Here is a 72,089-nt window from a genome sequence, read left to right as displayed (position 1 = left end):
GTTGATTCACTGGTCCCTTCATTGGATGATCTTTGATGCACTGGTCCCTTCATGCGATGATCTTTGTTGCACTGGTCCCTTCGTAGGATGATCTTTGATGCACTGGTCCTTTCTTGGGATATCTGATGCACTGGTCCCTTCACGGAATGATCTTTGATGCACTGGTCCCTTCATGGGATGATCTTGCATACCTCTCATCTAAGATGTGATGCACTGGTCCCTTCAGGGGATGATCTTTGATGCACTGGTCCCGTCACGGGATGATCTTTGATGCACTGGTCCCTTCACGGGATGATCTGTGATGCACTGGTCCCTTCACGGGATGATCTGTGATGCACTGGTCCCTTCACGGGATGATCTGTGATGCACTGGTCCCTTCATGGGATGATCTTTGGTCCCTTCATGGGATGATCTTTGGTCCCTTCATGGGATGATCTTTGGTCCCTTCATGGGATGATCTATGGTCCCTTCATGGGATGATCTATGGTCCCTTCATGGGGTGATCTATGGTCCCTTCATGGGGTGATCTATGGTCCCTTCATGGGGTGATCTATGGTCCCTTCATGGGGTGATCTATGGTCCCTTCATGGGGTGATCTATGGTCCCTTCATGGGGTGATCTATGGTCCCTTCATGGGGTGATCTATGGTCCCTTCATGGGGTGATCTCTGGTCCCTTCATGGGGTGATCTCTGGTCCCTTCATGGGATGATCTCTGGTCACTTCATGGGATGATCTCTGATGCACTGGTCACTTCATGGGATGATCTGATGCACTGGTCCCTTCATGGGATTATCTTGCATACCTCTAATCTGAGTGCTGTGATGCACTATTCCCTTCATGGGATGAAATCTGATGTACTGGTCCCTTTATGGGATGATCTTTGATGCACTGGTCCCTTCATGGGATGATCCTGCATACCTCTAATCTGAGTGCTGTAATGCACTGGTCCCTTCATGGGATGATCTCTGGTGCACTGGTCACTTCATGGGATGATCTCTGGTGCACTGGTCCCTTCATGGGATGATCTCTGGTGCACTGGTCCCTTCATGGGATGATCTCTGATGCACTGGTCCTTTCATGGGATGATCTCTGATGCACTGGTCCCTTCATGAGATGATCTCTGATGCACTCGTCCCTTCATGGGATGATCTCTGATGCACTGGTCCCTTCATGGGATAATCGCTGATGCACTGGTCCCTTCATGGGATGATCTGATGCACTGGTACCTTCATGGGATGGCCTTGCATACCTCTAATCTGAGTGATCTGATGCACTATTCCCTTCACGGGATGATATCTGATGCACTGGTCCCTTTATGGGATGAAATCTGATGCACTGGTCCCTTCATGGGATGATCTTGCATACCTCTAATCTGAGTGCTGTGATGCACTGGTCCCTTCATGGGATTATTTTGCATACCTCTAATCTGAGTGCTGTGATGCACTGGTCCCTTCATGGGATGATCTTTGATGCACTGGTCCCTTCATGGGATGATCCTGCATACCTCTAATCTGAGTGCTGTAATGCACTGGTCCCTTCATGGGATGATCTCTGGTGCACTGGTCACTTCATGGGATGATCTCTGGTGCACTGGTCCCTTCATGGGATGATCTCTGGTGCACTGGTCCCTTCATGGGATGATCTCTGATGCACTGGTCCTTTCATGGGATGATCTCTGATGCACTGGTCCCTTCATGAGATGATCTCTGATGCACTCGTCCCTTCATGGGATGATCTTTGATGCACTGGTCCCTTCATGGGATGATCTTTAATGCACTGGTCCCTTCATGGGATGATCTTTGATGCACTGGTCCTTTCATGGGATATCTGATGCACTGGTCCCTTCATGGGATGATCTTTGATGCACTGGTCCCTTCATGGGATGATCGTTGATGCACTGGTCCCTTCATGGGATGATCGTTGATGCACTGGTCCCTTCATGGGATGATCTTTGATGCACTGGTCCCTTCATGGTATGATCTTTGATGCACTGGTCCCTTCATGGGATGATCTCCGATGCACTGGTCCCTTTATGGGATGATCTCTGATGCTCTGGTCCCTTCATGGGATGAGCTCTGATGCACTGGTCCCTTTATGGGATGATCTTTGCACTGGTCCCTTTATGGGATGATCTCTGATGCACTGGTCCCTTTATGGGATGAGCTCTGATGCACTGGTCCCTTTATGGGATGATATTTGCACTGGTCCCTTTATGGGATGATCTTTGCACTGGTCCCTTCATGGGATGATCTTTGATGTACTGGTCCCTTCATGTGATGATCTTTGATGCACTGGTCCCTTCATGGGATGATCTTTGATGCACTGGTCCCTTCATGGGATGATCTGTGATGCACTGGTTCCTTCATGGGATGATCTCTGATGCACTGGTTCCTTCATGGGATGATCTCTGATGCACTGGTTCCTTCATGGGATGATCTCTGTTGCGCTGGCCCTTCATGGGATGATATTGCATAAGTCTAATCTGAGTGCTGTGATGCCCTGGTCCTTCCATGGGCTGATCTCTGATGCACTGGTCCCTCCATGGGATGATCTCTGATGCACTGGTCCCTCCATGGGATGATCTCTTATGCACTGGTCCCTCCATGGGATGATCTCTGATGCACTGGTCCCTTCATGGGAATATCTTTACACGGGTCCCTTCATGGGATGATCTTGCATACCTCTAATCTGAGTGCTGTGATGCACTGGTCCCTTCATGGGATGATCTCTGCACTGGTCCCTTCATGGTATGATCTTTGATGTACTGGTCCCTTCATGTGATGATCTTTGATGCACTGGTCCCTTCATGGGATGATCTCTGATGCACTGGTCCCTTCATGGGATGATCTCTGATGCACTGGTCCCTTCATGGGATGATCTCTGATGCACTGGTCCCTTCATGGGATGATCGTTGATGCGCTGGTCCCTTCATGGGATGATCGTTGATGCGCTGGTCCCTTCATGGGATGATCGTTGATGCGCTGGTCCCTTCATGGGATGATCGTTGATGCGCTGGTCCCTCCATGGGATGATATCTGATGCACTGGTCCCTTCATGGGATGATCTGATGCACTGGTCCCTTCATGGGATGATCTTGCATACCTCTAATCTGAGTACTGTGATGCACTGGTCCCTTCATGGGATAATCTCTGATGCACTGGTCCCTTCATGGGATGATCTCTGATGCACTGGTCCATTCATGGGCTGATCTCTGATGCACTGGTCCCTTCATGGGCTGATCTCTGATGCACTGGTCCCTTCATGGGCTGATCTCTGATGCACTAGTCCCTTCATGGGCTGATCTCTGATGCACTGGTCCCTTCATGGGCTGATCTCTGATGCACTGGTCCCTTCATGGGCTGATCTCTGATGCACTGGTCCCTTCATGGGCTGATCTCTGATGCGCTGGTCCCTTCATGGGCTGATCTCTGATGCGCTGGTCCCTTAATGGGACGATCTCTGATGCGCTGGTTCCTTCATGGGATGATCTCTGATGCACTGGTTCCTTCATGGGATGATCTCTGTTGCGCTGGCCCTTCATGGGATGATATTGCATACGTCTAATCTGAGGGCTGTGATGCACTGGTCCTTCCATGGGCTGATCTCTGATGCACTGGTCCCTCCATGGGATGATCTCTGATTCACTGGTCCCTCCATGGGATGATCTGATGCACTGGTCCCTTCATGGGATGATCTTGCATACCTCTAATCTGAGTACTGTGATGCACTGGTCCCTTCATGGGATGATCTCTGATGCACTGGTCCCTTCATGGGATGATCTCTGATGCACTGGTCCCTTCATGGGATGATCTCTGATGCACTGGTCCCTTCATGGGATGATCTCTGATGCACTGGTCCGTTCATGGGATCTCTGATGCACTGGTCCCTTCATGGGATCTCTGATGCACTGGTCCCTTCATTGGATCTCTGATGCACTGGTCCCTTCATGGGCTGATCTCTGATGCACTGGTCCCTTCATGGGCTGATCTCTGATGCACTGGTCCCTTCATGGGCTGATCTCTGATGCACGGGTCCCTTCATGGGATGATCTCTGATGCGCTGGTTCCTTCTCGGGATGATCTCTGATGCGCTGGTTCCTTCTCGGGATGATCTGATTCACTGGTCCCTTCATGGGATGATCTTGCATACCTCTAATCATAGTGCTGTGATACACTATTCCCGTCATGGGATGAAATCTGATGCACTGGTCCCTTCATGGGATGATCGTTGATTCACTGGTCCCTTCATTGGATGATCTTTGATGCACTGGTCCCTTCATGCGATGATCTTTGTTGCACTGGTCCCTTCGTAGGATGATCTTTGATGCACTGGTCCTTTCTTGGGATATCTGATGCACTGGTCCCTTCACGGAATGATCTTTGATGCACTGGTCCCTTCATGGGATGATCTTGCATACCTCTCATCTAAGATGTGATGCACTGGTCCCTTCAGGGGATGATCTTTGATGCACTGGTCCCGTCACGGGATGATCTTTGATGCACTGGTCCCTTCACGGGATGATCTGTGATGCACTGGTCCCTTCACGGGATGATCTGTGATGCACTGGTCCCTTCACGGGATGATCTGTGATGCACTGGTCCCTTCATGGGATGATCTTTGGTCCCTTCATGGGATGATCTTTGGTCCCTTCATGGGATGATCTTTGGTCCCTTCATGGGATGATCTATGGTCCCTTCATGGGGTGATCTATGGTCCCTTCATGGGGTGATCTATGGTCCCTTCATGGGGTGATCTATGGTCCCTTCATGGGGTGATCTATGGTCCCTTCATGGGGTGATCTATGGTCCCTTCATGGGGTGATCTATGGTCCCTTCATGGGGTGATCTATGGTCCCTTCATGGGGTGATCTATGGTCCCTTCATGGGGTGATCTATGGTCCCTTCATGGGGTGATCTATGGTCCCTTCATGGGGTGATCTATGGTCCCTTCATGGGGTGATCTATGGTCCCTTCATGGGGTGATCTATGGTCCCTTCATGGGGTGATCTATGGTCCCTTCATGGGGTGATCTATGGTCCCTTCATGGGGTGATCTCTGGTCCCTTCATGGGGTGATCTCTGGTCCCTTCATGGGATGATCTCTGATGCACTGGTCACTTCATGGGATGATCTCTGATGCACTGGTCCCTTCATGGGATTATCTTGCATACCTCTAATCTGAGTGCTGTGATGCACTATTCCCTTCATGGGATGAAATCTGATGTACTGGTCCCTTTATGGGATGATCTTTGATGCACTGGTCCCTTCATGGGATGATCCTGCATACCTCTAATCTGAGTGCTGTAATGCACTGGTCCCTTCATGGGATGATCTCTGGTGCACTGGTCACTTCATGGGATGATCTCTGGTGCACTGGTCCCTTCATGGGATGATCTCTGGTGCACTGGTCCCTTCATGGGATGATCTCTGATGCACTGGTCCTTTCATGGGATGATCTCTGATGCACTGGTCCCTTCATGAGATGATCTCTGATGCACTCGTCCCTTCATGGGATGATCTCTGATGCACTGGTCCCTTCATGGGATAATCGCTGATGCACTGGTCCCTTCATGGGATGATCTGATGCACTGGTACCTTCATGGGATGGCCTTGCATACCTCTAATCTGAGTGATCTGATGCACTATTCCCTTCACGGGATGATATCTGATGCACTGGTCCCTTTATGGGATGAAATCTGATGCACTGGTCCCTTCATGGGATGATCTTGCATACCTCTAATCTGAGTGCTGTGATGCACTGGTCCGTTCATGGGATCTCTGATGCACTGGTCCCTTTATGGGATGAAATCTGATGCACTGGTCCCTTCATGGGATGATCTTGCATACCTCTAATCTGAGTGCTGTGATGCACTGGTCCGTTCATGGGATGATCTCTGATGCACTGGTCCCTTCATGGGATGATCTGATGCACTGGTCCCTTCATGGAATGTCCTTGCATACCTCTAATCTGAGTGATCTGATGCACTATTTCCTTCATGGGATTATCTTTGATGCACTGGTCCCTTCATGGGATAATCTTGCATACCTCTAATCTGAGAAATGCGATGCACTGGTCCCTTCATGGGATGATCTTTAATGCACTGGTCCCTTCATGGGATGATCTTTGATGCACTGGTCCTTTCATGGGATATCTGATGCACTGGTCCCTTCATGGGATGATCTTTGATGCACTGGTCCCTTCATGGGATGATCGTTGATGCACTGGTCCCTTCATGGTATGATCGTTGATGCACTGGTCCCTTCATGGGATGATCTTTGATGCACTGGTCCCTTCATGGGATGATCTTTGATGCACTGGTCCCTTCATGGGATGATCTCTGATGCACTGGTCCCTTTATGGGATGATCTCTGATGCTCTGGTCCCTTCATGGGATGAGCTCTGATGCACTGGTCCCTTTATGGGATGATCTTTGCACTGGTCCCTTTATGGGATGATCTCTGATGCACTGGTCCCTTTATGGGATGAGCTCTGATGCACTGGTCCCTTTATGGGATGATATTTGCACTGGTCCCTTTATGGGATGATCTTTGCACTGGTCCCTTCATGGGATGATCTTTGATGCACTGGTCCCTTCATGTGATGATCTTTGATGCACTGGTCCCTTCATGGGATGATCTGTGATGCACTGGTTCCTTCATGGGATGATCTGTGATGCACTGGTTCCTTCATGGGATGATCTCTGATGCACTGGTTCCTTCATGGGATGATCTCTGATGCACTGGTTCCTTCATGGGATGATCTCTGTTGCGCTGGCCCTTCATGGGATGATATTGCATAAGTCTAATCTGAGTGCTGTGATGCACTGGTCCTTCCATCGGCTGATCTCTGATGCACTGGTCCCTCCATGGGATGATCTCTGATGCACTGGTCCCTCCATGGGATGATCTCTTATGCACTGGTCCCTCCATGGGATGATCTCTGATGCACTGGTCCCTTCATGGGAATATCTTTACACGGGTCCCTTCATGGGATGATCTTGCATACCTCTAATCTGAGTGCTGTGATGCACTGGTCCCTTCATGGGATGATCTCTGCACTGGTCCCTTCATGGTATGATCTTTGATGTACTGGTCCCTTCATGTGATGATCTTTGATGCACTGGTCCCTTCATGGGATGATCTTTGATGCACTGGTCCCTTCATGGGATGGTCTTTGAAGCACTGGTCCCTTCATTGGGATGGTCTTGCACACCTCTAATTTGAGTGCTGTGATGCACTGGTCCCTTCATGGGATGATCTCTGCACTGGTCCCTTCATGGGATGATCTCTGCACTGGTCCCTTCATGGGATGATCTCTGCACTGGTACCTTCTTGGGATGATCTTGCATACCTCTAATCTGAGTGCTCTGATGCACTGGTCCCTTCCTGGGATGATCTTTCATACCTCTAATATGAGTACTGTGATGCACTGGTCCCTTCATGGGATGATCTGATGCACTGGTCCCTTCATGGGATGATCTTGCATACCTCTAATATGAGTACTGTGATGCACTGGTCCCTTCATGGGATGATCTGATGCACTGGTCCCTTCATGGGCTGATCTCCGATGAACTGGTCCCTTCATGGGATGATCTCTGATGCACTGGTCCCTTCATGGGATTATCTCTGATGCACTGGTCCCTCCATGGGATGATCTCTGATGCACTGGTCCCTCCATGGGATGATCTCTGATGATCTGATGCACTGGTCCCTTCATGGGATGATCTCTGATGCACTGGTCCCTTCATGGGATGATCTCTGATGCACTGGTCCCTTCATGGGCTGATCTCTGATGCACTGGTCCCTCCATGGGATGATCTCTGATGCACTGGTCCCTCCATGGGATGATCTCTGATGCACTGGTCCCTTCATGGGATGATCTGATGCACTGGTCCCTTCATGGGATGATCTTGCATACCTCTAATCTGAGTACTGTGATGCACTGGTCCCTTCATGGGATAATCTCTGATGCACTGGTCCCTTCATGGGCTGATCTCTGATGCACTGGTCCCTTCATGGGCTGATCTCTGATGCACTAGTCCCTTCATGGGCTGATCTCTGATGCACTGGTCCCTTCATGGGCTGATCTCTGATGCACTGGTCCCTTCATGGGCTGATCTCTGATGCACTGGTCCCTTCATGGGCTGATCTCTGATGCGCTGGTCCCTTAATGGGCTGATCTCTGATGCGCTGGTCCCTTAATGGGACGATCTCTGATGCGCTGGTCCCTTAATGGGACGATCTCTGATGCACTGGTTCCTTCATGGGATGATCTCTGTTGCGCTGGCCCTTCATGGGATGATATTGCATACGTCTAATCTGAGGGCTGTGATGCACTGGTCCTTCCATGGGCTGATCTCTGATGCACTGGTCGCTCCATGGGATGATCTCTGATTCACTGGTCCCTCCATGGGATGATCTGATGCACTGGTCCCTTCATGGGATGATCTTGCATACCTCTAATCTGAGTACTGTGATGCACTGGTCCCTTCATGGGATGATCTCTGATGCACTGGTCCCTTCATGGGATGATCTCTGATGCACTGGTCCCTTCATGGGATGATCTCTGATGCACTGGTCCGTTCATGGGATCTCTGATGCACTGGTCCCTTCATGGGATCTCTGATGCACTGGTCCCTTCATTGGATCTCTGATGCACTGGTCCCTTCATGGGCTGATCTCTGATGCACTGGTCCCTTCATGGGCTGATCTCTGATGCACTGGTCCCTTCATGGGCTGATCTCTGATGCACGGGTCCCTTCATGGACTGATCTCTGATGCACTGGTCCCTTCATGGGCTGATCTCTGATGCGCTTGTCCCTTAATGGGACAATATCTGATGCGCTGGTCCCTTAATGGGACGATCTCTGATGCGCTGGTCCCTTAATGGGACGATCTCTGATGCGCTGGTCCCTTAATGGGACGATCTCTGATGCGCTGGTCCCTTAATGGGACGATCTCTGATGCGCTGGTCCCTTAATGGGACGATCTCTGATGCGCTGGTCACTTAATGGCACGATCTCTGATGAGCTGGTGCCTTAATGGGACGATCTCTGATGCGTTGGTCCCTTAATGGGATGATCTCTGATCTTGCATACCTCTAATCTGAGTGCTGTGATGCACTGGTCTCTTAATGGCACGATCTCTGATGCACTGGTCCCTTCATGGGAATCTCTGATGCACTGGTCCTTTCATGGGATGATCGTTGATGCTCTGGTCCCATCATGGGATGATAGTTGATGCTCTGGTCCCTTCATGGGATGATCTTGCATACCTCTAATCTGAGTGCTGTGATGCACTGGTCTCTTTATGGGATGATCTCTGATGCACTGGTCCCTTCATGGGATGATCTCTGATGCGCTGGTCCCTTCATGGGATGATCTCTGATGCGCTGGTCCCTTCATGGGATGATCTCTGATGCACTGGTTCCTTCATGGGATGATCTCTGATGCGCTGGTCCCTTCATGGGATGATCTCTGTTGTGCTGGTCCCTTCATGGGATGATCTCTGTTGTGCTGGTCCCTTCATGGGATGATCTCGGTTGTGCTGGTCCCTTCATGGGATGATCTCGGTTGTGCTGGTCCCTTCACGGGATGATCTCTGATGTCTGGTCCCTTCACGGGATGATCTCTGATGTCTGGTCCCTTCACGGGATGATGTCTGGTCCCTTCACGGGATGATGTCTGGTCCCTTCACGGGATGATGTCTGGTCCCTTCACGGGATGATGTCTGGTCCCTTCACGGGATGATGTTGCATACGTCTAATCTGAGGGCTGTGATGCACTGGTACCTCCATGGGATGATCTCTGCTAAGCTTGTCCCTTCATGGGATGATCTTGCATACCTCCAATCTGAGATCTCTGATGCACTGGTCCCTTCATGGGATGAGCTTGCATACCTCTAATCTGAGTGCCGTGATGCACCGTCCCTTCATGGGATGATCTCTGATGCCCTGGTCCCTTCATGGGGTGATCTCTGATGCCCTGGTCCCTTCATGGGGTGATCTCTGATGCCCTGGTCCCTTCATGGGGTGATCTCTGATGCCGTGGTCCCTTCATGGGGTGATCTCTGATGCAGTGGTCCCTTCATGGGCTGATCTCTGATGCAGTGGTCCCTTCATGGGCTGATCTCTGATGCAGTGGTCCCTTCATGGGCTGATCTCTGATGCAGTGGTCCCTTCATGGGCTGATCTCTGATGCAGTGGTCCCTTCATGGGCTGATCTCTGATGCAGTGGTCCCTTCGTGGGCTGATCTCTGATCTCTGATGCACGGGTCCCTTCGTGGGCTGATCTCTGATGCACGGGTCCCTTCGTGGGCTGATCTCTGATGCACGGGTCCCTTCGTGGGCTGATCTCTGATGCACGGGTCCCTTCATGGGCTGATCTCTGATGCACGGGTCCCTTCATGGGATCTCTGATGCACGGGTCCCTTCATGGGATCTCTGATGCACGGGTCCCTTCATGGGATCTCTGATGCACGGGTCACTTCATGGGATCTGATGCACGGGTCCCTTCATGGGATCTGATGCACGGGTCCCTTCATGGGATCTGATGCACGGGTCCCTTCATGGGATCTCCTCTGATGCACGGGTCCCTTCATGGGATCTCCTCTGATGCACGGGTCCCTTCATGGGATCTCCTCTGATGCACGAGTACCTTCATGGGATGATCTCTGATGCACGGGTCCCTTCATGGGATGATCTCTGATGCACGGGTCCCTTCATGGGATGATCTCTGATGCACGGGTCCCTTCATGGGATGATCTCTGATGCACGGGTCCCTTCATGGGATGATCTCTGATGCACAGGTCCCTTCATGGGATGATCTCTGATGCCCTGGTCCCTTCATGGGGTCTGATCTGTGATGCCCTGGTCCCTTCATGGGGTCTGATCTGTGATGCCCTGGTCCCTTCATGGGGTCTGATCTGTGATGCCCTGGTCCCTTCATGGGATGATCTTTGCACTGGTCCCTTCATGGGATGATCTTTGCACTGGTCCCTTCATGGGATGATCTTTGCACTGGTCCTTTCATGGGATGATATTTGCACTGGTCCCTCCATGGGATGATCTCTGCAGCACTGGTCACTTCATGGGATGATCGTTGATGCCCTGGTCCCTTCATGGGATGATCGTTGATGCTCTGGTCCCTTCATAGGATGATCTTTGATGCACTGGTCCCTTCATGGGATGATCTTGCATACCTCTTATCTGAGTGCTGTGATGCACTGGTCCCTTCATGGGATGATCCCTGATGCCCTGGTCCCTTCATGGAATGATCCCTGATGCACTGGTCCCTTCATGGGATGATCCCTGATGCCCTGGTCCCTCCATGGGATGATCGTTGATGCACTGGTCCCTCCATGGGATGATCTCTGCAGCACTGGTCACTTTATGGGATGATGGTTGATGCCCTGGTCCCTTCATGGGATGATCGTTGATGCCCTGGTCCCTTCATGGGATGATCGTTGATGCTCTGGTCCCTTCATGGGCTGATCTCTGATGCGCTGGTCCCTTCACGGGATGATTGCTGATGCGCTGGTCCCTTCATGGGATGATCTTCGCACTGGTCCCTTCATGGGATGATCTTCGCACTGGTCCCTTCATGGGATGATCTTCGCACTGGTCCCTTCATGGGATGATCTTTGCACTGGTCCCTTCATGGGATGATCTTCGCACTGGTCCCTTCATGGGATGATCTTCGCACTGGTCCCTTCATGGGATGATCTTCGCACTGGTCCCTTCATGGGATGATCTTCGCACTGGTCCCTTCATGGGATGATCTTCGCACTGGTCCCTTCATTGGATGATCTTTGCACTGGTCCTTTCATGGGATGATCTTTGCACTGGTCCCTTCATGGGATGATCTTGCATACGTGTAATCTGAGTGCTGTGATGCACTTGTCCCTTCATGGGATGATCTTTGATGCACTGGTCCCTCCATGGGATGATCTTTGATGCACTGGTCCCTCCATGGGATGATCGTTGATGCACTGGTCCCTCCATGGGATGATCGTTGATGCACTGGTCCCTCCATGGGATGATCATTGATGCACTGGTCCCTCCATGGGATGATCGTTGATGCACTGGTCCCTCCATAGTATGATCGTTGATGCACTGGTCCCTCCATGGGATGATGGTTGATGCACTGGTCCATCCATGGGATGATGGTTGATGCACTGGTCCCTCCATGGGATGATGGTTGATGCACTGGTCCCTCCATGGGATGATCGTTGATGCACTGGTCCCTCCATGGGATGATCTCTGCAGCACTGGTCACTTCATGGGATGATGGTTGAAGCCCTGGTCCCTTCATGGGATGATGGTTGATGCCCTGGTCCCTTCATGGGATGATCGTTGATGCCCTGGTCCCTTCATGGGATGATCGTTGATGCTCTGGTCCCTTCATGGGATGATCTTTGATGCACTGGTCCCTTCATGGGATGATCTTGCATACCTCTTATCTGAGTGCTGTGATGCACTGGTCCCTTCATGGGATGATCCCTGATGCCCTGGTCCCTTCATGGAATGATCCCTGATGCCCTGGTCCCTTCATGGAATGATCCCTGATGCACTGGTCCCTTCATGGGATGATCCCTGATGCACTGGTCCCTTCATGGGATGATCCCTGATGCACTGGTCCCTTCATGGGATGATCCCTGATGCACTGGTCCCTTCATGGGATGATCCCTGATGCACTGGTCCCTTCATGGGATGATCCCTGATGCACTGGTCCCTTTATGGGATGATCTTTGGTGCACTGGTTCCTTTATGGGATGATCTTGCATACCTCTAATCTGAGTGCTGTGATGCACTGGTCCCTTTATGGGATCATCTCTTGTACTGGTCCCTTCATGGGGTGATCTTTGATGCACTGGTCCCTTCATGGGGTGATCTTTGATGCACTGGTCCCTTCATAGGGTGATCTTTGATGCACTGGTCCCTTCATGGGATGATCTTTGATGCGCTGGTCCCTTCACGGGATGATCGCTGATGCGCTGGTCCCTTCACGGGATGATCTCTGATGCACTGGTCCCTTCACGGGATGATTGCTGATGCGCTGGTCCCTTCACGGGATGATCTTTGCACTGGTCCCTTCATGGGATAATCTTTGCACTGGTCCCTTCATGGGATGATCTTTGCATTTGTCCCTTCATGGGATGATCTTTGCACTGGTCTCTTCATGGGATAATCTTTGCACTGGTCCCTTCATGGGATAATCTTTGCACTGGTCCCTTCATGGGATGATCTTTGCATTTGTCCCTTCATGGGATGATCTTTGCATTTGTCCCTTCATGGGATGATCTTTGCACTGGTCCCTTCATGGGATAATCTTTGCACTGGTCCCTTCATGGGATGATCTTCACACTGGTCCCTTCATGGGCTGATCTCTGATGTGCTGGTCCCTTCATGGGCTGATCTCTGATGTGCTGGTCCCTTCATGGGCTGATCTCTGATGTGCTGGTCCCTTCATGGGCTGATCTCTGATGTGCTGGTCCCTTCATGGGCTGATCTCTGATGCGCTGGTCCCTTAATGGGATGATCTCTGATGCGCTGGTCCCTTAATGGGATGATCTCTGATGCGCTGGTCCCTTAATGGGATGATCCCCGATGCACTGGTCCCTTCATGGGATGATCCCTGATGCACTGGTCCCTTCATGGGATGATCCCTGATGCACTGGTCCCTTCATGGGATGATCCCTGATGCACTGGTCCCTTCATGGGACGATCTCTGATGCGCTGGTCCCTTAATGGGATGATCTCTGATGCACTGGTCCCTTAATGGGATGATCTCTGATGCGTTGGTCCCTTAATGGGATGATCTCTGATGCACTGGTCCCTTCATGGGATGATCTCTGATGCACTGGTCCCTTCATGGGATGATCTCTGATGCACTGGTCCCTTCATGGGTTGATCTCTGTGCTGGTCCCTTCATGGGATGATCTTGCATACCTCTAATCTGAGTGCTGTGATGCACTTGTCCCTTCATGGGATGATCTTTGATGCACTGGTCCCTTCATGGAATGATCTTTGATGCACTGGTCCCCTCATGGGATAATCGTTGATGCACTGGTCCCTTCATGGGATGATCCCTGATGCACTGGTCCCTTCATGGGATGATCCCTGATGCACTGGTCCCTTCATGGGATGATTCCTGATGCACTGGTCCCTTCATGGGATGATCCCTGATGCACTGGTCCCTCCATGGGATGATCGTTGATGCCCTGGTCCCTTCATGGGATGATCGTTGATGCCCTGGTCCCTTCATGGGATGATCGTTGATGCCCTGGTCCCTTCATGGGATAATCGTTGATGCCCTGGTCCCTTCATGGGATGATCGTTGATGCCCTGGTCCCTTCATGGGATGATCGTTGATGCCCTGGTCCCTTCATGGGATGATCGTTGATGCCCTGGTCCCTTCATGGGATGATTGTTGATGCCCTGGTCACTTCATGGGATGACCTCTGATGCTCTGGTCCCTTCATGGGATGACCTCTGATGCTCTGGTCCCTTCATGGGATGATCGTTGATGCCCTGGTCCCTTCATGGGATGATCGTTGATGCCCTGGTCCCTTCATGGGATGATCGGATGCTCTGGTCCCTTCATGGGATGATCTCTGCACTGGTCCCTTCATGGGATGATCTCTGATGCGCTGGTCCCTTCATGGGATGATCTCTGATGCGGTGGTCCCTTCATGGGATGATCTCTGATGCACTGGTCCCTTCATGGGCTGATCTCTGATGCACTGGTCCCTTCATGGGCTGATCTCTGATGCACTGGTCCCTTCATGGGCTGATCTCTGATGCACTGGTCCCTTCATGGGATGATCGCTGATGCGCTGGTCCCTTCACGGGATGATCGCTGATGCGCTGGTCCCTTCACGGGATGATTGCTGATGCGCTGGTCCCTTCACGGGATGATTGCTGATGCGCTGGTCCCTTCACGGGATGATTGCTGATGCGCTGGTCCCTTCACGGGATGATTGCTGATGCGCTGGTCCCTTCACGGGATGATTGCTGATGCGCTGGTCCCTTCACGGGATGATTGCTGATGCGCTGGTCCCTTCACGGGATGATTGCTGATGCACTGGTCCCTTCACGGGATGATTGCTGATGCGCTGGTCCCTTCACGGGATGATTGCTGATGCGCTGGTCCCTCCATGGGATGATTGCTGATGCGCTGGTCCCTCCATGGGATGATCTTTGATGCACTGGTCCCTCCATGGGATGATCTTTGATGCACTGGTCCCTCCATGGGATGATCGTTGATGCACTGGTCCCTCCATGGGATGATCGTTGATGCACTGGTCCCTCCACGGGATGATCGTTGATGCACTGGTCCCTCCATTGGATGATCGTTGATGCACTGGTCCCTCCATGGGATGATCGTTGATGCACTGGCCCCTCCATAGGATGATCGTTGATGCACTGGCCCCTCCATAGGATGATCGTTGATGCACTGGTCCCTCCATAGGATGATCGTTGATGCACTGGTCCCTCCATGGTATGATCGTTGATGCACTGGTCCCTCCATGGGATGATCTCTGCAGCACTGGTCGCTTCATGGGATGATGGTTGATGCCCTGGTCCCTTCATGGGATGATGGTTGATGCCCTGGTCCCTTCATGGGATGATCGTTGATGCCCTGGTCCCATCATGGGATGATCGTTGATGCCCTGGTCCCTTCATGGGATGATCGTTGATGCCCTGGTACCTTCATGGGATGATCTTTGATGCACTGGTCCCTTCATGGGATGATCTTGCATACCTCTATTCTGAGTGCTGTGATGCACTGGTCCCTTCATGGGATGATCCCCGATGCACTGGTCCCTTCATGGGATGATCCCTGATGCACTGGTCCCTTCATGGGATGATCCCTGATGCACTGGTCCCTTCATGGGATGATCCCTGATGCACTGGTCCCTTCATGGGACGATCTCTGATGCGCTGGTCCCTTAATGGGACGATCTCTGATGCGCTGGTCCCTTAATGGGCCGATCTCTGATGCGCTGGTCACTTAATGGGACGATCTCTGATGCGCTGGTGCCTTAATGGGACGATCTCTGATGCGTTGGTCCCTTAATGGGACGATCTCTGATGCGTTGGTCCCTTAATGGGACGATCTCTGATGCATTGGTCCCTTAATGGGACGATCTCTGATGCGCTGGTTCCTTAATGGGACGATCTCTGATGCGCTGGTCCCTTAATGGGACGATCTCTGATGCGCTGGTCCCTTAATGGGACGATCTCTGATGCTCTGGTCCCTTCATGGGACGATCGTTGATGCGCCGGTCCCTTCATGGACGATCGTTGATGCGCCGGTCCCTTCATGGGATGATCGTTGATGTGCCGGTCCCTTCATGGGATCTCTGATGCTCTGGTCCCTTCATTGGATCTCTGATGCACTGGTCCCTTCATTGGATCTCTGATGCACTGGTCCCTTCATTGGATCTCTGATGCACTGGTCCCTTCATTGGATCTCTGATGCACTGGTCCCTTCATTGGATCTCTGATGCACTGGTCCCTTCATTGGATCTCTGATGCACTGGTCCCTTCATGGGATCTCTGATGCACTGGTCCCTTCATGGGATCTCTGATGCACTGGTCCCTTCATGGGATCTCTGATGCACTGGTCCCTTCATGGGATCTGATGCACTGGTCCCTTCATGGGATCTGATGCACTGGTCCCTTCATGGGATCTGATGCACTGGTCCCTTCATGGGATCTGATGCACTGGTCCCTTCATGGGATCTGATGCACTGGTCCCTTCATGGGATCTGATGCACTGGTCCCTTCATGGGATCTGTTGATGCACGGGTCCCTTCATGGGCTGATCTCTGATGCACGGGTCCCTTCATGGAATGATCGTTGATGCGCTGGTCCCTTCATGGGACAATCTCTGATGCGCTGGTCCCTTCATGGGACAATCTCTGATGCGCTGGTCCCTTCATGGGACAATCTCTGATGCGCTGGTCCCTTCATGGGACAATCTCTGATGCGCTGGTCCCTTCATGGGACAATCTCTGATGCGCTGGTCCCTTCATGGGACAATCTCTGATGCGCTGGTCCCTTCATGGGACAATCTCTGATGCGCTGGTCCCTTCATGGGATGATCGTTGATGCTCTGGTCCCTTCATGGGATGATCGTTGATGCTCTGGTCCCTTCATGGGATGATAGTTGATGCTCTGGTCCCTTCATTGGATGATAGTTGATGCTCTGGTCCCTTCATGGGATGATCTTTGATGCACTGGTCCCTTCATGGGATCTGATGCACTGGTCCCTTCATGGGATCTGATGCACTGGTCCCTTCATGGGATCTGATGCACTGGTCCCTTCATGGGATCTGATGCACTGGTCCCTTCATGGGATCTGATGCACTGGTCCCTTCATGAGATTTGATGCACGGGTCCCTTCATGGGATCTCTGTTGATGCACGGGTCCCTTCATGGAATGATCGTTGATGCGCTGGTCCCTTCATGGGACAATCTCTGATGCGCTGGTCCCTTCATGGAACAATCTCTGATGCGCTGGTCCCTTCATGGGACAATCTCTGATGCGCTGGTCCCTTCATGGGAATCTCTAATGCACTGGTCCCTTCATGGGATGATCGTTGATGCTCTGGTCCCTTCATGGGATGATAGTTGATGCTCTGGTCCCTTCATGGGATGATCTTGCATACCTCTAATCTGAGTGTTGTGATGCACTGGTCTCTTTATGGGATGATCTCTAATGCACTGGTCCCTTCATGGGATGATCTTTGCACTGGTCCCTTCATGGGATGATCTTTGCACTGGTCCCTTCATGGGATGATCTTTGCACTGGTCCCTTCAGGGGATGATCTTTGCACTTGTCCCTTCATGGGATGATCTTTGATGCACAGGTCCCTTCATGGGATGATCTTGCATTCCTCTAATCTGAGTGCTGTGATGCACTGGTCCCTCCATGGGATGATCTTTGATGCACTGGTCCCTCCATGGGATGATCGTTGATGCACTGGTCCCTCCATGGGATGATCGTTGATGCACTGGTCCCTCCATGGGATGATCGTTGATGCACTGGTCCCTCCATGGGATGATCGTTGATGCACTGGCCCCTCCATAGGATGATCGTTGATGCACTGGTCCCTCCATAGGATGATCGTTGATGCACTGGTCCCTCCATGGGATGATCTCTGCAGCACTGGTCGCTTCATGGGATGATGGTTGATGCCCTGGTCCCTTCATGGGATGATCGTTGATGCCCTGGTCCCTTCATGGGATGATCGTTGATGCCCTGGTCCCTTCATGGGATGATCGTTGATGCCCTGGTACCTTCATGGGATGATCTTTGATGCACTGGTCCCTTCATGGGATGATCTTGCATACCTCTATTCTGAGTGCTGTGATGCACTGGTCCCTTCATGGGATGATCCCTGATGCACTGGTCCCTTCATGGGATGATCCCTGATGCACTGGTCCCTTCATGGGATGATCCCTGATGCACTGGTCCCTTCATGGGATGATCCCTGATGCACTGGTCCCTTAATGGGACGATCTCTGATGCGCTGGTCCCTTAATGGGACGATCTCTGATGCGCTGGTCCCTTAATGGGACGATCTCTGATGCGCTGGTCACTTAATGGGACGATCTCTGATGCGCTGGTGCCTTAATGGGACGATCTCTGATGCGTTGGTCCCTTAATGGGACGATCTCTGATGCGTTGGTCCCTTAATGGGACGATCTCTGATGCGCTGGTCCCTTAATGGGACGATCTCTGATGCGCTGGTCCCTTAATGGGACGATCTCTGATGCGCTGGTCCCTTCATGGGACGATCTCTGATGCGCTGGTCCCTTCATGGATGATCGTTGATGTGCCGGTCCCTTCATGGGATGATCGTTGATGTGCCGGTCCCTTCATGGGATCTCTGATGCACTGGTCCCTTCATTGGATCTCTGATGCACTTGTCCCTTCATTGGATCTCTGATGCACTGGTCCCTTCATTGGATCTCTGATGCACTGGTCCCTTCATTGGATCTCTGATGCACTGGTCCCTTCATGGGATGTCTGATGCACTGGTCCCTTCATGGGATGTCTGATGCACTGGTCCCTTCATGGGTTGTCTGATGCACTGGTCCCTTCATGGGATCTCTGATGCACTGGTCCCTTCATGGGATCTCTGATGCAGTGGTCCCTTCATGGGATCTGATGCACTGGTCCCTTCATGGGATCTGATGCACTGGTCCCTTCATGGGATCTCTGTTGATGCACGGGTCCCTTCATGGGCTGATCTCTGATGCACGGGTCCCTTCATGGAATGATCGTTGATGCGCTGGTCCCTTCATGGGACAATCTCTGATGCGCTGGTCCCTTCATGGGACAATCTCTGATGCGCTGGTCCCTTCATGGGACAATCTCTGATGCGCTGGTCCCTTCATGGGACAATCTCTGATTTGCTGGTCCCTTCATGGGACAATCTCTGATGCGCTGGTCCCTTCATGGGACACTCTCTGATGTGCTGGTCCCTTCACTGGATGATCTTTGATGCTCTGGTCCCTTCATGGGATTATCTTTGCACTGGTCCCTTCATGGGATGATCTTGCATACCTCTAATCTGAGTGTTGTGATGCACTGGTCTCTTTATGGGATGATCTCTAATGCACTGGTCCCTTCATGGGATGATCTCTGATGTGCTGGTCCCTTCATGGGATGATCTCTGATGCGCTGGTCCCTTCATGGGATGATCTCTGATGCACTGGTTCTTTCATGGGATGATCTCTGATGCACTGGTTCCTTCATGGGATGATCTCGTTTGTGCTGGTCCCTTCATGGGATGATCTCGGTTGTGCTGGTCCCTTCATGGGATGATCTCTGATGTCTGGTCCCTTCACAGGATGATCTCTGATGTCTGGTCCCTTCACGGGATGATGTCTGGTCCCTTCACGGGATGATGTCTGGTCCCTTCACGGGATGATGTCTGGTCCCTTCACGGGATGATGTCTGGTCCCTTCACGGGATGATGTCTGGTCCCTTCACGGGATGATGTCTGGTCCCTTCACGGCATGATGTCTGGTCCCTTCACGGCATGATGTTGCATACGTCTAATCTGAGGGCTGTGATGCAGTGGTCCCTTCATGGGCTGATCTCTGATGCAGTGGTCCCTTCATGGGCTGATCTCTGATGCAGTGGTCCCTTCATGGGCTGATCTCTGATGCAGTGGTCCCTTCATGGGCTGATCTCTGATGCAGTGGTCCCTTCATGGGCTGATCTCTGATGCAGTGGTCCCTTCATGGGCTGATCTCTGATGCACGGGTCCCTTCATGGGCTGATCTCTGATGCACGGGTCCCTTCATGGGCTGATCTCTGATGCACGGGTCCCTTCATGGGCTGATCTCTGATGCACGGGTCCCTTCATGGGCTGATCTCTGATGCACGGGTCCCTTCATGGGCTGATCTCTGATGCACGGGTCCCTTCATGGGCTGATCTCTGATGCACGGGTCCCTTCATGGGCTGATCTCTGATGCACGGGTCCCTTCATGGGCTGATCTCTGATGCACGGGTCCCTTCATGGGCTGATCTCTGATGCACGGGTCCTTTCATGGGATCTCTGATGCGCGGGTCCCTTCATGGGATCTCTGATGCACGGGTCCCTTCATGGGATCTCTGATGCACGGGTCCCTTCATGGGATCTGATGCACGGGTCCCTTCATGGGATCTGATGCATGGGTCCCTTCATGGGATCTGATGCATGGGTCCCTTCATGGGATCTGATGCACGGGTCCCTTCATGGGATCTGATGCACGGGTCCCTTCATGGGATCTGATGCACGGGTCCCTTCATGGGATCTCCTCTGATGCACGGGTCCCTTCATGGGATCTCCTCTGATGCACGGGTCCCTTCATGGGATCTCCTCTGATGCACGGGTCCCTTCATGGGATGATCTCTGATGCACGGGTCCCTTCATGGGATGATCTCTGAAGCACGGGTCCCTTCATGGGATGATCTGATGCACGGGTCCCTTCATGGGGTCTGATCTGTGATGCCCTGGTCCCTTCATGGGGTCTGATCTGTGATGCCCTGGTCCCTTCATGGGGTCTGATCTGTGAGGCCCTGGTCCCTTCATGGGGTCTGATCTGTGATGCCCTGGTCCCTTCATGGGATGATCTTTGTACTGGTCCCTTCATGGGATGATCTTTGTACTGGTCCCTTCATGGGATGATCTTTGCACTGGTCCCTCCATGGGATGATGGTTGATGCACTGGTCCCTCCATGGGATGATGGTTGATGCACTGGTCCCTCCATGGGATGATGGTTGATGCACTGGTCCCTCCATGGGATGATGGTTGATGCACTGGTCCCTCCATGGGATGATGGTTGATGCACTGGTCCCTCCATGGGATGATGGTTGATGCACTGGTCCCTCCATGGGATGATGGTTGATGCACTGGTCCCTCCATGGGATGATGGTTGATGCACTGGTCCCTCCATGGGATGATCTCTGCAGCACTGGTCGCTTCATGGGATGATGGTTGATGCCCTGGTCCCTTCATGGGATGATCTTTGCACTAGTCCCCTCATGGGATGATCTCTGATGCCCTGGTCCCTTCATGGGATGTTCTTTGATGCCCTGGTCCATTCATGGGGTCTGATCTGTGATGCCCTGGTCCCTTCATGGGGTCTGATCTGTGATGCCCTGGTCCCTTCATGGGGTCTGATCTGTGATGCCCTGGTCCCTTCATGGGGTCTGATCTGTGATGCCCTGGTCCCTTCATGGGGTCTGATCTGTGATGCCCTGGTCCCTTCATGGGATGATCTTTGTACTGGTCCCTTCATGGGATGATCTTTGCACTGGTCCCTTCATGGGATGATCTCTGATGCCCTGGTCCCTTCATGGGATGTTCTTTGATAACCTGGTCCCTTCATGGGGTCAGATCTGTGATGCCCTGGTCCCTTTATGGGGTCTGATCTGTGATGCCCTGGTCCCTTCATGGGGTCTGATCTGTGATGCCCTGGTCCCTTCATGGGGTCTGATCTGTGATGCCCTGGTCCCTTCATGGGATGATCTTTGCACTGGTCCCTTCATGGGATGATCTTTGCACTGGTCCCTTCATGGGATGATCTTTGCACTGGTCCCTTCATGGGATGATCTTTGCACGGGTCCCTTCATGGGATGATCTTTGCACTGGTCCCTTCATGGGATGATCTTCGCACTGGTCCCTTCATGGGATGATCTTCGCACTGGTCCCTTCATGGGATGATCTTCGCACTGGTCCCTTCATGGGATGATCTTCGCACTGGTCCCTTCATGGGATGATCTTCGCACTGGTCCCTTCATGGGATGATCTTTGCACTGGTCCCTTCATCGGATGATCTTTGCACTGGTCCCTTCATGGGATGATCTCTGATGCCCTGGTCCCTTCATGGGATGTTCTTTGATAACCTGGTCCCTTCATGGGGTCAGATCTGTGATGCCCTGGTCCCTTCATGGGGTCTGATCTGTGATGCCCTGGTCCCTTCATGGGGTCTGATCTGTGATGCCCTGGTCCCTTCATGGGGTCTGATCTGTGATGCCCTGGTCCCTTCATGGGATGATCTTTGCACTGGTCCCTTCATGGGATGATCTTTGCACTGGTCCCTTCATGGGATGATCTTTGCACTGGTCCCTTCATGGGATGATCTTCGTACTGGTCCCTTCATCGGATGATCTTTGCACTGGTCCCTTCATGGGATGATCTCTGATGCCCTGGTCCCTTCATGGGATGTTCTTTGATAACCTGGTCCCTTCATGGGGTCAGATCTGTGATGCCCTGGTCCCTTCATGGGGTCTGATCTGTGATGCCCTGGTCCCTTCATGGGGTCTGATCTGTGATGCCCTGGTCCCTTCATGGGGTCTGATCTGTGATGCCCTGGTCCCTTCATGGGATGATCTTTGCACTGGTCCCTTCATGGGATGATCTTTGCACTGGTCCCTTCATGGGATGATCTTCGCACTGGTCCCTTCATGGGATGATCTTCGCACTGGTCCCTTCATGGGATGATCTTCGCACTGGTCCCTTCATGGGATGATCTTCGCACTGGTCCCTTCATGGGATGATCTTTGCACTGGTCCCTTCATGGGATGATCTTTGCACTGGTCCCTTCATGGGATGATCTTTGCACTGGTCCCTTCATGGGATGATCTTGCATACGTGTAATCTGAGTGCTGTGATGCACTTGTCCCTTCATGGGATGATCTTTGATGCACTGGTCCCTTCATGGGATGATCTTCGCACTGGTCCCTTCATGGGATGATCTTTGCACTGGTCCTTTCATGGGATGGTCTTTGCACTGGTCCCTTCATGGGATGATCTTGCATACGTGTAATCTGAGTGCTGTGATGCACTTGTCCCTTCATGGGATGATCTTTGATGCACTGGTCCCTCCATGGGATGATCTTTGATGCACTGGTCCCTCCATGGGATGATCGTTGATGCACTGGTCCCTCCATGGGATGATCATTGATGCACTGGTCCCTCCATGGGATGATCGTTGATGCACTGGTCCCTCCATGGGATGATGGTTGATGCACTGGTCCCTCCATGGGATGATGGTTGATGCACTGGTCCCTCCATGGGATGATGGTTGATGCACTGGTCCCTCCATGGGATGATGGTTGATGCACTGGTCCCTCCATGGGATGATCGTTGATGCACTGTTCCCTCCATGGGATGATCTCTGCAGCACTGGTCACTTCATGGGATGATGGTTGATGCCCTGGTCCCTTCATGGGATGATCGTTGATGCCCTGGTCCCTTCATGGGATGATCGTTGATGCCCTGGTCCCTTCATGGGATGATCGTTGATGCCCTGGTCCCTTCATGGGATGATCTTTGATGCACTGGTCCCTTCATGGGATGATCTTGCATACCTCTTATCTGAGTGCTGTGATGCACTGGTCCCTTCATGGGATGATCCCTGATGCCCTGGTCCCTTCATGGGATGATCCCTGATGCACTGGTCCCTTCATGGGATGATCCCTGATGCACTGGTCCCTTCATGGGATGATCCCTGATGCACTGGTCCCTTCATGGGATGATCCCTGATGCACTGGTCCCTTCATGGGATGATCCCTGATGCACTGGTCCCTTCATGGGATCATCCCTGATGCACTGGTCCCTTTATGGGATGATCTTTGGTGCACTGGTTCCTTTATGGGATGATCTTGCATACCTCTAATCTGAGTGCTGTGATGCACTGGTCCCTTCATGGGATCATCTCTTGTACTGGTCCCTTCATGGGGTGATCTTTGATGCACTGGTCCCTTCATGGGGTGATCTTTGATGCACTGGTCCCTTCATGGGATGATCTTTGATGCACTGGTCCCTTCATGGGATGATCTTTGATGCACTGGTCCCTTCCTGGGATGATCTGTGATGCACTGGTCCCTTCATGGGATGATCTCTGATGCACTGGTCCCTTCATGGGTTGATCTCTGTGCTGGTCCCTTCATGGGATCATCTTGCATACCTCTAATCTGAGTGCTGTGATGCACTTGTCCCTTCATGGGATGATCTTTGATGCACTGGTCCCTTCATGGAATGATCTTTGATGCACTGGTCCCCTCATGGGATAATCGTTGATGCACTGGTCCCTTCATGGGATGATCCCTGATGCACTGGTCCCTTCATGGGATGATCCCTGATGCACTGGTCCCTCCATGGGATGATGGTTGATGCCCTGGTCCCTTCATGGGATGATCGTTGATGCCCTGGTCCCTTCATGGGATGATCGTTGATGCCCTGGTCCCTTCATGGGATGATCGTTGATGCCCTGGTCCCTTCATGGGATGATCGTTGATGCCCTGGTCCCTTCATGGGATGACCTCTGATGCTCTGGTCCCTTCATGGGATGATCGTTGATGCCCTGGTCCCTTCATGGGATGACCTCTGATGCTCTGGTCCCTTCATGGGATGATCGGATGCTCTGGTCCCTTCATGGGATGATCGGATGCTCTGGTCCCTTCATGGGATGATCTCTGCACTGGTCCCTTCATGGGATGATCTCTGATGCACTGGTCCCTTCATGGGCTGATCTCTGATGCACTGGTCCCTTCATGGGCTGATCTCTGATGCACTGGTCCCTTCATGGGCTGATCTCTGATGCGCTGGTCCCTTCATGGGCTGATCTCTGATGCGCTGGTCCCTTAATGGGATGATCTCTGATGCGCTGGTCCCTTAATGGGATGATCTCTGATGCGCTGGTCCCTTAATGGGATGATCTCTGATGCGCTGGTCCCTTAATGGGATGATCTCTGATGCGCTGGTCCCTTAATGGGATGATCTCTGATGCGTTGGTCCCTTAATGGGATGATCTCTGATGCGCTGGTCCCTTCATGGGATGATCTCTGATGCGCTGGTCCCTTCATGGGATGGTGTGATGCGCTGGTCCCTTCATGGGATGATGTGATGCGCTGGTCCCTTCATGGGATGATGTGATGCGCTGGTCCCTTCATGGGATGATGTGATGCGCTGGTCCCTTCATGGGATGATCTCTGATGCGCTGGTCCCTTCATGGGATGGTGTGATGCGCTGGTCCCTTCATGGGATGATGTGATGCGCTGGTCCCTTCATGGGATGATGTGATGCGCTGGTCCCTTCATGGGATGATGTGATGCGCTGGTCCCTTCATGGGATGATCGCTGATGCGCTGGTCCCTTCACGGGATGATCGCTGATGCGCTGGTCCCTTCACGGGATGATCGCTGATGCGCTGGTCCCTTCACGGGATGATCGCTGATGCGCTGGTCCCTTCACGGGATGATCGCTGATGCGCTGGTCCCTTCACGGGATGATCGCTGATGCGCTGGTCCCTTCACGGGATGATCGCTGATGCGCTGGTCCCTTCACGGGATGATCGCTGATGCGCTGGTCCCTTCACGGGATGATCGCTGATGCGCTGGTCCCTTCACGGGATGATCGCTGATGCGCTGGTCCCTTCACGGGATGATCGCTGATGCGCTGGTCCCTTCACGGGATGATCTTTGCACTGGTCCCTTCACGGGATGATCTTTGCACTGGTCCCTTCACGGGATGATCTTTGCACTGGTCCCTTCACGGGATGATCTTTGCACTGGTCCCTTCATGGGATGGTCTTTGCACTGGTCCCTTCATGGGACGATCGTTGATGCGCCGGTCCCTTCATGGACGATCGTTGATGCGCCGGTCCCTTCATGGGATGATCGTTGATGTGCCGGTCCCTTCATGGGATCTCTGATGCTCTGGTCCCTTCATTGGATCTCTGATGCACTGGTCCCTTCATTGGATCTCTGATGCACTGGTCCCTTCATTGGATCTCTGATGCGCTGGTCCCTTCATGGGATCTCTGATGCACTGCTCCCTTCATGGGATCTCTGATGCACTGCTCCCTTCATGGGATCTCTGATGCACTGGTCCCTTCATGGGATCTCTGATGCACTGGTCCCTTCATGGGATCTCTGATGCACTGGTCCCTTCATGGGATCTGTTGATGCACGGGTCCCTTCATGGGCTGATCTCTGATGCACGGGTCCCTTCATGGAATGATCGTTGATGCGCTGGTCCCTTCTCGGGACAATCTCTGATGCGCTGGTCCCTTCATGGGACAATCTCTGATGCGCTGGTCCCTTCATGGGACAATCTCTGATGCGCTGGTCCCTTCATGGGAATCTCTAATGCACTGGTCCCTTCATGGGATGATCGTTGATGCTCTGGTCCCTTCATGGGATGATCGTTGATGCTCTGGTCCCTTCATGGGATGATAGTTGATGCTCTGGTCCCTTCATGGGATGATCTTGCATACCTCTAATCTGAGTGTTGTGATGCACTGGTCTCTTTATGGGATGATCTCTAATGCACTGGTCCCTTCATGGGATGATCTTTGCACTGGTCCTTTCATGGGATGATCTTTGCACTGGTCCTTTCATGGGATGATCTTTGCACTGGTCCCTTCATGGGATGATCTTTGCACTTGTCCCTTCATGGGATGATCTTTGATGCACTGGTCCCTTCATGGGATGATCTTGCATATGTGTAATCTGAGTGCTGTGATGCACTGGTCCCTCCATGGGATGATCTTTGATGCACTGGTCCCTCCATGGGATGATCGTTGATGCACTGGTCCCTCCATGGGATGATCGTTGATGCACTGGTCCCTCCATTGGATGATCGTTGATGCACTGGTCCCTCCATGGGATGATCGTTGATGCACTGGCCCCTCCATAGGATGATCGTTGATGCACTGGTCCCTCCATAGGATGATCGTTGATGCACTGGTCCCTCCATAGGATGATCGTTGATGCACTGGTCCCTCCATGGGATGATGGTTGATGCACTGGTCCCTCCATGGGATGATCGTTGATGCACTGGTCCCTCCATGGGATGATCTCTGCAGCACTGGTCGCTTCATGGGATGATGGTTGATGCCCTGGTCCCTTCATGGGATGATCGTTGATGCCCTGGTCCCTTCATGGGACGATCTCTGATGCGCTGGTCCCTTAATGGGACGATCTCTGATGCGCTGATCCTTTCATGGGATGATCTCTGATGCACTGGTCCCTTCATGAGATGATCTCTGATGCACACGTCCCTTCATGGGATGATCTCTGATGCACTATTCCCTTCACGGGATGATATCTGATGCACTGGTCCCTTTATGGGATGAAATCTGATGCACTGGTCCCTTCATGGGATAATCTTGCATACCTCTAATCTGAGTGCTGTGATGCACTGGTCCCTTCATGGGATGATCTTTAATGCACTGGTCCCTTCATGGGATGATCTTTGATGCACTGGTCCTTTCATGGGATATCTGATGCACTGGTCCCTTCATGGGATGATCTTTGATGCACTGGTCCCTTCATGGGATGATCTCAGATGCACTGGTCCCTTCATGGGATGATCTCTGATGCACTGGTCTCTTCATTGGATGATCGTTGATGCACTGGTCTCTTCATGGGATGATCTTTGATACACTGGTCCCTTCATGGGATGATTTTTGATGCACTGGTCCCTTCATGGGATGATCTCCGATGCACTGGTCCCTTTATGGGATGATCTCTGATGCACTGGTCCCTTCATGGGATGATCTCTGATGCACTGGTCCCTTCATGGGATGATCTTTGATGCACTGGTCCCTTCATGGAATGGCCTTGCATACCTCTAATCTGAGTGATCTGATGCACTATTCCCTTTATGGGATGATCTTTGATGCACTGGTTCCTTCATGGGATGATCCTGCATACCTCTAATCTGAGTGCTGTGATGCACTGGTCCCTTCATGGGATGATATTTGATGCACTGGTCCCTTCATGGGATGATCCTGATGCACTGGTTCCTTAATGGGATGATCTTCCATACCTCTAATCTGAGTGCTGTAATGCACTGGTCCCTTCATGGGATGATCTTTGATGCACTGGTCCCTTTAATGGGATGATCTGTGATGCCCTGGTCCCTTCAGGGGTTGATCGTTGATGCACTGGTCTCTTCATAGGATGATCTTTGATGCACTGGTCCCTTCATGGGATGATCTTTGATGCACTGGTCCCTTTATGGGATGATCTCTGATGCACTGGTCCCTTTATGGGATGAGCTCTGATGCACTGGTCCCTTCATGGGATGATCTTTGATGCACTGGTCCCTTCATGGGATGATCCTGCATACCTCTAATCTGAGTGCTGTGATGCACTGGTCCCTTCATGGGTTGATCGTTGATGCACTGGTCTTTTCATAGGATGATCTTTGATGCACTGGTCCCTTCATGGGATGATCTTTGATGCACTGGTCCCTTTATGGGATGATCTCTGATGCACTGGTCCCTTTATGGGATGAGCTCTGATGCACTGGTCCCTTCATGGGATGATCTTTGATGCACTGGTCCCTTCATGGGATGATCCTGCATACCTCTAATCTGAGTGCTGTGATGCACTGGTCCCTTCATGGGATGATCTTTGATGCACTGATCCCTTCATGGGATGATCTCTGGTGCACTGGTCCCTTCATGGGATGAGCTCTGATGCAATGGTCCCTTTATGAGATGATCTTTGCACTGGTCCCTTTATGGAATGATCTCTGATGCACTGGTCCCTTCATGGGATGATCTTTGCACTGGTCCCTTTATGGGATGATCTTTGCACTGGTCCCTTCATGGGATGATCTTTCATGCACTGGTCCCTTCATGGGATGATCTTGCATACCTCTAATCTGAGCAGTGATGCACTGGTCCCTTCATGGGATGATATTTAATGCACTGGTCCCTTCATGGGATGATCCTGATGCACTGGTTCCTTAATGGGATGATCTTCCATACCTCTATTCTGAGTGCTGTAATGCACTGGTCCCTTCATGGGATGATCTTGATGCACTGGTCCCTTCATGGGATGATCCTGATGCACTGGTCCCTTCATGGGATGATCCTGATGCACTGGTCCCTTCATGGGATGATCTTTGATGCACTGGTCCCTTCATGGAATGATCTTTGATGCACTGGTCCCTTCGCGGGATGATCTTTGATGTACTGATCCCTTCATGGGATGATCTTTGATGCACTGGTCCCTTCATGGGATGATCTTGCATACCTCTAATCTGAGAGATGTGATGCACTAGTCCCTTCATGGGATGTTCTTTAATGCACTGGTCCCTTCATGGGATGATCTTTGATGCACTGGTCCTTTCATGGGATATCTGATGCACTGGTCCCTTCATGGGATGATCTTTGATGCACTGGTCCCTTCATGGGATGATCTTGCATACCTCTAATCTGAGTGCTGTGATGCACTGGTCCCTTCCTACGATAATCTTTGATGCACTGGTCCCTTCCTGGGATGATCTTTGATGCACTGGTCCCTTCCTGGGATGATCTTTGATGCACTGGTCCCTTTCTGGGATGATCTTTGATGCACTGGTCCCTTCATGGGACGATCTCTGATGCACTGGTCCCTTTATGGGATGATCTCTGATGCACTGGTCCCTTTATGGGATGATCTCTGATGCGCTAGTCCCTTTATGGGATGATCTTTGATGCACTGGTCCCTTCATGGGATAATCTTTGATGCACTGGTCCCTTCATAGGATGATCTTGCATACCTCTAATCTGAGTGCTGTGATGCACTGGTCCCTTTATGGGATATTTGATGCACTGGTCCCTTTATGGGATGATGTTTGATGCACTGGTCCCTTCATGGGTTGATATTTGATGCACTGGTCCATTCATGGGATGATCTTTGATGCACTGGTCCCTTCATGGGATGATCTTTGATGCCCTGGTCCCTTCCGGGGATGATCTGATGCACTGGTCCCTTCATGGGATGATCTCTGATGCACTGGTCCCTTCATGGGATGATCTCCTCTGATGCATTGGTCCCTTCATGGTATGATCTCTGATGCACTGGTCCCTTCATGGTATGATCTCTGATGCACTGGTCCCTTCATGGGATGATCTGATGCACTGGTCCCTTCATGGGATGATCTCTGATGCCCTGGTCCCTTCATGGGATGATCTTTGATGCCCTGGTCCCTTCCTGGGATGATCTGATGCACTGGTCCCTTCATGGGATGATCTCTGATGCACTGGTCCCTTTATGGGATGATCTCTGATGCACTGGTCCCTTTATGGGATGAGCTTTGATGCACTGTTCCCTTTATGGGATGATCTTTGATGCACTGGTCCGTTTATGGGATGATCTTTGCACTTTTCCCTTTATGGGATGATCTTTGATGCACTGGTCCCTTCATGGGATGATCCTGCATACCTCTAATCTGAGTGCTGTGATGCACTGGTCCCTTCATGGAATATTTTTGCACTGGTCCCTTCATGGGATGATCTCTGATGCACTGGTCCCTTCATGGGATGATCTTGCATACCTCTAATCTGAGTGCTGTGATGCACTGGTCCCTTTATGGGATGATCTCTGATGCACTGGTCCCTTTATGGGATGATCTTTGCTGCACTGGTCCCTTCATGGGATGATCCTGCATACCTCTAATCTGAGTGCTGTGATGCACTGGTCCCTTCATGGGATGATTTTTGCACTGGTCCCTTCATGGGATGATCTCTGGTGCACTGGTCACTTCATGGGATGATCTCTGGTGCACTGGTCCCTTCATGGGATCATCTCTGATGCACTGGTCCCTTCATGGGATGATCTCTGATGCACTGGTCCCTTCATGGGATGATCCTGCATACCTCTAATCTGAGTGCTGTGATGCACTGGTCTCTTCATGGGATGATCTCTGATGCACTGGTCCCTTCATGGGATGATCTGATGCACTGGTCCCTTCATGAGATGATCTCTGATTCACACGTCCCTTCATGGGATGATCTCTGATGCATTGGTCCCTTCATGGGATAATCTCTGATGCACTGGTCCCTTCATGGGATGATCTGATGCACTGGTACCTTCATGGGATGGCCTTGCATACCTCTAATCTGAGTGATCTGATGCACTATTCCCTTTACGGGATGATATCTGATGCACTGGTCCCTTTATGGGATGAAATCTGATGCACTGGTCCCTTCATGGGATGATCTTGCATACCTCTAATCTGAGTGCTGTGATGCACTGGTCTCTTCATGGGATGATCTCTGATGCACTGGTCCCTTCATGGGATGATCTGATGCACTGGTCCCTTCATGGGATGATCTTTGCACGGGTCCCTTCATGGGATGATCTTTGATGCACTGGTCCCTTCAAGGGATGATCTTTCATACCTCTAATCTGAGTGCAGGGATGCACTGGCCTCTTAATGGGATGATCTTGCATACCTCTAATCTGAGTGTTGTGCTGCACTGGTCCCTTCATGGGATGATCTGTGACACACTGGTCCCTTCAAGGGATGATCTTTGATGCACTGGTCCCTTCATGGGATAATCTCTGATGCACTGGTCCCTTCATGGAATGTCCTTGCATACCTCTAATCTGAGTGATCTGATGCACTATTCCCTTCATGGGATGATCTTTGATGCACTGGTCCCTTCATGGGATAATCTTGATTACCTCTAATCTGAGAAATGTGATGCACTGGTCCCTTCATGGGATGATTTTTAATGCACTGGTCCCTTCATGGGATGATCTTTGATGCACTGGTCCTTTCATGGGATATCTGATGCACTGGTCCCTTCATGGGATGATCTTTGATGCACTGGTCCCTTCATGGGATGATCTCTGATGCACTGGTCCCTTCATGGGATGATCTCTGATGCACTGGTCTCTTCATGGGATGATCGTTTTATGCACTGTTCTCTTCATGGGATGATCTTTGATGCACTGGTCCCTTCATGGGATGATCTTTGATGCACTGGTCCCTTCATGAGATGATCTCCGATGCACTGGTCCCTTTATGGGATGATCTCTGATGCACTGGTCCCTTCATGGAATGAGCTCTGATGCACTGGTCCCTGTATGGGATGATCTTTGCACTGGTCCCTTTATGGGATGATCTCTGATGCACTGGTCCCTTTATGGGATGAGCTCTGATGCACTGGTCCCTTCATGGGATGATCTTTGATGCACTGGTCCCTTCATGGGATGATCTTTGATGCACTGGTCCCTTCATGGGATGATCTTTGATGCACTGGTCCCTTCAAGGAATGATCTTTGATGCACTGGTCCCTTCGCGGGATGATCTTTGATGTACTGATCCCTTCATAGGATGATCTTTGATGCACTGGTCCCTTCATGAGATGATCTTGCATACCTCTAATCTGAGAGATGTGATGCACTGGTCCCTTCATGGGATGATCTGTAATGCACTGGTCCCTTCATGGGATGATCTTTGATGCACTGGTCCTTTCATGGGATATCTGATGCACTGGTCCCTTCATGGGATGATCTTTGATGCACTGGTCCCTTCATGGGATAATCTTGATTACCTCTAATCTGAGAAATGTGATGCACTGGTCCCTTCATGGGATGATTTTTAATGCACTGGTCCCTTCATGGGATGATCTTTGATGCACTGGTCCTTTCATGGGATATCTGATGCACTGGTCCCTTCATGGGATGATCTTTGATGCACTGGTCCCTTCATGGGATGATCTCTGATGCACTGGTCCCTTCATGGGATGATCTCTGATGCACTGGTCTCTTCATGGGATGATCGTTTTATGCACTGTTCTCTTCATGGGATGATCTTTGATGCACTGGTCCCTTCATGGGATGATCTTTGATGCACTGGTCCCTTCATGAGATGATCTCCGATGCACTGGTCCCTTTATGGGATGATCTCTGATGCACTGGTCCCTTCATGGAATGAGCTCTGATGCACTGGTCCCTGTATGGGATGATCTTTGCACTGGTCCCTTTATGGGATGATCTCTGATGCACTGGTCCCTTTATGGGATGAGCTCTGATGCACTGGTCCCTTCATGGGATGATCTTTGATGCACTGGTCCCTTCATGGGATGATCTTTGATGCACTGGTCCCTTCATGGGATGATCTTTGATGCACTGGTCCCTTCAAGGAATGATCTTTGATGCACTGGTCCCTTCGCGGGATGATCTTTGATGTACTGATCCCTTCATGGGATGATCTTTGCACTGGTCCCTTCATGGGATGATCTTTGCACTGGTCCCTTCATGGGATGATCTTTGCACTGGTCCCTTCATGGGATGATCTTTGCACTGGTCCCTTCATGGGATGATCTTCGCACTGGTCCCTTCATGGGATGATCTTCGCACTGGTCCCTTCATGGGATGATCTTCGCACTGGTCCCTTCATAGGATGATCTTCGCACTGGTCCCTTCATGGGATGATCTTCGCACTGGTCCCTTCATGGGATGATCTTTGCACTGGTCCCTTCATGGGATGATCTTCGTACTGGTCCCTTCATGGGATGATCTTCGCACTGGTCCCTTCATGGGATGATCTTTGCACTGGTCCTTTCATGGGATGATCTTTGCACTGGTCCCTTCATGGGATGATCTTGCATACGTGTAATCTGAGTGCTGTGATGCACTTGTCCCTTCATGGGATGATCTTTGATGCACTGGTCCCTTCATGGGATGATCATGCATACGTGTAATCTGAGTGCTGTGATGCACTGGTCCCTCCATGGGATGATCTTTGATGCACTGGTCCCTCCATGGGATGATCTTTGATGCACTGGTCCCTCCATGGGATGATCGTTGATGCACTGGTCCCTCCATGGGATGATCATTGATGCACTGGTCCCTCCATGGGATGATCGTTGATGCACTGGTCCCTCCATAGTATGATCGTTGATGCACTGGTCCCTCCATGGGATGATGGTTGATGCACTGGTCCCTCCATGGGATGATGGTTGATGCACTGGTCCCTCCACGGGATGATGGTTGATGCACTGGTCCCTCCATGGGATGATGGTTGATGCACTGGTCCCTCCATGGGATGATCGTTGATGCACTGTTCCCTCCATGGGATGATCTCTGCAGCACTGGTCACTTCATGGGATGATGGTTGATGCCCTGGTCCCTTCATGGGATGATCGTTGATGCCCTGGTCCCTTCATGGGATGATCGTTGATGCCCTGGTCCCTTCATGGGATGATCGTTGATGCCCTGGTCCCTTCATGGGATGATCTTTGATGCACTGGTCCCTTCATGGGATGATCTTGCATACCTCTTATCTGAGTGCTGTGATGCACTGGTCCCTTCATGGGATGATCCCTGATGCCCTGGTCCCTTCATGGGATGATCCCTGATTCACTGGTCCCTTCATGGGATGATCCCTGATGCACTGGTCCCTTCATGGGATGATCCCTGATGCACTGGTCCCTTCATGGGATGATCCCTGATGCACTGGTCCCTTCATGGGATGATCCCTGATGCACTGGTCCCTTCATGGGATCATCCCTGATGCACTGGTCCCTTTATGGGATGATCTTTGGTGCACTGGTTCCTTTATGGGATGATCTTGCATACCTCTAATCTGAGTGCTGTGATGCACTGGTCCCTTCATGGGATCATCTCTTGTACTGGTCCCTTCATGGGGTGATCTTTGATGCACTGGTCCCTTCATGGGGTGATCTTTGATGCACTGGTCCCTTCATGGGATGATCTTTGATGCACTGGTCCCTTCATGGGATGATCTTTGATGCACTGGTCCCTTCCTGGGATGATCTGTGATGCACTGGTCCCTTCATGGGATGATCTCTGATGCACTGGTCCCTTCATGGGTTGATCTCTGTGCTGGTCCCTTCATGGGATGATCTTGCATACCTCTAATCTGAGTGCTGTGATGCACTTGTCCCTTCATGGGATGATCTTTGATGCACTGGTCCCTTCATGGAATGATCTTTGATGCACTGGTCCCCTCATGGGATAATCGTTGATGCACTGGTCCCTTCATGGGATGATCCCTGATGCACTGGTCCCTTCATGGGATGATCCCTGATGCACTGGTCCCTCCATGGGATGATGGTTGATGCCCTGGTCCCTTCATGGGATGATCATTGATGCCCTGGTCCCTTCATGGGATGATCGTTGATGCCCTGGTCCCTTCATGGGATGATCGTTGATGCCCTGGTCACTTCATGGGATGATCGTTGATGCCCTGGTCCCTTCATGGGATGACCTCTGATGCTCTGGTCCCTTCATGGGATGATCGTTGATGCCCTGGTCCCTTCATGGGATGACCTCTGATGCTCTGGTCCCTTCATGGGATGATCGGATGCTCTGGTCCCTTCATGGGATGATCGGATGCTCTGGTCCCTTCATGGGATGATCTCTGCACTGGTCCCTTCATGGGATGATCTCTGATGCACTGGTCCCTTCATGGGCTGATCTCTGATGCACTGGTCCCTTCATGGGCTGATCTCTGATGCACTGGTCCCTTCATGGGCTGATCTCTGATGCGCTGGTCCCTTCATGGGCTGATCTCTGATGCGCTGGTCCCTTAATGGGATGATCTCTGATGCGCTGGTCCCTTAATGGGATGATCTCTGATGCGCTGGTCCCTTAATGGGATGATCTCTGATGCGCTGGTCCCTTAATGGGATGATCTCTGATGCGCTGGTCCCTTAATGGGATGATCTCTGATGCGTTGGTCCCTTAATGGGATGATCTCTGATGCGCTGGTCCCTTCATGGGATGATCTCTGATGCGCTGGTCCCTTCATGGGATGGTGTGATGCGCTGGTCCCTTCATGGGATGATGTGATGCGCTGGTCCCTTCATGGGATGATGTGATGCGCTGGTCCCTTCATGGGATGATGTGATGCGCTGGTCCCTTCATGGGATGATCTCTGATGCGCTGGTCCCTTCATGGGATGGTGTGATGCGCTGGTCCCTTCATGGGATGATGTGATGCGCTGGTCCCTTCATGGGATGATGTGATGCGCTGGTCCCTTCATGGGATGATGTGATGCGCTGGTCCCTTCATGGGATGATGTGATGCGCTGGTCCCTTCACGGGATGATCGCTGATGCGCTGGTCCCTTCACGGGATGATCGCTGATGCGCTGGTCCCTTCACGGGATGATCGCTGATGCGCTGGTCCCTTCACGGGATGATCGCTGATGCGCTGGTCCCTTCACGGGATGATCGCTGATGCGCTGGTCCCTTCACGGGATGATCGCTGATGCGCTGGTCCCTTCACGGGATGATCGCTGATGCGCTGGTCCCTTCACGGGATGATCGCTGATGCGCTGGTCCCTTCACGGGATGATCGCTGATGCGCTGGTCCCTTCACGGGATGATCGCTGATGCGCTGGTCCCTTCACGGGATGATCGCTGATGCGCTGGTCCCTTCACGGGATGATCGCTGATGCGCTGGTCCCTTCACGGGATGATCGCTGATGCGCTGGTCCCTTCACGGGATGATCGATGCGCTGGTCCCTTCACGGGATGATCTTTGCACTGGTCCCTTCACGGGATGATCTTTGCACTGGTCCCTTCACGGGATGATCTTTGCACTGGTCCCTTCACGGGATGATCTTTGCACTGGTCCCTTCACGGGATGATCTTTGCACTGGTCCCTTCATGGGATGATCTTTGCACTGGTCCCTTCATGGGATGATCTTTGCACTTGTCCCTTAATGGGACGATCTCTGATGCGCTGGTCCCTTAATGGGACGATCTCTGATGCTCTGGTCCCTTAATGGGACGATCTCTGATGCTCTGGTCCCTTCATGGGACGATCGTTGATGCGCCGGTCCCTTCATGGACGATCGTTGATGCGCCGGTCCCTTCATGGACGATCGTTGATGCGCCGGTCCCTTCATGGGATGATCGTTGATGTGCCGGTCCCTTCATGGGATCTCTGATGCTCTGGTCCCTTCATTGGATCTCTGATGCACTGGTCCCTTCATTGGATCTCTGATGCACTGGTCCCTTCATTGGATCTCTGATGCACTGGTCCCTTCATGGGATCTCTGATGCACTGCTCCCTTCATGGGATCTCTGATGCACTGCTCCCTTCATGGGATCTCTGATGCACTGGTCCCTTCATGGGATCTCTGATGCACTGGTCCCTTCATGGGATCTCTGATGCACTGGTCCCTTCATGGGATCTGATGCACTGGTCCCTTCATGGGATCTGTTGATGCACGGGTCCCTTCATGGGCTGATCTCTGATGCACGGGTCCCTTCATGGAATGATCGTTAATGCGCTGGTCCCTTCTCGGGACAATCTCTGATGCGCTGGTCCCTTCATGGGACAATCTCTGATGCGCTGGTCCCTTCATGGGACAATCTCTGATGCGCTGGTCCCTTCATGGGACAATCTCTGATGCACTGGTCCCTTCATGGGATGATCGTTGATGCTCTGGTCCCTTCATGGGATGATCGTTGATGCTCTGGTCCCTTCATGGGATGATAGTTGATGCTCTGGTCCCTTCATGGGATGATCTTGCATACCTCTAATCTGAGTGTTGTGATGCACTGGTCTCTTTATGGGATGATCTCTAATGCACTGGTCCCTTCATGGGATGATCTTTGCACTGGTCCTTTCATGGGATGATCTTTGCACTGGTCCCTTCATGGGATGATCTTTGCACTTGTCCCTTCATGGGATGATCTTTGATGCACTGGTCCCTTCATGGGATGATCTTGCATATGTGTAATCTGAGTGCTGTGATGCACTGGTCCCTCCATGGGATGATCTTTGATGCACTGGTCCCTCCATGGGATGATCGTTGATGCACTGGTCCCTCCATGGGATGATCGTTGATGCACTGGTCCCTCCATTGGATGATCGTTGATGCACTGGCCCCTCCATGGGATGATCGTTGATGCACTGGCCCCTCCATAGGATGATCGTTGATGCACTGGCCCCTCCATAGGATGATCGTTGATGCACTGGTCCCTCCATAGGATGATCGTTGATGCACTGGTCCCTCCATGGGATGATGGTTGATGCACTGGTCCCTCCATGGGATGATCGTTGATGCACTGGTCCCTCCATGGGATGATCTCTGCAGCACTGGTCGCTTCATGGGATGATGGTTGATGCCCTGGTCCCTTCATGGGATGATCGTTGATGCCCTGGTCCCTTCATGGGATGATCGTTGATGCCCTGGTACCTTCATGGGATGATCTTTGATGCACTGGTCCCTTCATGGGATGATCTTGCATACCTCTATTCTGAGTGCTGTGATGCACTGGTCCCTTCATGGGATGATCCCTGATGCACTGGTCCCTTCATGGGATGATCCCTGATGCACTGGTCCCTTCATGGGATGATCCCTGATGCACTGGTCCCTTCATGGGATGATCCCTGATGCACTGGTCCCTTCATGGGATGATCTCTGATGCGCTGGTCCCTTAATGGGACGATCTCTGATGGGCTGGTCCCTTAATGGGACGATCTCTGATGCGCTGGTCACTTAATGGGACGATCTCTGATGCGTTGGTCCCTTAATGGGACGATCTCTGATGCGTTGGACCCTTAATGGGACGATCTCTGATGCGTTGGTCCCTTAATGGGACAATCTCTGATGCGCTGGTCCCTTAATGGGACGATCTCTGATGCGCTGGTCCCTTAATGGGACGATCTCTGATGCGCTGGTCCCTTAATGGGACGATCTCTGATGCGCTGGTCCCTTAATGGGACGATCTCTGATGCGCTGATCCCTTCATGGGACGATCTCTGATGCTCTGATCCCTTCATGGGACGATCGTTGATGCGCCGGTCCCTTCATGGACGATCGTTGATGCGCCGGTCCCTTCATGGGATGATCGTTGATGTGCCGGTCCCTTCATGGGATCTCTGATGCACTGGTCCCTTCATTGGATCTCTGATGCACTGGTCCCTTCATTGGATCTCTGATGCACTGGTCCCTTCATTGGATGTCTGATGCACTGGTCCCTTCATTGGATATCTGATGCACTGGTCCCTTCATGGGATCTCTGATGCACTGGTCCCTTCATGGGATCTCTGATGCACTGATCCCTTCATGGGATCTCTGATGCAGTGGTCCCTTCATGGGATCTGATGCAGTGGTCCCTTCATGGGATCTGATGCACTGGTCCCTTCATGGGATCTGATGCACTGGTCCCTTCATGGGATCTCTGTTGATGCACGGGTCCCTTCATGGGCTGATCTCTGATGCACGGGTCCCTTCATGGAATGATCGTTGATGCGCTGGTCCCTTCATGGGACAATCTCTGATGCGCTGGTCCCTTCATGGGACAATCTCTGATGCGCTGGTCCCTTCATGGGACAATCTCTGATGCGCTGGTCCCTTCATGGGACGATCGTTGATGCTCTGGTCCCTTCATGGGATGATCGTTGATGCTCTGGTCCCTTCATGGGATGATCGTTGATGCTCTGGTCCCTTCATGGGATGATAGTTGATGCACTGGTCTCTTTATGGGATGATCTCTAATGCACTGGTCCCTTCATGGGATGATCTCTGATGTGCTGGTCCCTTCATGGGATGATCTCTGATGCGCTGGTCCCTTCATGGGATGATCTCTGATGCGCTGGTTCTTTCATGGGATGATCTCTGATGCACTGGTTCCTTCATGGGATGATCTCGTTTGTGCAGGTCCCTTCATGGGATGATCTCGGTTGTGCTGGTCCCTTCATGGGATGATCTCTGATGTCTGGTCCCTTCACGGGATGATCTCTGTCTGGTCCCTTCACGGGATGATCTCTGTCTGGTCCCTTCACGGGATGATCTCTGTCTGGTCCCTTCACGGGATGATGTCTGGTCCCTTCACGGGATGATGTCTGGTCCCTTCACGGGATGATGTCTGGTCCCTTCACGGGATGATGTCTGGTCCCTTCACGGGATGATGTCTGGTCCCTTCACGGGATGATGTCTGGTCCCTTCACGGGATGATGTCTGGTCCCTTCACGGGATGATGTCTGGTCCCTTCACGGGATGATGTTGCATACGTCTAATCTGAGGGCTGTGATGCAGTGGTCCCTTCATGGGCTGATCTCTGATGCAGTGGTCCCTTCATGGGCTGATCTCTGATGCACGGGTCCCTTCATGGGCTGATCTCTGATGCACTGGTCCCTTCATGGGTTGATCTCTGTGCTGGTCCCTTCATGGGCTGATCTCTGATGCACGGGTCCCTTCATGGGCTGATCTCTGATGCACGGGTCCCTTCATGGGCTGATCTCTGATGCACGGGTCCCTTCATGGGCTGATCTCTGATGCACGGGTCCCTTCATGGGCTGATCTCTGATGCACGGGTCCCTTCATGGGCTGATCTCTGATGCACGGGTCCCTTCATGGGCTGATCTCTGATGCACGGGTCCCTTCATGGGCTGATCTCTGATGCACGGGTCCCTTCATGGGCTGATCTCTGATGCACGGGTCCCTTCATGGGCTGATCTCTGATGCACGGGTCCCTTCATGGGCTGATCTCTGATGCACGGGTCCCTTCATGGGCTGATCTCTGATGCACGGGTCCCTTCATGGGCTGATCTCTGATGCACGGGTCCCTTCATGGGCTGATCTCTGATGCACGGGTCCTTTCATGGGATCTCTGATGCACGGGTCCTTTCATGGGATCTCTGATGCACGGGTCCCTTCATGGGATCTCTGATGCACGGGTCCCTTCATGGGATCTCTGATGCACGGGTCCCTTCATGGGATCTGATGCACGGGTCCCTTCATGGGATCTGATGCACGGGTCCCTTCATGGGATCTCCTCTGATGCACGGGTCCCTTCATGGGATCTCCTCTGATGCACGGGTCCCTTCATGGGATCTCCTCTGATGCACGGGTCCCTTCATGGGATCTCCTCTGATGCACGGGTCCCTTCATGGGATGATCTCTGATGCACGGGTCCCTTCAGGGATGATCTCTGATGCACGGGTCCCTTCATGGGATGATCTCTGATGCACGGGTCCCTTCATGGGATGATCTCTGATGCACGGGTCCCTTCATGGGATGATCTCTGATGCACGGGTCCCTTCATGGGATGATCTCTGATGCACGGGTCCCTTCATGGGATGATCTCTGATGCCCTGGTCCCTTCATGGGATGTTCTTTGATGCCCTGGTCCCTTCATGGGGTCTGATCTGCGATGCCCTGGTCCCTTCATGGGGTCTGATCTGCGATGCCCTGGTCCCTTCATGGGGTCTGATCTGCGATGCCCTGGTCCCTTCATGGGGTCTGATCTGTGATGCCCTGGTCCCTTCATGGGATGATCTTTGTACTGGTCCCTTCATGGGATGATCTTTGTACTGGTCCCTTCATGGGATGATCTTTGTACTGGTCCCTTCATGGGATGATCTTTGTACTGGTCCCTTCATGGGATGATCTTTGTACTGGTCCCTTCATGGGATGATCTTTGTACTGGTCCCTTCATGGGATGATCTTTGTACTGGTCCCTTCATGGGATGATCTTTGTACTGGTCCCTTCATGGGCTGATCTCTGATGCACTGGTCCCTTCATGGGCTGATCTCTGATGCACTGGTCCCTTCATGGGCTGATCTCTGATGCACTGGTCCCTTCATGGGCTGATCTCTGATGCACTGGTCCCTTCATGGGCTGATCTCTGATGCACGGGTCCCTTCATGGGCTGATCTCTGATGCGCTGGTCCCTTCATGGGACGATCTCTGATGCGCTGGTCCCTTAATGGGACGATCTCTGATGCGCTGGTCCCTTAATGGGACGATCTCTGATGCGCTGGTCCCTTAATGGGACGATCTCTGATGCGCTGGTCCCTTAATGGGACGATCTCTGATGCGCTGGTCCCTTCATGGGACGATCTCTGATGCGCTGGTCCCTTAATGGGACGATCTCTGATGCGCTGGTCCCTTAATGGGACGATCTCTGATGCGCTGGTCCCTTAATGGGACGATCTCTGATGCGCTGGTCCCTTAATGGGACGATCTCTGATGCGCTGGTCCCTTAATGGGACGATCTCTGATGCGCTGGTCCCTTAATGGGACGATCTCTGATGCGCTGGTCCCTTAATGGGACGATCTCTGATGCGCTGGTCCCTTCATGGGACACTCTCTGATGCGCTGGTCCCTTCATGGGACAATCTCTGATGCGCTGGTCCCTTCATGGGACAATCTCTGATGCGCTGGTCCCTTCATGGGACAATCTCTGATGCGCTGGTCCCTTCATGGGACAATCTGATGCGCTGGTCTCTTCATGGGCTGATCTCTGATGCACTGGTCCCTCCATGGGATGATCTCTGATGCACTGGTCCCTCCATGGGATGATCTCTGATGCACTGGTCCCTCCATGGGATGATCTCTGATGCACTGGTCCCTCCATGGGATGATCTCTGATGCACTGGTCCCTCCATGGGATGATCTCTGATGCACTGGTCCCTCCATGGGATGATCTCTGCACTGGTCCCTTCATGGAAATATCTTTACACTGGTCCCTTCATGGGATGATCTTGCATACCTCTAATCTGAGTGCTGTGATGCACTGGTCCCTTCATGGGATAGTCTTTGATGCACTGGTCCCTTCATGGGATGGTCTTTGAAGCACTGGTCCCTTCATTGGGATGGTCTTGCACACCTCTAATTTGAGTGCTGTGATGAACTGGTCCCTTCATGGGATGGTCTTTGAAGCACTGGTCCCTTCATTGGGATGGTCTTGCACACCTCTAATTTGAGTGCTGTGATGCACTGGTCCCTTCATGGGATGATCTTTGATGCACTGGTCCCTTCATGGGGTGATCTTTGATGCACTGGTCCCTTCATGGGATGATTGTTGATGCACTGGTCCTTTCATGGGATATCTGATGCACTGGTCCCTTCACGGGATGATCTTTGATGCACTGGTCGCTTCATGGGATGATCTTTGATGCACTGGTCCCTTCATGGGATGATCTTGCATACCTCTAATCTGAGTGCTGTGATGCACTATTCCCTTCATGGGATGAAATCTGATGCCCTGGTCCCTTCATGGGATGAAATCTGATGCACTGGTCCCTTTATGGGATGATCCTTGATGCACTGGTCCCTTCATGGGATGATCTCTGATGCACTGTTTCCTTCATGGGATGATCTCTGTTGCGCTGGCCCTTCATGGGATGATATTGCATACGTCAAATCTGAGGGCTGTGATGCACTGGTCCTTTCATGGGCTGATCTCTGATGCACTGGTCCCTCCATGGGATGATCTCTGATGCACTGGTCCCTCCATGGGATGATCTCTGATGCACTGGTCCCTCCATGGGATGATCTCTGATGCACTGGTCCCTCCATGGGACAATCTCTGATGCGCTGGTCCCTCCATGGGACAATCTCTGATGCGCTGGTCCCTTCATGCGACAATCTCTGATGCGCTGGTCCCTTCATGGGTCAATCTCTGATGCGCTGGTCCCTTCATGGGACAATCTCTGATGCGCTGGTCCCTTCATGGGACAATCTCTGATGCGCTGGTCCCTTCATGGGACAATCTCTGATGCGCTGGTCCCTTCATGGGACAATCTCTGATGCGCTGGTCCCTTCATGGGACAATCTCTGATGCGCTGGTCCCTTCATGGGATAATCTTGCACACCTCTAATCTGAGAAATGTGATGCACTGGTCCCTTCATGGGATGATCTTTAATGCACTGGTCCCTTCATGGGATGATCTTTAATGCACTGGTCCATTCATGGGATGATCTTTGATGCACTGGTCCTTTCATGGGATATCTGATGCACTGGTCCCTTCATGGGATAATCTCTGATGCACTGGTCCCTTCATGAGATGATCGTTGATGCACTGGTCTCTTCATGGGATGATCTCCGATGCACTGGTCCCTTCATGGGATGATCTCCGATGCACTGGTCCCTTCATGGGATGATCTCCGATGCACTGGTCCCTTTATGGGATGATCTCTGATGCACTGGTCCCTTCATGGGATGAGCTCTGATGCACTGGTCCCTTTATGGTATGATCTTTGCACTGGTCCCTTTATGGGATGATCTCTCATGCACTGGTCCCTTTATGGGATGAGCTCTGATGCACTGGTCCCTTTATGGGATGATCTTTGCACTGGTCCCTTTATGGGATGATCTTTGCACTGGTCCCTTCATGGGATGATCTTTGATGCACTGGTCCCTTCATGGGATGATCTTTGATGCACTGGTCCCTTCATGGGATGATCTCGGATGCACTGGTCCCTTCATGGGATGATCTCTGATGCACTGGTTCCTTCATGGGATGATCTCTGATGCACTGGTTCCTTCATGGGATGATCTCTGATGCACTGTTTCCTTCATGGGATGACCTCTGCTGCGCTGGCACTTCATGGGATGATATTGCATACGTATAATCTGAGGGCTGTGATGCACTGGTCCTTCCATGGGCTGATCTCTGATGCACTGGTCCCTCCATGGGATGATCTCTGATGCACTGGTCCCTCCATGGGATGATCTCTGATGCACTGGTCCCTTCATGGGATGATCTTGCATACCTCTAATCTGAGTACTGTGATGCACTGGTCCCTTCATGGGATGATCTCTGATGCACTGGTCCCTTCATGGGATGATCTCTGATGCACTGGTCCCTTCATGGGATGATCTTTAATGCACTGGTCCCTTCATGGGATGATCTTTAATGCACTGGTCCATTCATGGGATGATCTTTGATGCACTGGTCCCTTCATGGGAACTCTGATGCACTGGTCCCTTCATGGGCTGATCTCTGATGCACTGGTCCCTTCATGGGCTGATCTCTGATGCACTGGTCCCTTCATGGGCTGATCTCTGATGCACTGGTCCCTTCATGGGCTGATCTCTGATGCACTGGTCCCTTCATGGGCTGATCTCTGATCCACGGGTACCTTCATGGGCTGATCTCTAATGCGCTGGTCCCTTAATGGGACGATCTCTGATGCGCTGGTCCCTTAATGGGACGATCTCTGATGCGCTGGTCCCTTAATGGGACGATCTCTGATGCGCTGGTCCCTTAATGGGACGATCTCTGATGCGCTGGTCCCTTAATGGGACGGTCTCTGATGCGCTGGTCCCTTCATGGGACAGTCTCTGATGCGCTGGTCCCTTAATGGGACAATCTCTGATGCGCTGGTCCCTTAATGGGACGATCTCTGATGCGCTGGTCCCTTAATGGGACGATCTCTGATGCGCTGGTCCCTTAATGGGACGATCTCTGATGCGCTGGTCCCTTAATGGGACGATCTCTGATGCGTTGGTCCCTTCATGGGACAATCTCTGATGCGCTGGTCCCTTCATGGGACACTCTCTGATGTGCTGGTCCCTTCATGGGACAATCTCTGATGCGCTGGTCCCTTCATGGGACAATCTCTGATGCGCTGGTCCCTTCATGGGACAATCTGATGCACTGGTCCCTTCATGGGATCGCTGTTGATGCACTGGTCCGTTCAGGGGATGATCTTGCATACCTCTGTTCTGAGTGCTGTGATGCGCTGGTCTCTTCATGGGATGATCTCTGATGCACTGTTTCCTTCATGGGATGATCTCTGTTGCGCTGGCCCTTCATGGGATGATATTGCATACGTCAAATCTGAGGGCTGTGATGCACTGGTCATTTCATGGGCTGCTCTCTGATGCACTGGTCCCTCCATGGGATGATCTCTGATGCACTGGTCCCTCCATGGGATGATCTCTGATGCACTGGTCCCTCCATGGGATGATCTCTGATGCACTGGTCCCTCCATGGGATGATCTCTGATGCACTGGTCCCTCCATGGGATGATCTCTGATGCACTGATCCCTTCATGGGAATATCTTTACACTGGTCCCTTCATGGGATGATCTTGCATACCTCTAATCTGAGTGCTGTGGTGCACTGGTCCCTTCATGGGATAGTCTTTGATGCACTAGTCCCTTCATGGGATGGTCTTTGAAGCACTGGTCCCTTCATTGGGATGGTCTTGCACACCTCTAATTTGAGTGCTGTGATGAACTGGTCCCTTCATGGGATTGTCTTTGAAGCACTGGTCCCTTCATTGGGATGGTCTTGCACACCTCTAATTTGAGTGCTGTGATGCACTGGTCCCTTCATGGGATGATCTTTGATGCACTGGTCCCTTCATGGGGTGATCTTTGATGCACTGGTCCCTTCATGGGATGATCGTTGATGCACTGATCCTTTCATGGGATATCTGATGCACTGGTCCCTTCACGGGATGATCTTTGGTGCACTGGTCGCTTCATGGGATGATCTTTGATGCACTGGTCCCTTCATGGGATGATCTTGCATACCTCTAATCTGAGTGCTGTGATGCACTATTCCCTTCATGGGATGAAATCTGATGCCCTGGTCCCTTCATGGGATGAAATCTGATGCACTGGTCCCTTTATTGGATGATCTTTGATGCACTGGTCCCTTCATGGGATGATCCTGCATACCTCTAATCTGAGTGCTGTGATGCACTGGTCCCTTCATGGGATGATCTTTGATGCACTGGTCCCTTCATGGGATGATCTCTGGTGCACTGGTCACTTCATGGGATGATCTCTGGTGCACTGGTCCCTTCATGGGATGATCTCTGGTGCACTGGTCCCTTCATGGGATGATCTCTGATGCACTGGTCCTTTCATGGGATGATCTCTGATGCACTCGTCCCTTCATGGGATGATCTCTGATGCATTGGTCCCTTCATGGGATAATCTCTGATGCACTGGTCCCTTCATGGGATGATCTGATGCACTGGTACCTTCATGGGATGGCCTTGCATACCTCTAATCTGAGTGATCTGAAGCACTATTCCCTTCACGGGATGATATCTGATACACTGGTCCCTTTATGGGATGAAATCTGATGCACTGGTCCCTTCATGGGATGATCTTGCATACCTCTAATCTGAGTGCTGTGATGCCCGGGTCCCTTCACGGGATGATCTCTGATGCCCGGGTCCCTTCACGGGATGATCTCTGATGCACTATTCCCTTCATGGGATGATCTTTGATGCACTGGTCCCTTCATGGGATAATCTTGCATACCTCTAATCTGAGAAATGTGATGCACTGGTCCCTTCATGGGATGATCTTTAATGCACTGGTCCCTTCATGGGATGATCTTTAATGCACTGGTCCATTCATGGGATGATCTTTGATGCACTGGTCCTTTCATGGGATATCTGATGCACTGGTCCCTTCATGGGATGACCTGATGCACTGGTCCCTTCAAGGGATGATCTCTGATGCGCTGGTCCCATAATGGGTCGATCTCTGATGCGCTGGTCCCTTAATGGGACGATCTCTGATGCGCTGGTCCCTTAATGGGACGATCTCTGATACGCTGGTCCCTTCATGGGATGATCTCTGATGCGCTGGTCCCTTCATGGGATGATCTCTGATGCGCTGGTCCCTTAATGGGACGATCTCTGATGCGCTGGTCCCTTAATGGGACGATCTCTGATGCGCTGGTCCCTTAATGGGTCGATCTCTGATGCGCTGGTCCCTTAATGGGACGATCTCTGATGCGCTGGTCCCTTAATGGGACGATCTCTGATGCGCTGGTCCCTTAATGGGACGATCTCTGATACGCTGGTCCCTTAATGGGACGATCTCTGATGCGCTGGTCCCTTAATGGGACGATCTCTGATGCGCTGGTCCCTTAATGGGACGATCTCTGATGCGTTGGTCCCTTAATGGGACGATCAATGATGAGCTGGTCCCTTCATGGGACGATCGTTGATGTGCTGGTCCCTTCATGGGACGATCGTTGATGCGCTGGTCCCTTCATGGGACGATCGTTGATGCGCTGGTCCCTTCATGGGACGATCGTTGATGCGCTGGTCCCTTCATGGGATGACCTCTGATGCGCTGGTCCCTTCATGGGATGATCTCTGATGCACTGGTTCCTTCATGGGATGATCTCTGATGCGCTGGTTCCTTCATGGGATGATCTCGGTTGTGCTGGTCCCTTCATGGGATGATCTCGGTTGTGCTGGTCCCTTCATGGGATGATCTCTGATGTCTGGTCCCTTCACGGGATGATGTCTGGTCCCTTCACGGGATGATGTCTGGTCCCTTCACGGGATGATGTCTGGTCCCTTCACGGGATGATGTCTGGTCCCTTCACGGGATGATGTCTGGTCCCTTCACGGGATGATGTTGCATACGTCTAATCTGAGGGCTGTGATGCACTGGTACCTCCATGGGATGATCTCTGCTCAGCTTGTCCCTTCATGGGATGATCTTGCATACCTCTAATCTGAGATCTATGATGCACTGGTCCCTTCATGGGATGAGCTTGCATACCTCTAATCTGAGTGCCGTGATGCACCGGTCCCTTCATGGGATGATCTTTGATGCCCTGGTCCCTTCATGGGGTGATCTGATGCCCTGGTCCCTTAATGGGCTAATCTCTGATGCCCTGGTCCCTTCATGGGTTGATCTCTGATGCCCTGGTCCCTTCATGGGGTGATCTCTGATGCCCTGGTCCCTTCATGGGGTGATCTCTGATGCTCTGGTCCCTTCATGGGCTGATCTCTGATGCCGTGGTCCCTTCATGGGCTGATCTCTGATGCAGTGGTCCCTTCATGGGCTGATCTATGATGCAGTGGTCCCTTCATGGGCTGGTCTCTGATGCAGGGGTCCCTTCATGGGCTGATCTCTGATGCACGGGTCCATTCATGGGATCTCTGATGCACGGGTCCATTCATGGGATCTCTGATGCACGGGTCCCTTCATGGGATCTCTGATGCACGGGTCCCTTCATGGGATCTCTGATGCACGGGTCCCTTCATGGGCTGATCTGATGCACGGGTCCCTTCATGGGCTGATCTGATGCACGGGTCCCTTCATGGGCTGATCTGATGCACGGGTCCCTTCATGGGCTGATCTGATGCACGGGTCCCTTCATGGGCTGATCTGATGCACGGGTCCCTTCATGGGCTGATCTGATGCACGGGTCCCTTCATGGGCTGATCTGATGCACGGGTCCCTTCATGGGCTGATCTGATGCACGGGTCCCTTCATGGGCTGATCTGATGCACGGGTCCCTTCATGGGCTGATCTCTGATGCACTGGTCCCTTCATGGGGTCTGATCTGTGATGCACTGGTCCCTTCATGGGGTCTGATCTGTGATGCACTGGTCCCTTCATGGGGTCTGATCTGTGATGCACTGGTTACTTCATGGGATGATCTTTGCACTGGTCCCTTCATGGGATGATCTTTGCACTGGTCCCTTCATGGGATGATCTTTGCACTGGTCCCTTCATGGGATGATCTTTGCACTGGTCCCTTCATGGGATGATCTGGTGCCCTGGTCCTTTCATGGGATGATCTCTGATGCACTGGTCCCTTAATGAGATGATCTCTGATCCCTTCATGGGGTCTGATCTGTGATGCACTGGTCCCTTCATGGGGTCTGATCTGTGATGCACTGGTCCCTTCATGGGATGATCTTTGCACTGGTCCCTTCATGGGATGATCTTTGCACTGGTCCCTTCATGGGATGATCTTTGCACTGGTCCCTTCATGGGATGATCTTTGCACTGGTCCCTTCATGGGATGATCTTTGCACTGGTCCCTTCATGGGATGATCTTTGCACTGGTCCCTTCATTCGATGATCTTTGCACTAGTCCCTTCATGGGATGATCTTCGCACTGGTCCCTTTATGGGATGATCTTCGCACTGGTCCCTTCATGGGATGATCTTTGCACTGGTCCCTTCATGGGATGATCTTTGATGCACTGGTCCCTTCATGGGATGATCTTGCATATGTGTAATCTGAGTGCTGTGATGCACTTGTCCCTCCATGGGATGATCTTTGATGCACTGGTCCCTCCATGGGATGATCTTTGATGCACTGGTCCCTCCATGGGATGATCTTTGATGCACTGGTCCCTCCATGGGATGATCTTTGATGCACTGGTCCCTCCATGGGATGATCGTTGATGCACTGGTCCCTCCATGGAATGATCGTTGATGCACTGGTCCCTCCATGGGATGATTGTTGATGCACTGGTCCCTCCATGGGATGATTGTTGATGCACTTGTCCCTCCATGGGATGATCGTTGATGCCCTGGTCCCTCCATGGGATGATGGTTGATGGGCTGGTCCCTCCATGGGATGATGGTTGATGCACTGGTCCCTCCATGGGATGATGGTTGATGTACTGGTCCCTCCATGGGATGACCTTTGATGCACTGGTCCCTCCATGGGATGATCTCTGCAGCACTGGTCGCTTCATGGGATGATCTCTGCAGCACTGGTCCCTTCATGGGATGATCTCTGATGCACTGGTCCCTTCATGGGATGATCTCTGATGCACTGGACCCTTCATGGGATGATCTTTGATGCACTGGTCCTTTCATGGGATGATCTTGCATACGTGTAATCTGAGTGCTGTGATGCACTGGTCCCTCCATGGGATGATCTTTGATGCACTGGTCCCTCCATGGGATGATGGTTGATGCACTGGTCCCTCCATGGGATGATGGTTGATGCACTGGTCCCTCCATGGGATGATGGTTGATGCACTGGTCCCTCCATGGGATGATGGTTGATGCACTGGTCCCTCCATGGGATGATCGTTGATGCACTAGTTCCTTCATGGGATGATCTCTGCAGCACTGGTCGCTTCATGGGATGATCTCTGCAGCACTGGTCGCTTCATGGGATGATCTCTGCAGCACTGGTCGCTTCATGGGATGATCTCTGCAGCACTGGTCGCTTCATTGGATGATCTCTGCAGCACTGGTCGCTTCATTGGATGATCTCTGCAGCACTGGTCGCTTCATTGGATGATCTCTGCAGCACTGGTCGCTTCATGGGATGATCTCTGCAGCACTGGTCCCTTCATGAGATGATCGCTGATGCACTTGTCCCTTCATGGGATGATCTCTGATGCACTGGTACCTTCATGGGATGATCTGATGCACTGGTACCTTCATGGGATGGCCTTGCATACCTCTAATCTGAGTGATCTGAAGCACTATTCCCTTCACGGGATGATATCTGATGCACTGGTCCCTTTATGGGATGAAATCTGATGCACTGGTCCCTTCATGGGATGATCTTGCATACCTCTAATCTGAGTGCTGTGATGCACTGGTCCCTTCATGGGATGATCTCTGATGCACTGGCCCTTCATGGGATGATCTGATGCACTGGTCCCTTAATGGAATGTCCTTGCATACCTCTAATCTGAGCGATCTGATGCACTATTCCCTTCATGGGATGATCTTTGATGCACTGGTCCCTTCATGGGATAATCTTGCATACCTCTAATCTGAGAAATGTGATGCACTGGTCCCTTCATGGGATGATGTTTAATGCACTGGTCCCTTCATGGGATGACCTTTGATGCACTGGTCCTTTCATGGGATATCTGATGCACTGGTCCCTTCATGGGATGATCTTTGATGCACTGGTCCCTTCATGGGATCATCTCTGATGCACTGGTCCCTTCATGGGATAATCTCTGATGCACTGGTCCCTTCATGGGATGATCGTTGATGCACTGGTCTCTTCATGGTATGATCTTTGATGCACTGGTCCCTTCATGGTATGATCTCCGATGCACTGGTCCCTTCATGGGATGATCTCTGATGCACTGGTCCCTTCATGGGATGATCTCTGATGCACTGGTCCCTTCATGAGATGATCTTGCATACCTCTAATCTGAGAGATGTGATGCACTGGTCCCTTCACGGGATGATCTCTGATGCACTGGTCCCCTCATGGGATGTTCTTGCATACCTATAATCTGAGTGCTGTGATGCACTGGTCCCTTCATGGGATGATCTTTGATGCACTGGTCCCTTCATGGGATGTTCTTGCATACCTCTAATCTGAGTGATGTGATGCACTGGTCGCTTCATGGGATGATATTTGATGCACTGGTCCCTTCATGGGATGATCTTTGATGCACTGGTCCCCTCATGGGATGTTCTTGCATACCTCTAATCTGAGTGCTGTGATGCACTGGTCCCTTCATGGGATGATCTCTGATGCACTGGTCTCTTCATGGGATGATCTCTGATGCACTGGTCCCTTCATGGGATGATCTCTGATGCACTGGTCCCTTCATGGGATGATCTGATGCACTGGTCCCTTCATGGGATGATCTTTGATGCACTGGTCAATTCATAGGATGATCTTTGATGCACTGGTCCCTTCATGGGATGATATTGCATACGTCTAATCTGAGGGCTGTGATGCACTGGTCCTTCCATGGGCTGATCTGATGCACTGGTCCTTCCATGGGATGATCTCTGATGCACTGGTCCCTCCATGGGATGATCTCTGCACTGGTCCCTTCATGGGATGATCTCTGCACTGGTACCTTCTTGTGATGATCTTGCATACCTCTAATCTGAGTGCTCTGATGCACTGGTCCCTTCCTGAGATGATCTTTCATACCTCTAATCTAAGTGCTGTGATGCACTTGTCCCTTCATGGCATGATCTGATGCACTGGTCCCTTCATGGGATGATCTTTCATACCTCTAATCTAAGTGCTGTGATGCACTTGTCCCTTCATGGCATGATCTGATGCACTGGTCCCTTCATGGGATGATCTTGCATACCTCTAATATGAATACTGTGATGCACTGGTCCCTTCATGGGATGATCTCTGATGCACTGGTCCCTTCATGGGATGATCTCTGATGCACTGGTCCCTTCATGGGATGATCTCTGATGCACTGGTCCCTTCATGGGCTGATCTCTGATGTACTGGTCCCTTCATGGGCTGATCTCTGATGCATTGGTCCCTTCATGGGCTGATCTCTGATGCATTGGTCCCTTCATGGGCTGATCTCTGATGCACTGGTCCCTTCATGGGCTGATCTCTGATGCACTGGTCCCTTCATGGGCTGATCTCTGATGCACTGGTCCCTTCATGGGCTGATCTCTGATGCACGGGTCCCTTCATGGGCTGATCTCTGATGCGCTGGTCCCTTAATGGGACGATCTCTGATGCACTGGTTCCTTCATGGGATGATCTCTGTTGCGCTGGCCCTTCATGGGATGATATTGCATTCGTCTAATCTGAGGGCTGTGATGCACTGGTCCTTCCATGGGTTGATCTCTGATGCACTGGTCCCTCCATGGGATGATGGTTGATGCACTGGTCCCTCCATGGGATGATGGTTGATGTACTGGTCCCTCCATGGGATGATGGTTGATGCACTGGTCCCTCCATGGGATGATCGTTGATGCACTGGTCCCTCCATGGGATAATCTCTGCAGCACTGGTCGCTTCATGGGATGATCTCTGCAGCAGTGGTCGCTTATGGGATGATCTCTGCAGCACTGGTCCCTTCATGGGATGATCTCTGATGCACTGGTCCCTTTTTGTGATGATTTTTGATGCACTGGTTCCTTCATGAGATGATCTTGCATACCTCTAATCTGAGTGCTGTGATGCACTGGTCTCTTCATGGGATCTTTGTTGCACTGGTCCCTTCCTGGTATGATCTCTAATGCACTGGTCCCTTCCTGGGATTATCTCTGATGCACTGGTCCCTTTATGGGATGATCTTTGATGCACTGGTCCCTTTATGGGATGATCTTTGATACACTGGTCCATTTATGGGATGATCTTTGATGCACTGGTCCCTTCATGTGATGATCTTTCATACATCTAATCTGAGTGCTGTGATGCACTGGTCCCTTCATGGGATGATCTCTGATGCACTGCTACCTTCATGGGATGATCACTGATCTGGTCCCATCATGGGATGATCTTGCATACCTCTAATCTGAGTGATGTGACTCACTATTCCCTTCATGGGAAGAAATCTGATGCACTGGTCCCTTCATGGGATGATCTTTGATGCACTGGTCCCTTCATGGGATGATCTTTGTTGCACTGGTCCCTTCATGGGATGATCTTAGTTGCACTGGTCCCTTCATGGGATGATCTTGCATACCTCTAATCTGTGTGCTGTGATGCACTGGTCCCTTCATGGGATGATCTTTGATGCACTGGTCCCTTCATGGGATGATCTTGCATACCTCTAATCTGAGTGCTGTAATGCACTGGTCCCTTCATGTGGTGATCTTTGATGCACTGGTCCCTTCCTGGGATGATATCTCTGATGCACTGGTCCCTTCATGGGATGATCTCTGATGCACTGGTCCCTTAATGGGAAGATCTCTGATGCACTGGTCACTTCATGGGATGATCTCTGATGCACTGGTCCCTTCATGGGATGATGTCTGATGTACTGGTCCCTTCATGGGATGATCTCTGATGTACTGGTCCCTTCATGGGATGGTCTCTGATGCACCGATCCCTTCATGGGATGATCTCTGATGCACTGGTCCCTTCATGGGATGATCTCTGATGCACTGGTCCCTTCATGGGATGATATTGCATACCTCTAATCTAAGTGCTGTAATGCACTGGTCCCTTCATGTGGTGATCTTTGATACACTGGTCCCTTCATGGGAGGATCTTTGATGCACTGGTCCCTTCATGGGAGGATCTCTGATGCACTGGTCCCTTCATGGGAGCATCTCTGATGCACTGGTCCCTTCATGGGATGATCTTTGCACTGGTACCTTCATGGGATGATCTTGCATAACTCTAATCTGACAGCTGTGATTCACTGGTCCCTTCATGGGATGATCTCTGATACACTGGTCCCTTCATGGGATGATCTCTGATGCACTGATCCCCTCATGGGATGATCTCTGATGCACTGGTCCCTTCATGGGATGATCTCTGATGCACTGGTCCCTTCATGGGATGATCTCTGATGCACTGGTCCCTTCATGGGATGATCTCTTATGCACTGGTCCCTTCATGGGATGATCTCTGATGCACTGGTCCCTTCATGGGATGATCTTTGATGCACGGGTCCCTTCATGGGATGATCTTTGATGCACTGGTCCCTTCATGGGATGATCTTTGATGCACTAGTCCCTTCATGGGATGATCTTTGATGCACTGGTCCCTTCATGGGATGATCTTTGATGCACTGGTACCTTCACGGGATGATCTTTGATGCACTGGTCCCTTCATGGGATGATCTTGCATACCTCTAATCCGAGTGCTGTGATGCACTGGTCCCTTCATGGGATGATCTGTGATGCACTGGTCCCTTCATGGGATGAACTGTGATGCACTGGTCCCTTCATGGGATGAACTGGGATGCACTGGTCCCTTCATGGGATGAACTGGGATGCACTGGTCCCTTCATGGGATGATCTGTGATGCACTGGTCCCTTCATGGGATGATCTGTGATGCACTGGTCCCTTCATGGGATGATCTCTGATGCACTGGTCCCTTCATGGGATGATCTGTGATGCACGGGTCCCTTCATGGGATGATCTGTGATGCACTGGTCCCTTCATGTGATGATCTTGATGCACAGGTCCCTTCATAGGATGATCTTGCATACCTCTAATCTGAGTGCTGTAATGCACTGGTCCCTTCATGTGGTGATCTTTGATGCACTGGTCCCTTCATGTGGTGATCTTTGATGCACTGGTCCCTTCATGGGAGGATCTGTGATGCACTGGTCCCTTCATTGGATGATCTGTGATGCACTGGTCCCTTCACGGGATGATCTTTGATGCACTGGTCCCTTCATGGGATGATCTTTGCACTGGTCCCTTCATGGGATGATCTTTGCACTGGTCCCTTCATGGGATGATCTTTTGATGCACTGGTCCCTTCATGGGATGATCTCTGATGCATTGGTCCCTTCATGGGATGATCTCTGATGCACCGGTCCCTTCATGGGATGATCTGATGCACTGGTCCCTTCATGGGACTATCTCTGATGCACTGGTTCCTTCATGGGATGATTTTGAGGCACTGGTCCCTTCATGGGATGAACTTTGATGCACTGGTTCCTTCATGTGATGATTTTGAGGCACTGGTCCCTTCATGGGATGAACATTGATGCACTGGTTCCTTCATGGGATGATTTTGATGCACTGGTCCCTTCATGGGATGATCTTTGTTGTACTGGTACCTTCATGGGATGATCTTGCATTCCTATAATCTGAGAGATGTGATGCACTGGTCCCTTCATGGGATGATATTTGATGCACTGGTCAGTTCATGGGATATCTGATGCACTGGTCCCTTCACTGGATGATCTTTGCACTGGTCCCTTCATGGGATGATCTTGCATACCTCTAATCTGAGAGCTGTGATGCACTGGTCCCTTCATGGGATGATCTTTGTTGTACTGGTCCCTTCATGGGATCATCTTTGATGCACTGGTCCCTTCATGGGATGATCTTTGATGCACTGGTCCCTTCATGGGATGATCTTTGATGCACTGATCCCTTCATGGGATGATCTTGCATAACTCTAATTTGAGAGCTGTGATTCACTGGTCCCTTCATGGGATGATCTCTGATGCACTGATCCCTTCATGGGATGATCTCTGATGCACTGGTCCCTTCATGGGACGATCTCTGATGCACTGGTCCCTTCATGGGATGATCTCTGATGCACCGGTCCCTTCATGGGATGATCTGATGCACTGGTCCCTTCATGGGACTATCTCTGATGCACTGGTTCCTTCATGGGATGATTTTGAGGCACTGGTCCCTTCATGGGATGAACTTTGATGCACTGGTTCCTTCATGGGATGATTTTGAGGCACTGGTCCCTTCATGGGATGAACATTGATGCACTGGTTCCTTCATGGGATGATTTTGATGCACTGGTCCCTTCATGGGATGATCTTTGTTGTACTGGTCCCTTCATGGGATGATCTTTGTTGCACTGGTCCCTTCTTGGGATGATCTTTGTTGCACTGGTCCCTTCTTGGGATGATCTTTGTTGCACTGGTCCCTTCATGGGATGATCTCTGTTGCACTGGTCCCTTCATGGGATGATCTTTGTTGCACTGGTCCCTTCATGGGATGATCTTGCATTCCTCTAATCTCAGTGCTGTGATGCACTGGTCCCTTCATGGGATGATCTTTGATGCACTGGTCCCTTCATGGGATGATCTTTGATGCACTGGTACCTTCATGGGATGATCTCTGATGCACTGCTACCTTCATGGGATGATCTCTGATCTGGTCCCTTCATGGGATGATCTTGCATACCTCTAATCTAAGTGATGTGATGCACTATTCCCTTCATGGCATGAAATCTGATGCACTGGTCCCTTCATGGGATGATCTTTGTTGCACTGGTCTCTTCATGGGATGATCTTTGTTGCACTGGTCTCTTCATGGGATGATCTTTGTTGCACTGGTCCCTTCATGGGATGATCTTTGTTGCACTGGTCCCTTCATGGGATGATCTTTGTTGCATGGGATGATCTTTGTTGCACTGGTCCCTTCATGGGATGATCTTTGTTGCACTGGTCCCTTCATGGGATGATCTCTGATGCACTGGTCCCTTCATGGGATGATCTCTGATGCACTGGTCCCTTCATGGGATGATCTTCGATGCACTGGTCCCTTCATGGGATGATCTTGCATAACTCTAATCTGAGAGCTGTGATTCACTGGTCCCTTCATGGGATGATCTGCTGCACTGGTCCCTTCATGGAATGATCTCTGATGCACTGGTTCTTTCATGGGATGATTTTGAGGCACTGGTCCCTTCATGGGATGATCTTTGATGCACTGGTCCCTTTATGGGATGATCTTGCATTCCTATAATCTGAGAGATGTGATGCACTGGTCCCTTCATGGGATGATCTTTGATGCACTGGTCATTTCATGGGACATGTGATGCACTGGTACCTTCACGGGATGATCTTTGATGCACTGGTCCCTTCATGGGATGATCTTGCATACCTCTAATCCGAGTGCTGGGATGCACTGGTCCCTTCATGGGATGATCTGTGATGCACTGGTCCCTTCATGGGGTGATCTGTGATGCACTGGTCCCTTCATTGGATGATCTGTGATGCACTGGTCCCTTCATGGGATGAACTGTGATGCACTGGTCCCTTCATGGGATGATCTCTGATCTGGTCCCTTCATGGGATGATCTTGCATACCTCTAATCTGAGTGATGTGATGCACTGGTCCCTTCATGGAATGAAATCTGATGCACTGGTTTCTCCATGGGATGATCTTTGATGCACTGGTTCCTTCATGGGATGATCTTGCATACCTCTAATCTGAGTGCTGTGATGCACTGGTCTCTTCATGGGATCTTTGTTTCACTGGTCCCTTCCTGGGATGATCTCTGATGCACTGGTCCCTTCCTGGGATGATCTCTGATGCACTGGTCCCTTTATGGGATGATCTTTGATACACTGGTCCCTTTATGGGATGATCTTTGATGCACTGGTCCCTTCATGTGATGATCTTTCATACCTCTAATCTGAGTGCTGTGATGCACTGGTCCCTTCATGGGATGATCTCTGATGCACTGCTACCTTCATGGGATGATCTCTGATCTGGTCCATTCATGGGATGATCTTGCATACCTCTAATCTGAGTGATGTGATGCACTATTCCCTTCATGGGATGAAATCTGATGCACTGGTCCCTTCATGGGATGATCTTTGCACTGGTCCCTTCATGGGATGATCTTGCATACCTCTAAACTGAGTGCTGTGATGCACTGGTTACTTCATGGGTTAATCTTCGATGCACTGGTCCCTTCATGGGATGATCTTTGTTGCACTGGTCCCTTCATGGGATGATATTTGTTGCACTGGTCCCTTCATGCGATGATCTTTGTTGCACTGGTCCCTTCATGGGATGATCTTTGTTGCACTGGTCCCTTCATGGGATGATCTTTGTTGCACTGGTCCCTTAATGGGATGATCTTGCATTCCTCTAATCTGAGTGCTGTGATGCACTGGTCCCTTAATGCGATGATCTTTGATGCACCGGTCCCTTAATAGGATGATCTTTGATGCACTGGTCCCTTAATGGGATGATCTTTGATGCACTGTCCCTTAATGGGATGATCGTTGATGCACTGGTCCGTTCATGGGATGATCTTTGATGCACTGGTCTCTTCATGGGATGATCTCTGATGCACTGCTACCTTCATGGGATGATCTCTGATCTGGTCCCTTCATGGGATGATCTTGCATACCTCTAATCTGAGTGATGTGATGCACTATTCCCTTCATGGGATGACATCTGATGCACTGGTCCCTTTTTGTGATGATTTTTTATGCACTGGTTCCTTCATGAGATGATCTTGCATACCTCTAATCTGAGTGCTGTGATGCACTGGTCCCTTCCTGGGATGATCTCTGATGCACTGGTCCCTTCATGGGATGATCTCTGATGCACTGGTCCCTTTATGGGATGATCTTTGATGCACTGGTCCCTTTATGGGATGATCTTTGATACACTGGTCCCTTTATGGGATGATCTTTGATGCACTGGTCCCTTCATGTGATGATCTTTCATACCTCTAATCTGAGTGCTGTGATGCACTGGTCCCTTCATGGGATGATCTCTGATGCACTGCTACCTTCATGGTATGATCTCTGATCTGGTCCCTTCATGGGATGATCTTGCATACCTCTAATCTGAGTGATGTGATGCACTATTCCCTTCATGGGATGAAATCTGATGCACAGGTCCCTTCATGGGATGATCTTTGATGCACTGGTCCCTTCATGGGATGATCTTTGTTGCACTGGTCCCTTCATGGGATGATCTTTGTTGCACTGGTCCCTTCATGAGATGATCTTAGTTGCACTGGTCCCTTCATGGGGTGATCTTAGATGCACTGGTCCCTTCATGGGATGATCTCTGAAGCACTGGTCCATTCATGGGATGATCTCTGATGCACTGGTCCCTTCATTGGATGATCTTTGATCCACTGGTCCCTTCATGAGATGATCTTGCATACCTCTAATCTGTGTGCTGTGATGCACTGGTCCCTTCATGGGATGATCTTTGATGCACTGGTCCCTTCATGGGATGATCTTGCATACCTCTAATCTGAGTGCTGTAATGCACTGGTCCCTTCATGTGGTGATCTTTGATGCACTGGTCCCTTCCTGGGATGATATCTGTTGCACTGGTCCCTTCATGGGATGATCTCTGATGCACTTGTCACTTCATGGGATGATCTCTGATGCACTGGTCCCTTCATGGGATGATCTCTGATGTACTGGTCCCTTCATGGGATGATCTCTGATGTACTGGTCCCTTCCTGGGATGGTCTCTGATGCCCTGATCCCTTCATGGGATGATCTCTGATGCACTGGTCCCTTCATGGGATGATCTCTGATGCACTGGTCCCTTCATGGGATGATCTTGCATACCTCTAATCTAAGTGCTGTAATGCACTGGTCCCTTCATGTGGTGATCTTTGATACACTGGTCCCTTCGTGGGAGGATCTTTGATGCACTGGTCCCTTCATGGGAGGATCTCTGATGCACTGGTCCCTTCATGGGAGGATCTCTGATGCACTGGTCCCTTCATGGGATGATCTTTGCACTGGTACCTTCATGGGATGATCATGCATAACTCTAATCTGACAGCTGTGATTCACTGGTCCCTTCATGGGATGATCTCTGATACACTGGTCCCTTCATGGGATGATCTCTGATGCACTGATCCCTTCATGGGATGATCTCTGATGCACTGGTCCCTTCATGGGATGATCTCTGATGCACTGGTCCCTTCATGGGATGATCTCTGATGCACTGTTCCCTTCATGGGATGATCTCTGATGCACTGTTCCCTTCATGGGATGATCTCTGATGCACTGGTCCCTTCACTGGATGATCTTTGATGCAAGGGTCCCTTCATGGGATGATCTTTGATGCACTGGTCCCTTCATGGGATGATCTTTGATGCACTGGTCCCTTCATGGGATGATCTTTGATGCACTGGTACCTTCACGGGATGATCTTTGATGCACTGGTCCCTTCATGGGATGATCTTGCATACCTCTAATCCGAGTGCTGTGATGCACTGGTCCCTTCATGGGATGATCTGTGATGCACTGGTCCCTTCATGGGATGATCTGTGATGCACTGGTCCCTTCATGGGATGAACTGTGATGCACTGGTCCCTTCATGGGATGAACTGTGATGCACTGGTCCCTTCATGGGATGATCTGTGATGCACTGGTCCCTTCGTGGGATGATCTGTGATGCACTGGTCCCTTCGTGGGATGATCTGTGATGCACTGGTCCCTTCATGGGATGATCTGTGATGCACAGGTCCCTTCATGGGATGATCTGTGATGCACGGGTGCCTTCATGGGATGATCTGTGATGCACGGGTGCCTTCATGGGATGATCTGTGATGCACGGGTGCCTTCATGGGATGATCTGTGATGCACGGGTCCCTTCATGGGATGATCTGTGATGCACGGGTCCCTTCATGGGATGATCTGTGATGCACGGGTCCCTTCATGGGATGATCTGTGATGCACGGGTCCCTTCATGGGATGATCTTTGTTGCACTGGTCCCTTCATGGGATGATCTTTGTTGCACTGGTCCCTTCATGGGATGATCTTTGTTGCACTGGTCCCTTCATGGGATGATCTTGCATTCCTCTAATCTGAGTGCTGTGATGCACTGGTCCCTTAATGGGATGATCTTTGATGCACTGGTCCCTTCATGGGATGATCTTTGATGCACTGGTACCTTCATTGGATGATCTCTGATGCACTGCTACCTTAATGGGATGATCTCTGATCTGGTCCCTTCATGGGATGATCTTGCATACCTCTAATCTAAGTGATGTGATGCACTATTCCCTTCATGGCATGAAATCTGATGCACTGGTCCCTTCATGGGATGATCTTTGTTGCACTGGTCCCTTCATGGGATGATCTTTGTTGCACTGGTCTCTTCATGGGATGATCTTTGTTGCACTGGTCCCTTCATGGGATGATCTTTGTTGCACTGGTCCCTTCATGGGATGATCTTTGTTGCACTGGTCCCTTCATGGAATGATCTCTAATGCACTGGTCCCTTCATGGGATGATCTCTGATGCACTGGTCCCTTCATGGGATGATCTTTGATGCACTGGTCCCTTCATGGGATGATCTTGCATAACTCTAATCTGAGAGCTGTGATTCACTGGTCCCTTCATGGGATGATCTGATGCACTGGTCCCTTCATGGAATGATCTCTGATGCACTGGTTCCTTCATGGGATGATTTTGAGGCACTGGTCCCTTCATGGGATGATCTTTGATGCACTGGTCCCTTCATGGGATGATCTTGCATTCCTATAATCTGAGAGATGTGATGCACTGGTCCCTTCATGGGATGATCTTTGATGCACTGGTAATTTCATGGGACATGTGATGCACTGGTACCTTCACGGGATGATCTGTGATGCACTGGTCCCTTCAGGGGATGATCTGTGATGCACTGGTCCCGTCATGGAATGAACTGTGATGCACTGGTCCCTTCATGGGATGAACTGTGATGCACTGGTCCCTTCATGGGATGAACTGTGATGCACTGGTCCCTTCATGGGATGATCTCTGATCTGGTCCCTTCATGGGATGATCTTGCATACCTCTAATCTGAGTGATGTGATGCACTATTCCCTTCATGGGATGAAATCTGATGCACTGGTTTCTCCATGGGATGATCTTTGATGCACTGGTTCCTTCATGGGATGATCTTGCATACCTCTAATCTGAGTGCTGTGATGCACTGGTCTCTTCATGGGATCTTTGTTGCACTGGTCCCTTCCTGGGATGATCTTTGATGCACTGGTCCCTTCCTGGGATAATCTCTGATGCACTGGTCCCTTTATGGGATGATCTTTGATACACTGGTCCCTTTATGGGATGATCTTTGATGCACTGGTCCCTTTATGGGATGATCTTTGATACACTGGTCCCTTTATGGGATGATCTTTGATGCACTGGTCCCTTCATGTGATGATCTTTCATACCTATAATCTGAGTGCTGTGATGCACTGGTCCCTTCATGGGATGATCTCTGATGCACTGCTACCTTCATGGGATGATCTCTGATCTGGTCCCTTCATGGGATGATCTTGCATACCTCTAATCTGAGTGATGTGATGCACTATTCCCTTCATGGGATGAAATCTGATGCACTGGTCCCTTCATGGGATGATCTTTGCACTGGTCCCTTCATGGGATGATCTTGCATACCTCTAAACTGAGTGCTGTGATGCACTGGTTACTTCATGGGTTAATCTTCGGTGCACTGGTCCCTTCATGGGATGATCTTTGTTGCACTCGTCCCTTCATGGGATGATCTTTGTTGCACTCGTCCCTTCATGGGATGATCTTTGTTGCACTGGTCCCTTCATGGGATGATCTTTGATGCACTGGTCCCTTCATGGGATGATCTTAGATGCACTGGTCCCTTCATGGGATGATCTCTGATGCACTGGTCCATTCATGGGATGATCTCTGATGCACTGGTCACTTCATTGGATGATCTTTGATCCACTGGTCCCTTCATAAAATGATCTTGCATACCTCTAATCTGTGTGCTGTGATGCACTTGTCCCTTCATGGGATGATCTTTGATGCACTGGTCCCTTCATGGGATGATCTTGCATACCTCTAATCAGAGTGCTGTAATGCACTGGTCCCTTCATGGGCTAAAGTCTGATGCACTGGTCCCTTCATGGGATGATCTTTTGATGCACTGGTCCCTTCATGGGATGATCTTTTGATGCACTGGTCCCTTCATGGGATGATCTTTGATGCACTGGTCCCTTCACGGGATGATCTTTGATGCACTGGTCCCTTCATGGGATGATCTTTGATGCACTGGTCCCTTCATGGGATGATCTTTGTTGCACTGGTCCCTTCATGGGATGATCTTTGTTGCACTGGTCCCTTCATGGGATGATCTTTGTTGCACTGGTCCCTTCATGGGATGATCTCTGATGCACTGGTCTCTTCATGGAATGATCTTTGATGCACTGGTCCCTTCATGGGATGGTCTGATGCACTGGTCCATTCATGGGATGATCTTGCATACCTCTAATCTTAGTGCTGTGATGCACTATTCCCTTCATGCGATGATCTTGCATAACTCTAATCTGAGAGCTGTGATTCACTGGTCCCTTCAAGGGATGATCTCTGATGCACTGATCCCTTCATGGGATGATCTCTGATGCACTGATCCCTTCATGGGATGATCTCTGATGCACTCGTCCCTTCATGGGATGATCTCTGATGCACTGGTCCCTTCATGGGATGATCTCTGATGCACTGGTCCCTTCATGGGATGATCTCTGATGCACTGGTCCCTTCATGGGATGATCTCTGATGCACCGGTCCCTTCATGGGATGATCTCTGATGCACTGGTTCCTTCATGGGATGATTTTGAGGCACTGGTCCCTTCATGGGATGAACTTTGATGCACTGGTCCCTTCATGGGATGATTTTGTATACCTATAATCTGAGAGATGTGATGCACTGGTCCCTTCATGGGATGATCTTTGTTGTACTGGTCCCTTCATGGGATGATCTTTGTTGCACTGGTCCCTTCTTGGGATGATCTTTGTTGCACTGGTCCCTTCATGGGATGATCTTTGTTGCACTGGTCCCTTCATGGGATGATCTTTGTTGCACTGGTCCCTTCATGGGATGATCTTTGTTGCACTGGTCCCTTCATGGGATGATCTTGCATTCCTCTAATCTGAGTGCTGTGATGCACTGGTCCCTTCATGGGATGATCTTTGATGCACTGGTCCCTTCATGGGATGATCTTTGATGCACTGGTACCTTCATGGGATGATCTCTGATGCACTGCTACCTTCATGGGATGATCTCTGATCTGGTGCCTTCATGGGATGATCTTGCATACCTCTAATCTAAGTGATGTGATGCACTATTCCCTTCATGGGATGAAATCTGATGCACTGGTCCCTTCATGGGATGATCTTTGTTGCACTGGTCCCTTCATGGGATGATCTTTGTTGCACTGGTCCCTTCATGGGATGATCTCTGATGCACTGGTCCCTTCATGGGAAGATCTTTGATGCACTGGTCCCTTCATGGGATGATCTTGCATAACTCTAATCTGAGAGCTGTGATTCACTGGTCCCTTCATGGGATGATCTGATGCACTGGTCCCTTCATGGAATGATCTCTGATGCACTGGTTCCTTCATGGGATGATTTTGAGGCACTGGTCCCTTCATGGGATGATCTTTGATGCACTGGTCCCGTCATGGGATGATCTTGCATTCCTATAATCTGAGAGATGTGATGCACTGGTCCCTTCATGGGATGATATTTGATGCACTGGTCATTTCATGGGATTTCTGATGCACTGGTCCCTTCACTGGATGATCTTTGATGCACTGGTCCCTTCATGGGATTATCTTTGCACTGGTCCCTTCATGGGATGATCTTGCATACCTCTAATCTGAGAGCTGTGATGCACTGGTCCCTTCATGGGATGATCTTTGTTGTACTGGTCGCTTCATGGGATGATCTTTGTTGCACTGGTCCCTTCATGGGATGATCTTTGTTGAACTGGTCCCTTCATGGGATGATCTTTGTTGCACTGGTCCCTTCATGGGATGATCTTGCATTCCTCTAATCAGAGTGCTGTAATGCACTGGTCCCTTCATGGGCTAAAGTCTGATGCACTGGTCCCTTCATGGGATGATCTTTTGATGCACTGGTCCCTTCATGGTATGATCTTTGATGCACTGGTCCCTTCATGGGATGATCTTTGATGCACTGGTCCCTTCATGGGATGATCTTTGTTGCACTGGTCCCTTCATGGGATGATCTTTGTTGCACTGGTCCCTTCATGGGATGATCTTTGTTGCACTGGTCCCTTCATGGGATGATCTCTGATGCACTGGTCTCTTCATGGAATGATCTTTGATGCACTGGTCCCTTCATGGGATGATGTGATGCACTGGTCCATTCATGGGATGATTTTGCATACCTCTAATCTTAGTGCTGTGATGCACTATTCCCTTCATGCGATGATCTTGCATAACTCTAATCTGAGAGCTGTGATTCACTGATCCCTTCATGGGATGATCTCTGATGCACTGATCCCTTCATGGGATGATCTCTGATGCACTGATCCCTTCATGGGATGATCTCTGATGCACTGGTCCCTTCATGGGATGATCTCTGATGCACTGGTCCCTTCATGGGGTGATCTCTGATGCACTGGTCCCTTCATGGGATGATCTCTGATGCACTGGTCCCTTCAGGGGATGATCTCTGATGCACCGGTCCCTTCATGGGATGATCTGATGCACTGGTCCCTTCATGGGACGATCTCTGATGCACACGTTCCTTCATGGGATGATTTTGAGGCACTGGTCCCTTCATGGGATGAACTTTGATGCACTGGTCCCTTCATGGGATGATCTTGTATACCTATAATCTGAGAGATGTGATGCACTGGTCCCTTCATGGGATGATCTTTGTTGTACTGGTCCCTTCATGGGATGATCTTTGTTGCACTGGTCCCTTCTTGGGATGATCTTTGTTGCACTGGTCCCTTCATGGGATGATCTTTGTTGCACTGGTCCCTTCATGGGATGATCTTTGTTGCACTGGTCCCTTCATGGGATGATATTTGTTGCACTGGTCCCTTCATTGGATGATCTTGCATTCCTCTAATCTGAGTGTTGTGATGCACTGGTCCCTTAATGGATGATCTTTGATGCACTGGTCCCTTCATGGGATGATCTTTGATGCACTGTTACCTTCATGGGATGATCTCTGATGCACTGCTACCTTCATGGGATGATCTCTGATCTGGTCTCTTCATGGGATGATCTTGCATACCTCTAATCTAAGTGATGTGATGCACTATTCCCTTCATGGGATGAAATCTGATGCACTGGTCCCTTCATGGGATGATCTTTGTTGCACTGGTCCCTTCATGGGATGATCTTTGTTGCACTGGTCCCTTCATGGGATGATCTTTGATGCACTGGTCCCTTCATGGGATGATCTTGCATAACTCTAATCTGAGAGCTGTGATTCACTGGTCCCTTCCTGGGATGATCTGATGCACTGGTCCCTTCATGGAATGATCTCTGATGCACTGGTTCCTTCATGGGATGATTTTGAGGCACTGGTCCCTTCATGGGATGATCTTTGATGCACTGGTCCCGTCATGGGATGATCGTGCATTCCTATAATCTGAGAGATGTGATGCACTGGTCCCTTCATGGGATGATATTTGATGCACTGGTCATTTCATGGGATATCTGATGCACTGGTCCCTTCACTGGATGATCTTTGATGCACTGGTCCCTTCATGGGATGAACTGTGATGCACTGGTCCCTTCATGGGATGAACTGTGATGCACTGGTCCCTTCATGGGATGATCTGTGATGCACTGGTCCCTTCGTGGGATGATCTGTGATGCACTGGTCCCTTCGTGGGATGATCTGTGATGCACAGGTCCCTTCATGGGATGATCTGTGATGCACGGGTGCCTTCATGGGATGATATGTGATGCACGGGTGCCTTCATGGGATGATCTGTGATGCACGGGTCCCTTCATGGGATGATCTGTGATGCACGGGTCCCTTCATGGGATGATCTGTGATGCACGGGTCCCTTCATGGGATGATCTGTGATGCACGGGTCCCTTCATGGGATGATCTTTGTTGCACTGGTCCCTTCATGGGATGATCTTTGTTGCACTGGTCCCTTCATGGGATGATCTTTGTTGCACTGGTCCCTTCATGGGATGATCTTGCATTCCTCTAATCTGAGTGCTGTGATGCACTGGTCCCTTAATGGGATGATCTTTGATGCACTGGTCCCTTCATGGGATGATCTTTGATGCACTGGTACCTTCATTGGATGATCTCTGATGCACTGCTACCTTAATGGGATGATCTCTGATCTGGTCCCTTCATGGGATGATCTTGCATACCTCTAATCTAAGTGATGTGATGCACTGTTCCCTTCATGGCATGAAATCTGATGCACTGGTCCCTTCATGGGATGATCTTTGTTGCACTGGTCCCTTCATGGGATGATCTTTGTTGCACTGGTCTCTTCATGGGATGATCTTTGTTGCACTGGTCCCTTCATGGGATGATCTTTGTTGCACTGGTCCCTTCATGGGATGATCTTTGTTGCACTGGTCCCTTCATGGGATGATCTCTAATGCACTGGTCCCTTCATGGGATGATCTCTGATGCACTGGTCCCTTCATGGGATGATCTTTGATGCACTGGTCCCTTCATGGGATGATCTTGCATAACTCTAATCTGAGAGCTGTGATTCACTGGTCCCTTCATGGGATGATCTGATGCACTGGTCCCTTCATGGAATGATCTCTGATGCACTGGTTCCTTCATGGGATGATTTTGAGGCACTGGTCCCTTCATGGGATGATCTTTGATGCACTGGTCCCTTCATGGGATGATCTTGCATTCCTATAATCTGAGAGATGTGATGCACTGGTCCCTTCATGGGATGATCTTTGATGCACTGGTAATTTCATGGGACATGTGATGCACTGGTACCTTCACGGGATGATCTTTGATGCACTGGTCCCTTCATGGGATGATCTTGCATACCTCTAATACGAGTGCTGGGATGCACTGGTCCCTTCATGGGATGATCTGTGATGCACTGGTCCCTTCAGGGGATGATCTGTGATGCACTGGTCCCGTCATGGAATGAACTGTGATGCACTGGTCCCTTCATGGGATGAACTGTGATGCACTGGTCCCTTCATGGGATGATCTCTGATCTGGTCCCTTCATGGGATGATCTTGCATACCTCTAATCTGAGTGATGTGATGCACTATTCCCTTTATGGGATGAAATCTGATGCACTGGTTTCTCCATGGGATGATCTTTGATGCACTGGTTCCTCCATGGGATGATCTTGCATACCTCTAATCTGAGTGCTGTGATGCACTGGTCTCTTCATGGGATCTTTGTTGCACTGGTCCCTTCCTGGGATGATCTTTGATGCACTGGTCCCTTCCTGGGATAATCTCTGATGCACTGGTCCCTTTATGGGATGATCTTTGATACACTGGTCCCTTTATGGGATGATCTTTGATGCACTGGTCCCTTTATGGGATGATCTTTGATACACTGGTCCCTTTATGGGATGATCTTTGATGCACTGGTCCCTTCATGTGATGATCTTTCATACCTATAATCTGAGTGCTGTGATGCACTGGTCCCTTCATGGGATTATCTCTGATGCACTGCTACCTTCATGGGATGATCTCTGATCTGGTCCCTTCATGGGATGATCTTGCATACCTCTAATCTGAGTGATGTGATGCACTATTCCCTTCATGGGATGAAATCTGATGCACTGGTCCCTTCATGGGATGATCTTTGCACTGGTCCCTTCATGGGATGATCTTGCATACCTCTAAACTGAGTGCTGTGATGCACTGGTTACTTCATGGGTTAATCTTCGGTGCACTGGTCCCTTCATGGGATGATCTTTGTTGCACTCGTCCCTTCATGGGATGATCTTTGTTGCACTCGTCCCTTCATGGGATGATCTTTGTTGCACTCGTCCCTTCATGGGATGATCTTTGTTGCACTGGTCCCTTCATGGGATGATCTTTGATGCACTGGTCCCTTCATGGGATGATCTTAGATGCACTGGTCCCTTCATGGGATGATTTTGTATACCTATAATCTGAGAGATGTGATGCACTGGTCCCTTCATGGGATGATCTTTGTTGTACTGGTCCCTTCATGGGATGATCTTTGTTGCACTGGTCCCTTCTTGGGATGATCTTTGTTGCACTGGTCCCTTCATGGGATGATCTTTGTTGCACTGGTCCCTTCATGGGATGATCTTTGTTGCACTGGTCCCTTCATGGGATGATCTTGCATTCTTCTAATCTGAGTGCTGTGATGCACTGGTCCCTTCATGGGATGATCTTTGATGCACTGGTCCCTTCATGGGATGATCTTTGATGCACTGGTACCTTCATGGGATGATCTCTGATGCACTGCTACCTTCATGGGATGATCTCTGATCTGGTGCCTTCATGGGATGATCTTGCATACCTCTAATCTAAGTGATGTGATGCACTATTCCCTTCATGGGATGAAATCGGATGCACTGGTCCCTTCATGGGATGATCTTTGTTGCACTGGTCCCTTCATGGGATGATCTTTGTTGCACTGGTCCCTTCATGGGATGATCTCTGATGCACTGGTCCCTTCATGGGAAGATCTCTGATGCACTGGTTCCTTCATGGGATGATTTTGAGGCACTGGTCCCTTCATGGGATGAACTTTGATGCACTGGTCCCTTCATGGGATGATTTTGTATACCTATAATCTGAGAGATGTGATGCACTGGTCCCTTCATGGGATGATCTTTGTTGTACTGGTCCCTTCATGGGATGATCTTTGTTGCACTGGTCCCTTCTTGGGATGATCTTTGTTGCACTGGTCCCTTCATGGGATGATCTTTGTTGCACTGGTCCCTTCATGGGATGATCTTTGTTGCACTGGTCCCTTCATGGGATGATCTTTGTTGCACTGGTCCCTTCATGGGATGATCTTGCATTCCTCTAATCTGAGTGCTGTGATGCACTGGTCCCTTCATAGGATGATCTTTGATGCACTGGTCCCTTCATGGGATGATCTTTGATGCACTGGTACCTTCATGGGATGATCTCTGATGCACTGCTACCTTCATGGGATGATCTCTGATCTGGTGCCTTCATGGGATGATCTTGCATACCTCTAATCTAAGTGATGTGATGCACTATTCCCTTCATGGGATGAAATCTGATGCACTGGTCCCTTCATGGGATGATCTTTGTTGCACTGGTCCCTTCATGGGATGATCTTTGTTGCACTGGTCCCTTCATGGGATGATCTCTGATGCACTGGTCCCTTCATGGGAAGATCTTTGATGCACTGGTCCCTTCATGGGATGATCTTGCATAACTCTAATCTGAGAGCTGTGATTCACTGGTCCCTTCATGGGATGATCTGATGCACTGGTCCCTTCATGGAATGATCTCTGATGCACTGGTTCCTTCATGGGATGATTTTGAGGCACTGGTCCCTTCATGGGATGATCTTTGATGCACTGGTCCCGTCATGGGATGATCTTGCATTCCTATAATCTGAGAGATGTGATGCACTGGTCCCTTCATGGGATGATATTTGATGCACTGGTCATTTCATGGGATTTCTGATGCACTGGTCCCTTCACTGGATGATCTTTGATGCACTGGTCCCTTCATGGGATTATCTTTGCACTGGTCCCTTCATGGGATGATCTTGCATACCTCTAATCTGAGAGCTGTGATGCACTGGTCCCTTCATGGGATGATCTTTGTTGTACTGGTCCCTTCATGGGATGATCTTTGTTGCACTGGTCCCTTCATGGGATGATCTTTGTTGAACTGGTCCCTTCATGGGATGATCTTTGTTGCACTGGTCCCTTCATGGGATGATCTTGCATTCCTCTAATCTGAGTGCTGTGATGCACTGGTCCCTTAATGGGATGATCTTTGATGCACTGGTCCCTTCATGGGATGATCTCTGATGCACTGGTCCCTTCATGGGATGATCTTTTGATGCACTGGTCCCTTCATGGGATGATCTTTTGATGCACTGGTCCCTTCATGGGAGGATCTTTGATGCACTGGTCCCTTCATGGGATGATCTTGCATACCTCTAATCAGAGTGCTGTAATGCACTGGTCCCTTCATGGGCTAAAGTCTGATGCACTGGTCCCTTCATGGGATGATCTTTTGATGCACTGGTCCCTTCATGGTATGATCTTTGATGCACTGGTCCCTTCATGGGATGATCTTTGATGCACTGGTCCCTTCATGGGATGATCTTTGTTGCACTGGTCCCTTCATGGGATGATCTTTGTTGCACTGGTCCCTTCATGGGATGATCTTTGTTGCACTGGTCCCTTCATGGGATGATCTCTGATGC

This window comes from Triturus cristatus, chromosome 5_1, assembly GCF_964204655.1.
Source record: "Triturus cristatus chromosome 5_1, aTriCri1.1, whole genome shotgun sequence".
Lineage (NCBI taxonomy): Eukaryota > Metazoa > Chordata > Amphibia > Caudata > Salamandridae > Triturus > Triturus cristatus.
The sequence above is the reverse complement of the archived record's forward strand: the minus strand, read 5'-3'. Positions refer to the sequence as shown.